The sequence below is a fragment of the Uloborus diversus genome, chromosome 4 (assembly GCF_026930045.1).
Source record: "Uloborus diversus isolate 005 chromosome 4, Udiv.v.3.1, whole genome shotgun sequence".
NCBI lineage: Eukaryota > Metazoa > Arthropoda > Arachnida > Araneae > Uloboridae > Uloborus > Uloborus diversus.
Window position 1 is genome coordinate 46,871,462 of NC_072734.1, and position 72,089 is coordinate 46,943,550.

Genomic DNA, 72,089 nt, shown 5'->3' on the forward strand with positions numbered 1-72,089 from the left:
TAGCTTGAATCCGAAATTCATTGGAATGTTTTTAAACGTAAGCGAAATTTAGAGAGTGCAATTTAAAGTCCTTTAACATTAAAGAGTTTTATTAGTGCAGCAACGTGCAAAAAAATATTGCGACAACGTCAGATTAATTTTGAACTTGTGAATAAATTTGATGGTATAAATGGTTGAAATTAATAAATGCTGAGATTCTTAGAGATTTTTCAGCTAAATCAATTTTTGAAGTTATCTTCGGTCTGCAATTTCAGAAAAAAAAAAAAACTTTTTTTAATCATTGTTACAAAAACAACAGAGTGTACAATAGACATACAACAGTTAAAAAAAATAAATAAATGAACAACGAATTGGTCATTTCTTGTTTCTTCACTCTAGTGCTTAATTCAGTTAATTGCGCGCGGAAACTATACTATAGAGAAATCCGAAACTGCGCCTACCCCTCTTTTATTTTCAACATTGTATTATTTATGGGTGAATGTTTTTTACGCACAATTAGACCTCCTTCCCACGAGACATTGACTTAACTTTCGATCGGAGGGGAGGGTGGGCGGGGGGGTAGTATAAAGTGTAACTAGGAAGAAAAATTAAGTAATTTTCTGTCATCTTTCACACGATATTCAACTGTGCTTGGTTTATTTATTTTTAAATCACGCTGACTCCAACCATCGCATTTACTCGCTTATATATTCACAACAGTATGGCATTAACACATTTGATATTTGTGTTGAATCAAACTTAAATACTTGATGCAGCTAAAAAATTATATATGTAGTACCTTTAATCAAATGATTAAAGATATACACATTTATTCAAGTTTTGTAGTTTAACGAGAAATAACTTCTGGGGTTGATTCTGTTTTTTAGCTAAAATCAACAGATAAATCTTTACTTTTTACAAGTGAAACGTTATAAACTTACCAATTCTTGCATAGTTTCTTCGATATTTAGATCAACTCTTGCAGATACAACATTACAAATCCTTGCACAAAGTTATGTAGATCTTGAACGAATCGTCACACAAAAGAGCTTCAAGGAACAGACAGTTGTTGAAAACAGTCACGCCTTAATTTATATAAAGTCAATTTCGTTTCTTCGCCAAGAAATTCTTAACTCACTCGACTTATTTCACTCTTTATGCCGAACTTGTCTCAACATTTGCAGCAACTCTTTTGGACGGTTACAACCAGGAGCGTGCGACATATACCCGCACATACGCACATAGATACATACGTACATATAGACTTCACGAGAAAACTCGTTGTAACTAACTCGAGAATCGTCAAAATGGATATTTCGCGTGTCTATACGTTCTTAGACACTTATCCACGTGTGGTTGAGTCGAAAAAAAAAATTCAACATTCAATTCGAGGGTGAGCAAAAAGGAAATTAAGGTCGATTTTTGAGTGAATTTTTTTTTGCGAATACAATACTTCCTTTTTTGTAAAAGGAAGTAAAAATGTCAGTTAAGTATACATTCAGTATACTGTAGTCAGTGAAGTATGCTGAAGTATACTTAACTGAGTATCCAGAATTTACTAACTGAAGGATTAAAAGTGAAAAATATTCTTTAAATATAAATAAGTATGTTCAATAGCAAGAGGATGTCTCACAACTAAGTATAAGTGGGTTGCTTCCGAAATTTTAAAAGTATTTTTTCTGAAAGAGCATGCTAAAAAACAGATGATTTTACCACATTTTTTAAATATTTTGACACAGTTTAGTAAGTTTTAAAATTACTTTAATCGGTGCGCAGATTCAATTTAAGTTTTTACGCTTCTGCACATGAAATCCCAAGTGATGAAATGTTATTCAAATTGCGCAGAGCGCAATACTTATTCGCTTCTTTATTCACATATGCTGGCAACGATATGGCTGATAGCAAGCGTAGAGCGCAATATTTAATTCGCTTCTTAATCATCATATCCTGGGAACGCGGTACGCAGCAAGCGTAAGCATTCAGAGTACCGTGTTATTATACCAATTAGAGTACCGTGCCAAAGTACGTTATTTTTGACGTCATAAAGACCACGCCATACTTCCAAAATAGTATATTTTAAAAAAGTAAACGTCGGAAAAGCGAAAGTTTTTTTTCCTCGCTCCATTTTGTTTTTCCTTTCTTTCTTTTTTTTTTGTTTTGTTTTGTTTTGTTTATTCTATCAATTTCAGTGACTAAAAATAATACTTTTGACTGAAGGAAACAACCCCATTGAAGTTTTTGAATGAGTTTAAAATAATAGGAACGAAATAATTGACCGAGTAATTAACTTTAATGTTTTTAAAAGATGCATCGGTTGCTCTGCTTCCTTAAAGACAAGGATGCTTCTTTAACGAATAGCAGACAACGACGAGTTTAAGACAGCTGATATCAAGCCCTCATGCTTTTTTCCCTAGCTCTAAATTTTGACCGAATTGTTCTTAGAAACATATGGGGGGGGGGACAATTTTAAATGCAACGAAGCAGCTTTAGTCAATTTTAAGAAACAAATGGCAATAATGGATTATTGCAGTTTCAAAAGAACTTGCTTTAATGATTTTTGTAAATATTTACTAACGTAGTTTGTGCAGTGATTTTAAAAGTTTCCCTTTCATTTATTTTTTTTTTTTAACTCTTGGTAATAATGAACTTTTTGGGCTTGATTTCAAGAACCACCAAATTTACAGCAGTCATTCTGAATATTTATGAACTGTTTTTGGTTTAATGACACTGTTTTCTGTCTACTAAGTACCGGGCTTGATTACTAGATTCTGGGGATTTTAACGTCTCACCACTAAGATGGCGCAATTTGCACGTTTAAACTAGTTTTAGTTTTATAGGATTTAAAACTAAAATATTGCATTAGACCTAAAATTTGCGCTACTTTTTGTTTGTTTTATTTCAGCTTTACAAAGATGAGGGTCAACTCAATAGTACTGAAGAAACTTTTGAAGCTTTCCGTCGTCGTCATCTGCACAGTTGGCTTTCTCTTACAGACACTTGAATTTCTTTTTTTGTATTGGACATATCCTACAGTTGTAGATATTCAAGTAACAGTACCGTCAGAAATTGACATGCCTGGGATTACTATTTGTAACAGCAATGGGTGAGTGCAAAAAATAGAAATTGACTTGTAAAAATCATTTTCCTTGCCTTTACTGTCCAAAGATTTTTTATTAATACTGAACCCTACCAATAATATAAGCTCCCCTGTGCTCCGAATACAGGATCCGAAATTTCCCAACATTTGCGTCTTCCGGCATAAAACTGCGACAAGGCTCCTAATGGACATATGAGGCAGTGAGAAGCAAATGGATGAAAGTGGCAGAATTAAAAATTTGGAGATAACCAGTACAAATAGTTGGTGAACTTCTCCTCTGATTTGGGACAAGAGATAGTACTAGTAGCCCTGGTAGGTACGTTCAGCATAATTTAGAAAAAAAAAATCAATGAAAGACTACCTTATCTTTAAACGCATTTTATTCAAAACTTGAAAATGTCAACTTACATCCCTTTGCTTCTCACTTCCTCATATATCCTTTAGGCTTTAGGACCTTGTAGTCATCCCAAATTAAGATTTAAAAAATCATTTGAAATAAATTATTTACCTGGTTCGAAGTCGTTTAAAGCTCGTTCAACCTGACTGAACAATCAGTTCGTTGCAGGTACTTCAAAACCGCGATAAGAAAATTCTCCGGAGAAAAGAAACGGATCGTTGCAGGTACAGTTTTGGATTGCTTTGTACTCCGCACCAAGTACAAAGCAGGAGAGATCTGTATTGTTAAATGCAGGCTGTAATATGAACAGCATTGTGGAGTGAAAAAAGAAATCAAAATCCTATAAACGCTAACTAATAGTGCGGACCCCTACCCCGGCGGCAACCCTATGCCATCGGTTTTGTAATATTTTTACCTATATTGATTTTTATAACTTAAGTGGAGACTCTATGAGGGTAAATCACTCATTTTTAGGCATCTTTTAGCCACTCGCAACCCTGATTAGTTCACACGCAACGGGTAGGCAACCTTACTAAAGCGTTTTGTTTGCAACTTTTTAGAAACTCAATAATTATTAATTTTTGATCACTTTTTAACCTGTGGCAACCCTGCTTAGGGACTGGAAAAAGGTAGACAACCTTATTATTGCGTTTTATTTACAGCTCTTACTCTTCATTTATGACAACAATTTTCCGGAAACTCGGTGAGGGGTAAATTATCTCCCTCTTTGGGCACCTTTTATCCCCTGACAACCCTCATAGGGACCCGAAAAAGCTAAGCAACCTTACTTAATAAGAGTTTTTTCCCCATCTTTTACTCTTTATTTATAATGACAATTTTCGGAAACTCGATGAGGGTAAATTACTCATTTTTAGGCACCTTTCAACCCCTGGCAACCCTGATTAGTTCACGTGAAAGAAGATTGAAATTCCTACTTTCGCGTTTTTTTTTACACTTTTTACTCTATATCTGTGGCAGCAATTTTCGGAAATACGATGAGGGTAGGTCAAACCTAGTGGGATCTTGGTCTATTTCCTTTAATTAATGCAGTGAAAAATTACTCAAAGGCAATATCTTGCCAGAAAAGACAACCACGCACTCCGATTTAAAATGACTTTCCTTGTGACGTCCCACGATGAAACATTTTATTTCAGGAATCTGACATTTAAAAAAAAAAAAAAAAAAAAAGTTAATGTTGGGAAAATAAATGTATATTCTGATTCGATGTCATTTTTTTTTCTTGCTTATTCTATCAATTTCAATGACTAAAAGTAGCATTACTTCTGACTAAAGAAAACAACCCCATTCTCCATCCCTCATTTTTCTGCGAATATAATTCATTTTTTGATGGATTTTTATGATGTGCATTATGGTATAAGCTTTCAAAGTGTGCCAATTCATTGGTGTTATTTTCGTATGATATTTAATGTGAATAAAAAATCTGAAAAGATAGCTGAAATGTATGCAAAACTAACCTTTAGAAACAGAAAGTATTATTAAAGGGTACAGAAATTCAAAATGAGGAAAAGCGAAGTTTCGAAAAGTAAAGTAAACACTCCAGATGTGTCCAGTGCTTCAGTAGTGGCCACTTCAAGGTTTATATTTGAAAAAAAAAGGATTTCAATTCTCCCAATGGATTCAAATGTGCATGAAATTCCTGCACGTTTGAGTCCATTGGACTCAAACGTGCAGGATCCTATTTTTTTCAAATATAAACCTTGAAATGGCCACTACTGAAGCACTGGACACATCTGGTGTGTTTACCTCAATGTTAAAAAAAATGCAATCCTTTATTGTGAAAACTAATTTTCAGAAACCAAACTCAACTTCCTTGTATTGTGTTTCACTTTTCATTTGCATACCTCATAAATAGTTGGTCAGAAATTTGTTTATACATGTACTGTTTGACCACGGATTTTATGGAATTGGTAAACATCCAGTTAAGGCGACTCCATCTGAATGAGGGGAAAAATAAAAATTTTAGGCGCGAATTCCGCTCATTTGAATGAGACTCTGCTTGATTTAGAGGCTAACATACATCTGCAATATCTGACATCTCTGAAAACTAATAGATGCTTCCATTTCCGGGTGTAAACCGGATGTTTGCCTTTCCATACAATCCGTGGTTAGACAATATTTTTGTGTAAGAATTTTTTTTTTTCGATGAGTCGTTTTTCTTTTGTATTCTACTCTCTGAATTAAGTCTTAATTTGATTCTTAGGCTCAGACCGTCACTCATATGTACCCTTAAAGGCGTTTGCACTCAACCGAACATGCTCAGATTTTTAGACCTTTGCCGATTTTTTCCAGACGCTTGTGAAAACGGAACATTTCCATCAAAAGATTTCACCGTAAGTATATAAATTTAACTTTCAATTTAAAGATTAGATTTTGCTGTAAATTAATCGAAGCTTAGCAATCATCAGCAAGACATTGTTCGTATGCTCGATTTTATCTCATTCTTTTGCATTTTTTGATGTTTAGTTGATGGTCCCTTCGAAAACAATCCTGCTGATTTCGATCTCTGAGCACCATACCACTGCTTCTGCACACATTAACTTTCATTTTTAAAACTAAATTAGGCGCAGTGGCATAGCCAAGGGGCCTGAACCCTTCCCAAAATGCGTAAAAAAATTCAGAAATGATAATGTCCATTTTTTCAAGCAAAATGTTCCTGCTTGAATAATACGAGAAAACTCGATTTTAATTACGTATAGTTATAATAGTTTCCAACTGTATAACAATTGTAAGACTTATGGAGAAACTCCGACTCTTTGACTCCTACTCCGACTCCACAGCCCTGGTTGTAGTATTTGGGAACAAAGCAATCAAAAGTAGTATTACGTAAAATCTTGGTTTTCTTCAATGCCTTTTTTTTTTAGAAATGTCACTGTGGTTACGGGTGAATTTCACGTTGATTATAATTTTCATGGAAATATTAGATCCTCTTTAGCTAAATTAGGCAACGATTTAATGTTTGAGAAGCACTATTGTAATTTAAATACTTTGCACACACACAGTAGAACTCAGTTACCCGAAATCCTACTATCCGAACTGCTGATTATCCGAATAGCTTTCATTGTTAAAGGGGGGAAAATGTGTGACAATAACGTACTGCGATTCTCAAAATAATGATTTCGGTCTGCACGGGCTATTATCCTTTCCTCCGCAAAGCTAGTGTAGGTGAAATGATAATAATATTGGGATAATGAGTCAACGTTTCATCGGGCAACTCTGTTATTGACTTCTAATAGGCAGCACTTGAAAATACGCCTAAAATGTAAAAGTGTTATATTTTATTTAATTAATTTAAATAATCTCACATTTTAAACTTAAATACAACAATTTGAACTATATATATATATATATATGTATATATATATATATATATATATATATATATATATATATATATATATATAGAGAGAGAGAGAGAGAGAGAGAGAGAGAGAGAGGGGGGGGGAGAAAATCCATTTATTTGAATTTTTGATAGTCGGAAAGATCCCAATTGACTAGGATAGTTGGAGTTCTAGCACGTTGTCTAGTTAAAGCTTGACCACGGAGAGATGCAGATGACTTTAAGGAACAACGAGAACTTGACTCTTACTACTTGGCGCTTTCTGGCTGGTTCTACCTATTTCATTCGATACAAATGCTACTTCTCCTTCAAAATCATCGCCATCTCTTCATTGTCAAGCTTTATCGGGTTTTAATACGGTAAAATTTTCTAGTTGTGGACAACATTTGGAGTTATTTACTTGAACTTTATATTTCAAGTGCCAAGCTTAGACAAGAGATTTTTTTTTTTTTTTTACAATATGTGAAGTTAGCTGTTTTACAGTCCAATCTATGCCATCGACTTGTTTAAATATTATCATTTCCGTATCAACATCAAAGTTATCAATTTCAGTAAGGAATACAATTAGATTTCATTTAGTAATTCTTAAACTGTTAGTAATTTTTAAATGTTTTTTCAAGTAATTACTGCCTTTTTAGTTTTAATACCCTTTTTCGATAGGGAATAGGTTATCAAATGTTTCTCAGAACGTACGCCGTCAACGCGAGCTTTATGCATCAACTCAGGTTACCGTTATCCAGGTATCTGAAATGCAATATTACATCTGGAAGCAAAGAAACACCATGCAAGTAAGTATTTAATTATTCTACGCGCCCCCTCCCCTCCCCCTCTGACGGCAAAATCTAAGTCACATCGCTAAGTGAAAAGTGTTTAATTATTCTTGTGTGGATAATTCAAAGTAGAAGTGCGACATCGATGAGAAAAATATCGATAGTCAGAGATGCGATCCGTAACTTTAGAATGTTAGGAGTTTTGTATTTAAAAAAAAAGAAGACAAAGCATTCCATAATAAAATTTTTAAATTTTCGATTGTTCCCCTTCCCCAAGTTAAATACACTCAAAGCTGTTTCTGAGCGGTCTTTTTTTTTTTTTTTTTTTTTTTTTTTGTTCGATATATGAAAATTTCAATCAGATTGGGACTCAATTGACGAAGTTGTTTCTAAAAGGATTGCGAGGGATTACCTTCAAGTGACGACAGGTGCACCCCGATGGGAAGTCATTGTGACCTCCCAAAGATTTCCTTTTTCGCGAAATGTTGTCTGACTATTCGGCAGAATGAGGTTGTTTCCTTCGGTCAAAACTCAAAATTACTACTTTTAGTCACTAAAATTGATAGAATAAGCAAAAAAAAAAAAAAAACATGGAGCCGGGGAAAACTTTTGTTTTCCCAACATTAATTTTTTTATTTAATTTTTTTACATGTCCGATTTTGGAAAGAAGGCGTTGTCTTTATGACGTCACAATTGATGTATTTTGGCGCTCTAACTCCATTGCTACGCTAAATGTTTACGCTTTGCCATCAACCGCCGTTCCATGTTATGATAATTTGCGCTGTGCGCTAATGGCATTAGTGAATGGCATTTCATCACTTCTGATGTCATGCGCAGAAGCACAAGAAAATGAATTTCAATCTTCGCACCGATTGAAATAATTGTTAAAATATATTAAACTTTAACAAATTATTTAAAAAATTGTTAAATCCTATGTTTTGAATCATGCTCTTTCAGACAAAAATAATTTTAAAATTTCGAAAACAACCTTATTATTTGGTGGTTTATTTTGCTTTCGTTTAAAAAAGCAATTCCTAGTTTTTTCGTAAGTTTTTGGGTTATTTTCTACGTGAGACTTTTTATTATGCGATCCCCATCCACCGCATTTTTTTTTTAACTGTGTTGCAAAAACTATCTTTTATAGCTGCTCGTGATTTTTTATGCGGTTTCTCTCCACCGCACAAAAATAGGTTTGGGTGTAATTCCAATTTTTATTCAAAAATCAAAGGGCGAAAACACGCTTGACTAAATTTTCAAGGTGTATTCAGAGTTTGAAAGCGTGAGATACGCTTGTAGAGAAGGTTCTCCTCAATCTTAAGTGATGGGAATTAGTAATCTAGAAATCTTGTATTTAAATGAAGTTTTGCTGTTGAGTTCATCATTTAAGTGTTTTTTCAGAAAAGACGTGATGTGAGAAAAAAAAAAAGAAAAAAAACACGTTTTTTTTTAAAAAGTAAAATCTGCTTGAGTTAAGCCTTGAATGAAGGCAGACGATTTGCAACCATGACGGCGAAAATTATTCTCTTTAAACAAATATCAAACACAGCAAGCTAGATTTATAATCGTCGTCATGGCAGTCTGAAAAATCATAGGAACATCAAAAACAGTAAGATAAGGTAAATAAGCAATTAGCCATTGCTCAATAAAACTAGAAAATCACAAAAAAAAAAAAAAAAAAAAATCAAACATACAAAATATGGCCTACAAAAATACATTACTGGAGAAACTTGGCAATTATTTGTACAGTGTGTACATCTACGAGTAAATGACTGTCCAGATTAAGCGAAGACCGGTCGTTTAATAGGGTCTGTATTATAATTAGGGTTTAAAGAGAATGAATGTGATCTTACAATGGATTCCATCCCATGTTGGAATCTTTGGAAATGGATGTGTCGATAAATTAGCAAAAAAAGGAACAAAAATTTTACTATCAAATAACCGCGAAGTACCATTCACATCAATGAAAAGAATAATTAAAAATATCACAAAGAAAAATTACAACGCCAAATTTCATGAAGAAATTAAAGAAAAGAAATAGAGGGAGAATATTTTCAAAATTCCAGATTCTGCCAGATCTGTTGCAGTTGCAACATTTCGTTTGGAAATTGACCATGATTGCCTTGCATCGCATTGACATATATAATAGTCCCAACTGCACTTCATGCAATAAAGATATACAGATGGACAGAGAACAGCTAGTCAATATTGCTCTTCTTTCTACGAAGAAAATATTTGTGATCGATATTGGAGTGTCAGGGAGAGGATGATGCTGACATTTAGTGACTGAATTATTTTGTATTTCATACATTTATACGTAATTTTTCTATTTTGAATCGTTATACATTTCCTTATTGTTTTGTTAATGGTAATTTTACTGTTTTATACATTTTAAAATTTGTTATCAAAGTTTCTTTAATTCAATTTTTAGCTCCAATCTCTTGTATCTGCGATACATAAAAGCCCATGATGTAAAATGAAGTGCTTTTGCAAGAAAAAATAATAATTAGGATTTAATGTATGCATATTATACAGAGTGTGCCGCTAACACGGCCTTAGTGACAATATAAAACGCACGTGCATAAAAATCTCATCACTATTTTCCCTTCTCCCCTGCTCTATTAATTCAGATGGAATCATCCTAAGTTACACGTCTATAATACAGGGTGTTCCGTTTTAACCTCTATTTTCGCATCCGTTTGTCCTATATATATACTTTCAATTGCAAAAATGTTCAAAGTCAGGTGCAGAGTTAAGACATTGAAAATTGGAAGCAAAAATAAAAATCAGTCAAAAAATGCAAAATTTAACTTTTTATGCGGGTCCCAAGTCTCCTAACTTATGTTTAGGGAAATAATTTCCATTGAAAAATAATTCCAACAAAAAAAGTTTGACATTAGTACGATCAATATTCAAGGGCGCCCATATGCAAAATTGTAAGGGGTGGCTCAGATATTTTCCCCTTGGAAACCCTATTTCAGGACAGATTAGAATCATTAAAATTTGACATTTTTAATAACTTATTCATTGATGGCTGGCAAAGAAATGTTTTTACATTTATGCAAAGAAAAAAAAAGTACTAAAAGCAAGGAAGCTCTAATTTCTAAGGGGGGGGGGAAGACTCGAGCCCCCACTTGCCCCACTATATAGGCGCCCATGCCAATATTTACCGAGATATCAAACTCAGCGTTTTGTGACTTACATCTCTTCACTCGCCATCAATGACACCTTTTGGGGGAAAATATATCAATTACCAAGGGTTTAAAATAATATGTGTGCATAGAGGGTTTTGCAAATTGTTTCAGGTTCTGTAGTGTGTTTCTGCGTATCATGGCATAACATTCGCATTTAATTTTGAATATCAATGAAAAATATAAATTTTTAAATTTTACTTCGACAGCCTGTCATTCTTCTGAAAGGGCGATAAGTTCCAATCTCATCTTCAGTATGGTCCCTTAAAACTTTGAACTCGAATATCTCTTTGAGTTTTGGTGGCACAAAAGTCAAATTTGTTGTGTTAGTAATATCTTTCGATGGAGATTATTTCCCTAAACATAAGTTAGAGGACTTGAGGCCCGTATAAAAAGTTGAATGTTGTATTTTTTGACTCATTTTTATTTTTTGCTTCAAACTTTCAATGTCTTAATTCCGCATCTGACTTTGAACATTTTTGCAATTGGAAGTATGCATCTAAAACTAACGGTTGTGAAACTAGAGGTTTTGCAGGTTAAAAAGGAATACCCTAGTAGTTCAAGACGATTCCAGCTGAATGAATCCAGCAGGGGAGACGGGAAAATAGCGATGGGATTTTGATCAGGGCTGGATTTGAAAGTGTGGAGGTCCCGGGGCAACGAAGGAGTGGAGGCCCCTAATCAAGGTTCGAAAATATCATCATATTTTCGAAAATATCCGATACTTTGATGTATATTCGAATATTTTGATATATATGTATCTATCCGATATTTTCGATCTGCACTTTAATAGTAAATACATCCTGAAGTTACTGCTATTTATTTTTTTACATTATTATTATTATAAAAATTTACATAGGAGAAAAAACGTAAAATTTGCTGCCCCGTGAAAGTTAGGATATTTTATAAAAAGTTGTGAGATTTTTGTCGAATAACAAAAAGATAGATTTTGCTTCAAAAACTTAGTGTGGTTATTCTGACTCCTCACCTCCGTAAACTTGAATTTCAGGGATGTAAATTAATGTAAAAAAAGTGAACATGTTTTCATATGCTTAACATGTGCAGATTGTAGCAACAAAGAAAAAGAATTCTCTGAAAAATGTATGTATTAGGCCTATATTAATGGAAAATTCCTCATCTCCGTGAATCTCACCTTCGTGACAGACCTTATCAATGTCCTTATTTCTGCGGTGAAAATAAATGATAAAGCAGAAATACATCAATAGTAGGCGTTTTACCAAAATTATAAATTGCCATCGCATCCTCAAATTTACTAAATACTATTTTTTTAACATACATTTGAAACTACTAATTAAGCCGTACTTTAATTAAGAAAGCTTAAAATTATATTCCTACCAATCATTAAAATAGCTGATTGTTTGCACAATAAACAAAATTACTACTTTGATATTAAATTGGCCTCGAATTTTAAATCTTAAAATTTTTCTTTTTCTCTTTTTTTTCTATGAACAAGGCATTTTTTTATGAGTAAAATAATTTGGAACTTAGCTGGGCCATTGTTTATGGTTACTTCTAGTAGGTATAACACTTTCATGTAAGAACAGAAAAAAAAGAAAACAAAAGGTTTCGAAATTGAAAAATATTTGCGTTCTAAAAGTTACGTTTTTTGGAGAATGACCCAAAAGCAAAATGGCAATCAAAATTGTGTTTCAAAAACAAATCTATTAATTTTTGTAGTGAGAATACACATCGAATATAGTTTAGATTAAAAAAAATATTGCCGTTAACTAAGTGTCATTTTTGCAAAGCGCGCCTCTAACGAACAAACTACCATTTCTTCAAAGTAAACTAATAGATGCGTCCATTTCCGCGTACAAACCGGATGTTTGCCTTTCCATCACATCGGTGATCAGACTATACTCTGTACAAGGTACTATTATGTTAAATTATTTATTTCTCACAATACCTTTTATTGTGAAAAATAAATGTGTCTTCATGAAGAAAAACAAAATTATGCATCTTATGAAGTAGAAGTTAATTTATTTTCTTCATTTTCTAGCTTAGATGACGTAGTGATTGGCTCATATTACAGCGAATATTTCATGCCTAACCTTTGCTACACAATCAATTCCTTGTGGTCTAACCCGAACAAAAAAATTAGTAAGATTCAGAAGTCTGACAGTAAGTTGAAATTTTCTCTTTTTTTAATTTTTTAAACGCATTTCTTGAATACGGTTCATTTATTACTTGCACCACCTACAAGTAGGCAATCACTGAGTTTTTGTTACCAAGCAATGTAATGTTGGAGAAAATTATTCGTCGGGAACTCAATAAAGCATATTTTGCAGTAAGCAAAACTTAAGTTGATATTTGTGCTTGAAAAGTAAAATGAGCAACAACATCGTTTAGTTGCACAAATTCGCATATTACTGCTACATATGTGTTTCGGGATTAAAAGGAACCCTTTTTTCAATGCAAAATAAGAGAGTTTATTGATGAAATGACATCCTTTTCATCCATAAGCTCACTTATTTTACATTGAAAAAGGGATTCCATGTAATCCTTAAACACGTGTCTGCAATAATCTGCTAGTTTGTGCTATTGTACGTCGGTGGTTTAAATAAAAACCATTTCAAAAGTGAATTTATCTCAGGGTGCGAAGAAAATACAAGCTAATTCCACGGGCATGTAACACAAAATGTAACTTAGGCAAAAAACTGCATGTTTTAAAGAAAATAACCCATGATTCGTCCCATTATAGAGGCTTAATGGCCATACCAACAGCACGAGAAACAGCTGGTAAAGAAGTTAGAAAAAAAATATTTGGGGGATTTCACAAAAAAAAAAAGGTTTGAAACCAATTTACATTACAAAGTTGAACAAAAAACTTTGTGCATGAAAACTTAAATAAGAAAAAACAACGTTCAATTGCGCAAAATTGCAGATTAATTCAAACACGTGTTTCGGAGTTACAAGGAACCCCTTCTTTTGTCGGATATCTTTTCATCTATAAGCTCACTTATTTTGCATTGAAAATGGGGTTCCTGGTAACCTCAAAACACTTGTATGTAGTAATCTACAATTTTGTGCAATTAAACGTTATTTATTTTTTCAATTTACATTACATTTGCATTATTTTTCATATGTTGGGGGGGGGGGTCGGTGTCCCCCTTCCCTCCCCTACAGCACTGCTGTTACAGTATGGAGTACTGCAGTTCCCGTTTTGAAAGAGAAAGCTTTGTTTTCAGGTATCCTGTCCCGTTTGTCCCCTCAAACAAACTGAAGTGTCCCTTTTTCCCAAGAAAACAGCAGAACAGACCATTGTGGGGCTGTTTAAGTATTTTCGTACAAATAAAATTAAATTATACAAAGTTGTTTCATATATTTCCCAGATCAAATTCACCTATGGAAAGGGTTTACAACCCATACGATTATCTGATCTTGGTAGTGATGTCTTAAACAATATGCTAGAAAATTCTCAGTGATAGAGTTGACATCATACATCAATTTGTTGTGAATAAAATGCTCGTTCAACACTATTTATCGGATGCAACACTTCCGTTTGCTACGGCAATGCTCCGTCAGTGAGATTTTTGTGACTGTTGACTAATTCGTGGACAAGTGAAAAAAACACATTTACTGATCGCAGTTCTTAAAGCAACGTCGATTTCAGAAGCAAGCTGTTTGAAGATATGCCAAGAATTTCCCTCTTATTTAAAATCAGCACGAAATGTATTCAAATAAATTTAACTCATTCATTATGTATTTCATCAATTTTTCTCTTTTAAGTCTCCATTTCTGTTTTTGTTCATTATACACTCATTTAAGAAAAAAACTTTTTTTCCAATACGCATTTTGCAGATAAGAAATAAATAAATACCTTTGTGCAGAGAATTAAATAGTAATTAACAACGTTTTAACCCAGTAATCTGCTAATTTTGCGCGTTAAAACTTAGTTGATTACTATTTACATTTGCAGATGCCTAAAAATGGTAAACGTCCCATTTTGTGGAAGAAATGAATGATCACCCTAGTCTCATTTTCCACTCATGTATTGGCTTCAACATGTCATCTTTAATCTGGTAAATTTGCAAAATACCCGAGTCTTTCGGACATTTTCATCAAGTAGCCCAGAGAATGACATATAGCTACCCTTCGGCATACTTTTCACGACCCATTGAAGTAGTGGAGTCTTAAACTACTGGACAACTGGATAAAGAATTTTCCGCTGTAGAGTTGGCATCATACATCCATATCGTCACCCCAGAGCAACAGGATATCTTACTGTTATTCCTAGGTTTTGATATCTTACTGTTGCTCTGAGGCGACGGTATCCTGAAAACACTCATTCAACTCCTTTTTTCGGGCGTAACATTTTCAAATGTTGTGTAAATACTCCTTTACTGAGACTTTTGTTTCATTAGATGTAAAGGCACAATGTGCGTTATTAAAAAGAAAAAAATCTTGTGCGTAAGATCTGAGTTCTGTTATGAATATTTTATTGGATTATAACGAATAAAAAGTTCTACACAGATCTCTATGACGAGAAAGGTAATCATATGTGTGTCAGTCAGGGCTCCGTCGTTAAAGCAAAAATGAGCGGCTCCGACTCCTTCACTTCAAAATCAGTCTGACTCCAATTCCGCGAACATGGCAGAGTGGCGGACTTTGTGGAAAAGTGACCGACTACGACTCTTACAGTTTTAAGCCGACTCCGACTCCTTTATTTCAAAATCATTCCGACTCCGACTCTGCAACCTTGGAGTCAGTGCCGGATCTTGGGGGGCAGCAAGCCTCCTTGAGAGCCCCCAAGAGCTTGGGGAAAGCCTCTTGACCCAAGAGGTAACTTCTGAGGGGCAGCAAATTCGCTCTCTTTTCGTGTTTTTTCATTGGAATTTGATATAAAAACTTGAAGGAAGAACAACAGCGGTATTTTCAAGTTTTTGCCCCGGTTCTGAAAAATCGTAGATCCGGCACTGATTTGTGCGTACGATGCTAACAAACTAGAATTCAGTCTGCCTGTGCGTCACATATATCTATATATATATAAATGTTTGTCTGTATGTCATTGATGAACTTAAAAACTACCCGGCAGATTTGGCTGAAACTTTCACCGTTTGTTATTTTTGGTACTGGGAATGTTTATCGACCAGTTCGAAAAAAATCCGATCGATAGTTCCTGTTTTATTCTAATTTAAGTCACAATCCATTGGATAAATACGAATAAAATTATCGGCTGCAGAAATTAATTCGCGTGAAAGATCTCATTGATAAGAAGTTAGCTGTTGCCATTCTTCTTGAGTTTGAACAAATAAATTATTTCTTTATTGTTTTATGGCTTTTCATGCAACGGGGAGATTTAAAACTTTTTCTATTTGATATTTTTAGCGATTGATTGATCTTGCAAACTGCGTGAGTACAAAATTTGAGTATAGTCACGGCTTCACTTGATACCTGGACCGATTATTATGAAAATTGCTATATATATGTATTTTTCCACGGAGAAGGTGCATAATATGCTCATTGAAGCCACTCGCCACCAGGTGGCACTGCAGAGTAGCAACTTTTGCCCCGTTCAACCGATTGTCATGAAAATCAGTATAATGATGTATTTTTTTGTTGGCGTAGCAACGCGCGTCGGGTACAGCTAGTGTCTTATAAATTTTGATTTTTAAAGCCTTCGCCTTATTTTCTTTTGTCAGGAATCAAGATGGAGATCTACACGGACTTAATCGACCGTTTGCCAGATCCACCCCTTGATTTGGTTCAGAAACCTAAGTACAATTACCCAAGCAATCCTATGGTACAGATTGGCGTTCATTCCCCATACACAACAGCCAGTCCCTACTTGTACGGACAATCATTTAGTGGAGGAAAAAAATACGAAATCAAACTTAAGCAGGTAAGATTTTTTTTTTTTTTTTTATAAATTTAACGACTAGATTCAATAAAGCAGACGAAAGGATGAAAAACTGAAAATATATTTATCTAATTCAGAGTCATTATTTGTTTTATTTATATTCAAATATTTGTTTCGAAGAATAAAATAAAGATGCTGAATTGTATCTAAGAATTTAAAAAATGCGAATTCGTTTCATTAAAAATAATATCTCGCAGATACATTTAGTTCAATATCCATTACAGCTATCATTTTTGTAGAACCCCGACATGCATTACTGTAAAAGGACTTATTTTCGCAAGCCGTAAATTTCGTGAAAACGAAAATATAGGTGATTTCGCGTGCTGAAAATTTTGCGAATTTAGAATGAACAATGAAATTTAATGATCTTTATCTTTTCTTTACTAATAATAAAGTTGAATGTCCCTCTGTCTGTCCGGATCTCTGTCTGGCAGGATCTCTGTGACGCGCATAGCGTCTAGACCGTTCGGCCGATTTTCATAAAATTTGGCACAAAGTTAGTTTGTACAATGGGGGTGTGCACCTCGAAGCGATTTTTCGAAAATTCGATGTGGTTCTTTTTCCAATCCAATTTTAAGAACAAAAATATCATAAGATGGACGAGTAAATTACGAAATTATCATAACGTGGAATCGTAACATGGGTACAAGCCAATTGGCGAGAAAATTCACCATATATTATTTGTAAATATACAGGCGAACCAAAAGACCACTTAATTTTCTATTACGGGCAAAGCCGTGCGGGTACCACTAGTTGTATACATAAAGCAGTAATACTTACGAGGCTTAAATTTGCGCGATTACGACGGGTTTGTGAAAATTAAAGCCTTACGAAAATAAGTTATTTTACAACGTATGCAGCGTGTACGTGAAAGGTCTTTATCATTCTAAAAATTGAAAACAAGTATTCTTTCAGGTGAACTGAAATGCAGTTTTCTGTGAAAGGGCAAACACATCTCAGTTTTTTTTTACACTACCTTTGATGTAGCTACATGAGCTTTGTTAGTACTACGAAGACTTTCGAGCATCTATTATAATTCTCTCCAAGGGTTTTGCGGTGCAACAGTGAGGATTTTTGATTTTATGTCTTCCTTTAAAAACCGATATTTCTGAAATAGGTGTTAGCTAAACCGTGCCTTTAGCATGATCCACAAAAAGAAGCCAGTGGAGTTATGTCGGGCGATTGCGAAGACGAATACAGAACATTTCAAAATACGAAATATAAGTGCTTTGCCGTGATCAATGAAAAATGTCATCGTTAAAACTTAACAAAATTGCAAGGACAACGAGCCCTTTTCTCTGAAAAACCCTAGTAATCAATAACATCCTCCTTTTTTTAACACGCTTTTATTAGCTTCACCTGTATGTATGTATGTATGTATGTATGTATCTTGTAACGGAATCTTGCAGCTCAAATTTCGCTCACTTCCTGCGATCAGATTCTTTTGAAATTTGGCACGCGACCTCGGACCCGATGACAATGCAATATTCTATGATCAAATTAATTTTCGAAATGGAATTCGAAATGTTTGGCTCGTCCGCATTGCCAGTCATATTCTGTATATAAAACTTTGTCAAACTTAATGAAAGTAAAAAATATTGCAGTACTAAGACTTTCACGAAAAGAAGTAATTGCAATTTTGCCTGATAAATTCTCCAACATAAGACTAAAAAACAGAAAAATAAAATAATAGTTTTAAAAACTAAAAAACCACACTTTAGTAGCAAAATAAACTAAAAAGTGAAAAATAATCTTTGGATGATAGTAGTTGACCAATCACTTGATTTTAATGTAATACAAAAAAGCATGGCGGGCTTCTTATCAGTTGTCTTGAATTTCTTCCGTTTGTTGTCCAAGCAAAAATGTAAATAGACAGCACCCCACGCTTTTCTGTATTACATTAAAATTAAGTGATTGGTCAACTACTATCATCCAAAGATTATTTTTCACTTTTCAGCTCATTTTGCTACTAAAGCGTGTTTTTTTTAGTTTTTTAAACTATTATTTTATTTCACTTACTTTTATTAGTCTTGTTTCGATATTGAATACCATTTTTTAGGGCTAGACCGATGCTGATTGTTGGCCGATTGATCAAAACTGGCCGATGGCAAAAAAAAAAAAAAAAAAAAAAATCAAACGGAAATAAATTGCTAAGGTTGTCAGGGATTTGAAGGATCATTTATTCATTTTACTTTACTTCCTTTCTCCGAATAGGGAATGGCAATCACATAAAAAAAAAAATCAAATTTCGACCTAAATTTCTATTTTACGATCACTCAAAGATAAAACATACTATTTTCACTTAAATGCATCTTTTCGGCTTAGCAATCTAAACTGGAGGTTTCTTTCGTGGTCCAATTTTGGGAATTGCGAAAAATCCCGATGCCCTGGTTGCAATGATACACGAGTGTGTTTTTCTTGTTTCGCGTTTCTTTCTTTGTTTTTGATACGCCACTAGTCATATTAGACGAGTTAGTTGAGGGAAGAAAGTTACTTTTTTTTTAAAATTTAGTTATACCTTTATTTGTCCCGTGTGTTACAAGGTCAAAAAATATCAGGATAAGTCAGTCGGGAAAGATTTCTTTTTCTAAATACTTTAATCAAGGTTTCCCCCCTCCCTCCCTGCTCCTAAGCAATAGCGCAGCACAAAACCAAAAACCACGGAAATCCCAACTGGAACGGAAGTTCCCTAAAAAAGAGAACCGAAGGGGAACTCGCAAAAGGAACAAAATTACATTGCTTATGGCTTAGAGCAGTGGTTCTCTAACTTTACGGCTTTGAGCCACCTATGAACATTGATGTGGCTCTTACACATCCCCTTCTCCCCCCCTATCACCTCAAGTATATTTGGTCATTACAAGTATAGTGTAATCGGAAAACCAGGATTTGAAACTGAAGCAGGCAGTATAGTAAGTTAGTACGCAAAATGTATATACAGTATTACTACTACACAGATAACTTTATTTTGAGTGTGTTATATTTGGAAGTCATGAAATCAAAGAAGCAAAGAACTAATGCACATTAATTTGAGGAAATCTATGATCTAAGTGAAATTGGTATAAGACCGCCTACATTGGTGGGAGGACTGCCATTGTTTCTGAACGTTAGTTTGTAACTAACGCAGTGCATCAGATTACTTCAATACCTTCTTCGATGCTTTGACTTTGTATGTGGTGCTAATGCTGAAAATTCAAATTCACTCATATGTGGATGAAAACTACGCCAACAACCTGAAAAAGGCGATAATGTCGAAAATATTCACATCTGACCACAAAATTGAGAAAATTATAGTTAGTTTTACTTCTTCTTTTTATTTTTTCTAAACGTGCACGCCTCCCAGGATACTCTTTTTCACCCACTAGGGAGGTGTGCACCTCCTCCGCAATAGTTTGAGAACCCCCTGCCTTAGAGTGAGCAGAAAAACCCTTTTAAAACTTGCACCGCAATTTGTCTTGACGTGCAGTGGCGGATTTAAAATATCATAAATGTTACAATTGCGCGAAAGGACCCATGACCATAGGGGCCCCGTAGGAGTCACAAAAATGCTTAGGATAAATGTTTTACAAGTTCCGTGATAGAGAAAGAGGGTCCCAAAATGTATTCCGACTGGCATCAAACTTGTAACTCGGGCGAAGAGATACAGAAAAGACTGCATTACTGTGATTCATATTACAAATATCGAAAAATTAAAAATTACCGTCTGTTGAACGGGAATCTAACAAAATGTCGCAAAAACCGGTTTCGCAATTTCACATTTTCGTAGGCGTAGCATGGCCAAACATTTGGGGAGGGGGGGAGGCACCAGGTCCTCGCCAAGAAGGGTTTTGCTACCCCTTCCCCCAGTTTTTCAGAAGTAAAGTCACCAATTTCAATTTAATGTTGGAAAAAAAATCAGAAAGGAAGCCTTTAAGAACATTAATCTTAAGAACATTGAATAGAAATAAATGAACAAATAGAATAAAGGTGTCAAAAAGGTTTTTTTCTGCGAAATTTTGAAAGAAAATGCAATCTTTGAACATTGTACCACGGGACGTTGTACTTCCATCGCACATCTAACTGAGGGACGCTGAAACGAACGTTTCATACATTTTTAAACGAAAAGAAAATATTCAGTGTATAGTATAAACCTATGACAAGAATCTGCCAAATAAAAAATGAATAGGTAAATAAAAATTACTTCATAGGAGCTGCCTGCATTTTTAAATTTTTTTTTTTTTTTAAATTATTATTATGAAAATTGTGGTTTAGTAAAGAAAAATATATGTGCCGCCAACGTTTTAAATAGAGAAAAAGTTGAAATAGAGTAAGACGAGATTTTAAAAATATCATGACTAGTCACACGACTAGTTCTAAGTGTTTAAATATGTAAGACAAAATTAAACAAAAATTTTATAGCGATGTTCAGGAGACATGACATTTAAAGCAAAAGAAAGTAAAAAACTAATACAAGTCTGAACAGAACCTTATAAGTTCAAAATGATGATTTTTTTTTTTTTTTTTTTTTTTTTTTTTTTTGACGGGGGCCGCAAACGCTTGTATTTCAAACATAAAAATATAAGACTGGAAACAGAAAATTTCATTATGGAAAAACCAAAGCACTCAAATAATTTTGGAAAAGAAAAACTACTGGTGAGTTTTTCAGAACATTTTTATCAATAATTTAATGAAATAAAAACGATAGTGGCATCGCCAAAGAATAAGGGGAGGGAGAGAGATCCTAAACTCTATATCCCTTTATTTTTCCCCATCAAACTTTAGCCTATAGAAGAGCGATTTTGAAACTTTGATTTTGAAAAAGTCTCCGAATCCCATCTCTTCTCTTATCGCCATCAAAGGTGGCCTACAGCTACTCAAGGACCTCGATTTAAAAAAACTTCTTGGAGTGCGCCCTAGCCCAAACCCTCGAAAAACAGCCTGCCCCATTATTAAAGATTGTCTAAAATTCCGTTTTTAGGACTTTGGGAAAATTCTGAAGGTCACCGAACCTTTCTTAACTCTAACATCACCAAAGACTCTAAAATTTCGCATTTACGGCTTAAATTCTGATATTTCCGGGAAAAGTCCCCGAATACCCTGATAACATATCTTATATATTATTTCTTTAGTCTGTTTTTCTGTTTAAAATAGCATTGACGTCATAACCTCAATCTGATTAACCACGCGGTATAACTGGTGAACTGTTTCGAAACTATAGATTATTAGCCGATCGTATATGAAAAAAAATCATTGACTCTCATCGCACTAATCACTAACGTAAGCAAGCGTCAGGAAATCAACCGCCCGTGTTAACTTGAAACTCTAATCGAACATGACCTATGTATGGTACCACCGGTTATTTAGTAGATTTCAATAAGAGGAGACATTTTATTATATCTTATTCAAAGTATAATATTCCAAGTAAGGACGTTAAAAACAACAGATTGAAGAGCCACCTTTTCCGTGATAGATCCTAATTAGCTTAGTCCTTTAGATGCACAAATATTTTCAACAAATGTTGAAACATTTGTATTTTAAAATCGAAGATTATTACAATGAGTTATGCTCGTATAATGCATATTCATGTGTCATTTTTTCCAGCTCGTATTACTTTTAATGTTTCAGGATGAGAAACATCTACTACCGGCTCCTTATCAAACGAACTGCACAGACTACATGCCAGAATGGCGTAAAAGAAACGGAGTCGCTCCGCTCAATCAAATCGTAAGTTCTAATTCAGTAACTGAGAAAGATTCGCCCCCTATTCTAAAAAAGTTAAATACGAAATTTATGTTTCTCTAGAAAATCGCGCTTCCTATAGCGTCATGCTATAGGTTTACGATAGCGAACCATTTTTAGAAGTGTATCAATTGTTGTTGTCAACCTTGTTACTACATACTAGCATGTTGGTCACTAAAGGCGCTACCTAGAGAAGTGGGGGATGTCATTAGTTTGAAAAAAACCAAAAATTTATTAACAGAAAAACTTGGCAGTGGATCTTTCTAATTTTTTATATCGCTATTATAATTAACATTTATATATTTATATCACAACATTTTCAATTGTTTTTTCTTTTTTTTTCCTTTTTTTTTGTAAAAAAATAAGTTTATAAAAATGAACGCTTGTGTCAGTTACTAAATATTCGTGGACCAGTGGTTATAGGTTCACCCATGGGTCATCGATTCTTCCGGTGTTAAAGAGTATTTCCAAAACTGAATTTAAGAAGTTCATGGATAAATTGATTGGCAGTTCAAAACGTCGTACTGAGTTAAATGGATCCTATTTTGAATAAATATTTGCTTGAAAAAAACTACCACGCTTATTTAATTCAAAAACTAAAACGATCGGACATTTTTAGATCACACTGTGTATTTACATAATAGCGCGTCAAGTCAAAATGATGACGTCATTATAACGGAATTCAGTACCGACAAGCTTGAGAACCAGGGGCGCCCCGATGGGAGGACATGGGAGGTCAGTCAGACCTCTCAAAAGATTTCCTCATTCCGCAAATTCAGAGGCATAATCTCAAGATTACGATTTTCGAATGCCCGAATGTCCTTTTTTGTTAGATGCATACTATGCCCGTATTTTATCATTCGGCACAATTTGGACTTCCATTCGTCAAATTAACTATTTCCGCTCTCCCAAAAAATTTAAGTTCGTTGCGCTCCTGTTGAGATCAGCATTTCAGAAAAATTTAAGTTATAAGAATTCTTAAGCAACATATAAGTTTGTGATAAACTGTGACCAACGAAATGTGTTCACCTCTCTTTCTAAATATGTTTGCATGTACGTGAGCATAAATTAGCTAATATCATTTTAAGAAGAACTAATTTATTCACCTTTTCCTTTGCAGATGGCAATCCAGGAATGCAAGCTGAATTCTAGCCTGAAAGCTTTTGGATGTGTTCCTATCACAGTTGATTTTCCACATAATAAGACAATTTGTAAGACCTGTAAAGCCAATTGCGACAGTAAGCATTGCCATTAACAGGAAAAGTTTCTAAAGCAAAACACATGGGTGTTTTTCTTAACACATTAATTGTGCGTTTTTTCAGTTCCCACGTAAAATAATTTGGTTATTTCAAATTGACTTAGCAGACCAAATTTACTAGGAGGATATCGCCCCTGCTCGCTATCGCTCACTTACCTCCGGGAACACTGCAAGCAGTTCCATTCGAATCACTTCTCGATTTGAACTTGTTGCTCCCGTTCACCACATTACCTACATCATTGATAGTCCAGTAGTTGAGAGCAAAATAATATGCTTATATAGGGTGTTTTTTTTAGAGGTATAGAACTTTAAGTCAGGAACACTGTTTGATATGTGTGCCATTTTGATAGTTGTCACTTGTTTTGTGTTTAGTTTGGTTTGCCATTTCATCATGAATAGACAACAGGACGATGCAACACGCCACACAGCGCGTGCCACAATTGATTTATTGAAAGAAACTTTCGGTGAACGAATAATTTCGCTTAATAGACCCGTGAATTGGCCTGTGAGATCATGCAATTTAACTACGCTGGACTATTTTTTTTTTTTTTCTTTTTGTGGGGCTGTGAAGTCTCAGGTCTACACCGATAAGCAACAGACGATTGACGCCTTGGAAAAGAACATTCGCCCCATATCAGTCACATACGGCCCCCATTGCTGCAAAGATTGATAGAAAATTGAACTTCCCGATTAGACGTTCATCAAGCCAGCCGAAGTGGCCATATGCCAGAAATCACATTTAAATAAAAATGGCAAAGAATCATCTTTCGAATAAAGCCAACTCCATGGCGATTTATATCATTTAACGGTGTTTTATTTGAACCTAAAGTTCTATACTTCTAAAAAAAACACCCTTTAATAGCAATATATTCCGGACACTAAATATTCTTGCCGCAATAAAAAAACAATGGTCAAATATCATGTATCACAAGCTCTTTCATCATTGAGAGCCAAATTTAACTTCAAATTATTTTATTAAACAAGCGCAATATTATGTATTATGCAAATTTGTGCAACAGTGCTATCCCTGTATCATTGTAGTCTATGCAAATTATAGTATTTGATTTATTTCAGTCTTTGCGTAAAATGCTAAACGTCGATTATTCGTTCCGACATTCCTACCTTTTATTAGTTTCACTGGAATTTTTCAATTCAATATTCACTTCCTTCCTGCTCTTGGATACTTCAAAGAGTTGTTGTACGGCCTCCTCTTACTTAGTAACGATGCAGTATTTTACAATCGGACTAATTATAAAAACCCAATTCCAATATTAACTGACATTTTCACACAAATCCTACAATGTGGGTGAAACAAATACTCATTACTAAAATTATACATCAATAGAAAGCTTTGTCTTTTCTGCACGATATGAGTTTTTTGAATTTTCCAAGGTGGAAAATGGATGTGAGCATTTAATTAGAAACTGCGGTCTTTGTTGCGCAATACTTTTGTTCAATGCATGACATTTCATTGATTTGATTGGTTGGTTGCTGCGATGCCGTAATGGAGTCGTTTCCTTCAGTCAAAAGTACTACTTTTAGTCACTGAAATTGATAGAATAAGCAAAAATAATAACATGGGCCCAGAAAATAACTTTCATTTTCCCAACAGGTTTTTTCAAATTAATTTTTTAAAATGTCCAATTTTTCAAACAAAGCGTAGTCTTGATCACGTCACAAATGATACATTTTGCCGCATCTTTCTACAGCGTTTCCACGTTATGATAATCAAGAAGCGAATTAAAATTGCGCCCTATGCTTGCTATCAACCATATGGTTGCCAATACACGTGAGGAAAGATGCGAATTAAATATTTTGCTCTGTGAGTGGCAACACAGAGCAATCTTCATCTTTGGTGATGTCATCGGACAGAAGTATAAACATTGAAAGCGCGCCGATTTAAGTAATTTTTTAAAAATATTAAACTTAAACAAATTATTTAAAAAATGATCAGATCCAATGTTTTTAAGCATGCTCTTTCAGAAAAAAATACTTTTAAAAGTTTGGAAACGACCCCATTATACGTTTATAATAGGATAAGCTTTATCAATTATATATTGTTATTAAATGGTTTCATGATTTCAAAGCAAAAAAAAAAAAAACTAGAAAAAAAACGTGCTTTTGATTTGAAAATCTTTACACAGTTATTATCGTTTTGTGTAAGGGATAATGATGACCACTTTTTCGGTGATTAGGCACTCCTTATAGAAACCATTAATTTCGTGGAGTTTGAACAGCGAATGAGAGTAATACCGAAGAGTGGTGCATCTAGGTTTAAAAAAAAAATCATACTGAAAATGTAACATTAATTATTTCTTATTCAGTCAACTTAGTAATACATTGTAAAATGTGAAGAATAAACAGTGACTTCATGTATCTATAATTCATGTTTTCAGATATAACTAACTCCTGGGCGCATTGTACAGAAATTTTACAGAAATACAATCAACCTTGTGAGTAAGTATAAAGACTGGAAATTAAACTTTTATTTAACTTTATATTTTAACCAAAATACGAAAAAAGCTCAACTTTTATATCAAAGTGTTTGAAATATAATTTTCTATTTCAAATAACCAAAATACCCTTATTTTAATAGTAAATATTAAAAACTACGTTATTTTCAATTCAACAAATAATGAATACTATTTCAGTTAGAAAAGAAATATCTAATTCAGTTTTGTTTTATTTTTTTCGTAGTTTTATCACATACGACATGGAAGTTGAAGAAAAACTTGTTTACATCGAAATGAAATTTGTGAGTAAAAGAAGTACTCTTAATATTATTATTCTAATTGCTTTTTAAATCATCAAATTGTTCAAAAATTTTACAATTTTATTTATTTATTTATTTATTTATTTATTTTGTTACTGATGTTAAATGGGAAGAAGAATTAACACACTTTAAAAAAAGTAGGTTCAAGGGACCATATTGTGGAACATGACAAATTGGCGAAAAAACTCCAATTGAGATATTAATGTTGCCATTTTTGCTCTACATGCATGTTTTTTTTTTTTTTTTTTTTTTTTTTGAGTATTTTGCATTTTAAGGTTTACTTTTCATGGTGTTTTATTTTTTTGGCAGATTATTATATATTTTAATGAAAATGTTGTCTTGCTTTAAGGTCTTGTTTTGTGATAAAATAAGCATTATTTTACATATTTTTTTACTTATAAAAAATATTTAATGACCTTTCCGTTTCAGCTAATCAGCAACGTCATAAGTTTGCAACCACTTGGCGATGCATCGACAAGTTTTTTGCGGACGTCGGTATGATGCCAATAATAAAATACTGAATCCAATGTCAGTTTTGCAGTATTGGCATTTTATCTAAATTTCCGTAGAACCCGTGTTAAACATTGTCAAAGTTTCCATTATGAATCTGTAAAACCATTTTTCCTACACCGATGTCCAACAACCTAGGGGTTAAGATAAATAAATACCTTTCTGCTAAAAAGTAAAATAAGAAATAACAGCGTCAAAAAGCACAAAATTTGCAGATTACTTCCTACACGTGTTTCTGCGTTACAAGGAACGTCTTTTTCAATGCAAAAGAAATTAGCTTATGAATGAAAAGACATCCGGGTTTTTCGTATTTACAGTGTTCTTCTGCAACCTATAAGGCACTTTTATTTTGTATTTTCATTTCTCTTAAAAGTTCCATTTAGTTTCTTATGTTGCAATTTCAAATTGAAGACACCAACAAAATTACATATATCCTTAAAGTTTGAAAAGCTATTGTCTACGTTTAACATACTTTATGGATGTATGAAGTTGTCTAAGAATGCATAAAAAGAGTTAAAATGCATGCGTACGGGAATGCACACCCAGTTGTGTTTTGAGTTAATAAAAAATATAGATTATTTGATGCTCATGCAAGTAATTTATCTGGTTTTCTCACTCTTTTAGAAATAAAGAAGATGTAAAGTTAAATTTCACTTACCGTTAAAAGCAAAATAAATAATAAAGTATTTATAATAATTTTACTCTTAAAGCAATAATATGTTACATTTCTTCTAAGAATTTAATTAAAAATAATAGGTACACCGTTAAAAATAAATCCTGAAATTTCACGATAAAAGTTACTGCCACCCATACTGCCAGTAACTTTTATCATAAAACCCTATTTTACTGTAAAATTTTACGAAATAAACGAGAGTTAGAAAACGCAAATTGCAGGTTCGATCTCGGGACCTTCGGATAGGCTGGCGGCTTTGCTGCCCACCATAAGAGTTGGAACACATCGAGAGAGGGGAAATACAGTATTATTTGCTTCGCACTGTTAGTCCCGTGGTGTATCAATTGGCGCTGCAATTGTTTTTTTTTTTCGGTACAATTTACGGTAAATTTTTTCTGTACTGTAAATACTCTACTTTGCTGTAAAATTTACCATAAAAGTTTCCTGAATTTTTAGCAGTGTACCCAATATTTTCACAAAATGCTAAAGATGCAAAGGGTATTTTACAAGAAACTAATTTACCGTTGATGCATTGATTAAATGTGCATTGATTGACATTTTAATTTGTGTTATAAATGTCTATTATTCGTTTTTATTTCAAAGAATTTATTTCAACCTTTCTATTTTTACAGCAAAGCTACTTTGTGAGGCACCAAGAGGTAAGCGTTTTCATCATATTCATAAGAACATTTTATTGCAATAACTTATGTTCAACTTCAAATTTTATTTAAAACTATAAACTGCTGTGCAAGTAATCTCTCAAAAGATTGGTTTCTACGAATCCTGATCCTTTTTACTGGGCTGGAATGCTAGATCTTGCTCTTTAAGCCCCTCTCCCTGCATCAAAAAAAAAAGGCGTTAAGCGTACAAATATGGCGCTACATTTTTCATTGTTTTATAACCGATATTGAGTCTTTTAAACCTGGTAATAAACATGACAGTGATAGATACATGACATAGAAAAATACATGACATAGAAAAAAAAACATGTCATAAACATGACATAGAAAATCGCCCGTCATGGTATTACGGGTGAAAATTATTTCTACATTTGAACGAAGTAACTGCCTCTTTGGTGATAATTTGATATTTGAAATTTTAACCCTAACACCAGTGGATTAACCCTAAACCAAATAGCGTTAATTGTTTTGGTTTCTTCGTTTTTCTAAAATGAAAGTTTTATCAGTAAAACAATTAAGGTACCTGATCGATTTCAGCCTTGTCACAATAAAGCCTATCCCTGCATGTTATACATTACCAAACATATTATCAAATTATCATGCCATGGCGTGAGTTTCATTGTTGAAACACGCGGGTTACTCGACCATCGGCTATTACTTATGTGAGGATAACCTACTTGTATCAAAATAACTTTATTCTTCACTATTTTTCTTCTTATGGGCAAATAAATAAATACTAAATAGATGGATGAATGAATTCATTAATGGATGGATAAATAGATAAATAAATAGATAAACAATAAAAATATTCGGACTGTAATATTCTGAACTCACCTGTGAATTATCCTGAAGAAAGATAGAATCTGAACATCCCCCTATCCGCATGTTTATATCAATTTTCGCTCCTTTTCGAAATTGAATTCATATTCTGTGAACTTATGTTTGAGTTTTAATAATATATCCCAATAATTAATGCTATATCAGTTCTTGCCATTTTTAACCCCCGACACCTAAAGGAAGAGGGTTATAAGTTTGACGTGTCTGTGCCCGTGTGTGTCTTTGTATCTGTCTGTGGTACTCTAGCGTCTAAACGGATGGACTGATTTTGAAAAACTTTTTTTTTTTGTTTTAAAGGAGAGTTAATCAGGAGTGTTCTTAGCTAGGTTGCGTATTTGGATGACATTAATTGACGAAAATATTAATTAAAAACCACTAAAAGGTTTTTCGCGATTTTTGCAGTGAAAATATTTAAAAATTAAAAAATTTAGAACCAAAATAAAGAGTAATTTTTTCTGCGCCTGATAAAATGAGTTTAGAACTTCCATGTTATACAGAATTCGTAATATAACGATCGAATTATAACGTTTTTTAAGACAGATTTTAAATATGGCTAAGCCTTGATTCACGCAGTTGTTAACCGAATTCATTGTTAGCCAATACCCGACAAGGAAGTTTACGCAATGATTGAAAAGTTTTATCTGCTGCCAGTTTTTATTTGTAAACAAATAATGTACTGGTAATTGATTTTTAATAGTACAGCTTTCAAATGGATTTTCAATTTTCCCTCTTTAGTCCCCCTCCCCCTTTAGTTACTTGTTGATAATAACTTCATTAGTAAGAGTAGTAGAGAAAAAACGTACACGTTCGGTATATATAATTGTTACTTATGTATACCACTTTCACCATTTTAGTTTGTAATTTTATAGTTACTTAATAATACACTACTAATTTAATTGGAGCTCAAGCTTCTGCCCTGTCTTTCAATTTAATTTTCATTAATATTTTCTTTTTCACTTTGGAGCGGATTGATAGTTGTCATAGTGTAAAAGTAACTATTTGTTTTTATGTGCATTTATTTTCTCTCATTAGTGTTTGTCTGATTTATGAAATTTTTGACAACTATTTGATTTTGAAGAAAAATATTATTTTGGTTTTACTATGTGTAACTGTAGTACGTTAAATGAATTTTATCTCATTAACAAGGTCTCGGGCAACGCTCTGTGTTTAATACTGCTGATTGCTTAAAACTCTAGGGTCGGATTTTTTGAAAGCAAAACTATTGTTTTGACACTAAAATCCTGTAAAAATGGTTGAATTTTTTAGAGTTATGTAAATAAGGAATCAATGTTTAATATTCAATTAATTGGTAATACTTTTGTGCGTGTGGCTATTTTATCTTTCAATTTAAATCCTGTGTTTTGAATACCAACATAAAAAATAATAATGCTTAGATATTTTGTTATTTTTAGGGCATTGTTCTTCAACGAATGGGAGTAAGTATAAAACAATCTGTTCTCTTTTATTTATATTTTCGTCGGCGCATTTTTGACATAACTATTTTACAACACGACAATAAAATTTAATGTACCAGTAACGGTCGAGTAAGCCTTACGGACAAGTCCATTATTTGTACACCTTGCAGTAGTACTATTGTCATTTCAGTTGCAACAAGAGTTTTAAGGAATACTGATAAAATAAATTATTTTCAAATAAAAAAAGAACCGACTTCAAAAAACAAAAAGGAACTGAAAAGTAAGAAATAATGGTTCATACTTACATACGATTTTTTACCCAAACGTATAAATCAAATTTATTTTACAATTCCTGTACAAAAATGAACTAAACTAAACACCCAATCATAAATTAAACACTGATTTTTATTACCGTACTATGAATTATTTTAATACCTAACTAATTATTTACGATCTCTTGATTTTTAATAACCTTTTGAAGTCGGGGCCTCCTATAAACTACTACCTAAAGTAATTGACAACCCACTAGAGTTGAACACTAATTTAACTAAACGCGAAATTGGTCTTTAAATCTAAACCTACTCAGTTACGTTAGGAGGTTTCGACTTCAAAAGGTTATTAAAAATTAAGAGATCGTATATAATTAGTTAGGTATTAAAATAATTCATCGTACGGTAATAAAAATCAGTGTTTAATTTATAATTGAGTGTTTCGTTTAGTTGATTTTTGTACAGGAATTGTAAAATAAATTTGATTTATACGTTTGGGTAAAAAATCGTATGTAAGTATGATCCATTGTTTTTTACTTTTCAGTTCCTTTTTGTTTTTTGAAGTCGGTTCTTTTTTTATTTGAAAATTTATTTTTTGCTTTTCAGTGGTGTAAATATAAAATAAGAACGTAGGGTAGAGTATGTGGTTCACTTTTTACGTACATCTCGAGTGAGAAAGCACAGGAGTCTGAAAACAGCTAAGATGAACAAAATAGAGAGAGAAAAAGAGCACAGCGTCTCAGAGACTTCCGAAGACTGTGAAGAAATACTTTTTCAAATGCGCAATTATTTAAAAAGAAAATTGTCTTCATCATCAGTTTGACTTTATTAAAGTATGCTTTCCGAAAACAATTCACGAGTAACTAAAAAACAACCTAAATCGCTTTGACTTTGCCCATAGAATTTGAAGAGTTTTCTTGATTTTTCAAGGATTCCAGCTTCAGATACTGATTTGATGACCATGGGATCACCTGGGAAGTCTATACCTTTTCAAACGAGAGAGAGAAAAAAAAAGAATTTTCCAAATTGGTCTATGCGTGTTTGAGTTTACAGGAGACATGCATAAAAAGATTCTGACGAATTGAGAACGTCCTTTTAGAAGTCGGTCAAAAAAAGAAAAATTTTTAATGCGCATAACATTTTATACGATTGGCACTAAAAACTGATCTTTGTTCCTCTGCAGGATTTATTTGTGCGTTAATCTAGTTAGAGCCAAATGTCAATGATTTTCCTAACTATTTTATATTTCACAATAATACGTGTCACGTGATTCGTGAAAAAAAATCACATTTCTCTTTACTAGGCCCCGTTATAGATCAATACCACACTAGAAACAGAGTATCTACTGTGTTGTTGTATATATGAAGATCAAAATACATCTAGAACAATGATACTAAATGAATTTCCTGTTTGCTTCAGAAGAGTCTTTATTCAAAAATTGCGATATGACTACGAAGGATTAATGCAGGGGAAATAGTTAGGGAGGAGAGTACTCCCCCAAAGGAAGAGCCCCCTAAAAAGGAAAAATACCTCTCAAAACATCCTCCCTTGCCCATAAGGGGGCACCCCTGACTAATATTAATGTTTTATGGTACTTTCTTTAACACTGAGCAAAGAAAGTACCTTTGTTTAATGGGGGGCACTTTCTTTAACAATGGATTTTATATTTAATCGTTTGATATTGAAATTAAATGAAGTTTATTGCTTTTTGCCCATAACTTTTTTCTAAAGAACAAATATGGTGAAGCAAAGGTTTGGGTCTTAAGTTAGATCCCTTCTATGCTTTAAACAAAAAAAATAAATAAATAAATAAATAAATAAATAAATAAATAAGTAAATAAAACCATAAAAATCGTTTCTTTAAGTGAGACGCTATGAGTTTACAAACAACAAAGCGCGAGTATGAAATTTATTTTATAATTCCAGTACAAAAATCAACTAAACTAAACACCCAGTTATAAAATAAACACTGATTTTAATTACTATACGATGAATTATTTTAATACCTAACTAATTATGTACCATCTCTTAATTTTTTATAACCTTTGAAGTCGGGGCCTCCTATAAACTAATACATAACATAACTGACAACCCACCTGAGTTGAACACTAATTTAACTAAACGCGAAATTAGTCTTTAAATCTATCCTCTCCCTCGATTTCTCCAGGATCCCTTATACCCGGACTTGAAGACCATTAGACGACAGGGAGAAGTATACCGTTTCAAACAGGAAAAGAATTTTCCTAATCTGTACAGGCGTCTTCTAGTAATCGGTTAGCATAGTACATAAAAAAATTCCAACTGAGTCTGTAAATTAATATTACCTTAACTGTTAATTAAGCTGACGGCGTCATGAAATATTAAATCCAGTATACTTGTCAAACTTCAGAAATTGGACACCAGTTACGATATATTTATTACGGAATATAAATTTAATCGTTGAAGGGGGCGGGGTGCTGTTGTCTGCAATTCCCCTTGACTTGAACATTAAATATATTTCAAAACTGAAATATATATATATAAAAAAAAAACTTTGATGACTAAATGAAGTTATTTATTCGCAAAAAAATTATAATAAATTAATTAATTCAACTATTTTCGCAGCAAAATGCATCGAAAAAATGCACCGTTCACGCCAAAACCACGTGACCTCCTGTGACGTATCGCGCAGTGACGAAAGCTGGTCTACGTAGCTACAACGTGTGAAATTTAAAGTTTCTTAGATTTCTCCGGGACCCCTCAACAGATCCAGACAAAATTAACATGGGAACATCTGGGAAGCATACCCTTCCAAACAAAAAAATAATTTTTCAAATCGGTTCACGTATACACGTATTGTTCAAAACAAAATACCTCCGTCGAAAAAATGCAACGTTCACGCCAAAACCACGTGACCTCCTGTGACGTATCGCGCAGTGACGAAAGCTGGTCTACGTAGCCACAACGTGTGAAATTTAAAGTTTCTTAGATTTCTCCGGGACCCCTCAACAGATCCAGACAAAATTAACATGGGAACATCTGGGAAGCATACCCTTCCAAACAAAAAAAGAATTTTTCAAATCGGTTCAGTATTCCTGAAGTAATACGAAAACACACATAAAAAGCCGCAAGCCGAAATCATAACCTCCTTTTTTGAAGTCGGTTAATTATTTTTCCATCATTTTTTGACACTTCACGCTTCACGCATCATTGTTAGCATACAAAATCATCAAAGGTGAACCTTAATTTGAAAATAAATAAATAGCTCTTTCTTTAGTTGCACGGTATACTAAATTTCAGACGTACCAGGAAGGGGATCTTCTAAATTGAGCCACTTAAAAAAACTCTCTATGGAAGATTAAAGTAATGCCATTCATTGCTGGAAATATCCATTTACATTTTTCAACTATTAAATTGAAAGGATTGAAAAAAATTTTAAAAAATGTGTATTACGAAGAAAATACGTTAAACGCCAAAAGGTATTAATAAAAATGTCTCCTCTTTTTTTTTTCTTTTTTTTTTTTTTTTTGACCCACTCATGAAATTAGTCTAAAAAAATGAAATTTATAAATTAACATGATTAAATTTAATTTAAGTATAATTAGATTTGAAGCTTCTTAAAAACATCATTTCAGGCACTAAGAAATAAAGGCATGTAAGTCGATATCTTCAAGTTTTGTGTTAAACGCGTTTAAAGATAACGTAAGGACTAGGTAGGCTTTCATTGATTTTTTTTTCTAAATCATGCTGTACAGCAGCACCTATCAGGGCTACTAGTACCATATCTTGCCCCAAGACATAGAAAAGGTCCCCCTACCATTTGCACTGGTTGTCTCTAACTTTTTACCACCTACATCCCTTTGCTTCTCGATGCCTCCATTTGCATCTGTTTTCTTTAACCCCACCCCTCCCGGAATTGCTTCTAATAAAAGCAATTTCTCAAATTTTTGAAAACAGTTTACTATCTTGCTCAAGATTAGTTTTGAATGGTCTTGGACAAAAAATGTAAATGGGAAAAACAATATGTTTTTCCCATTTAAATGACCCATTGCTTTCTGCATTGGGTTTAAAATCATTATTGTATTACATTTTTTTCTTCATCACCAACTTTTGATTAATTCTCTCTTGTCTATAAAGAAGAGTGAATTGAGAATTCACTCTCTCGTTTATGAAAACTTTAAAAACTCTCAAATAAAACACGAATCGTGGAAAAAATTGAGATAAAAAAATCACCTAGATGTTTCGAAAAAGATGCGACAAATCTTTCGAACTACTAGCCTGAATGTGTTGAGGTTTTTGCACTCAACACGCACCTTGCCTCTCTGAGCTAGTTTCCATGAAAAACGAATTTTCGAATTTTTGTGACTGAAGTGGTTTTTTGCTCCCACCAATGCAATTGTAACAACAGCCTTTCAAACAGTAAAATATTAAAATTAGTGATTTGTAAAAGAAACGCGTTTTAAGTAATTTCTCTTCTTTGTGCAAAAAGAAGTGTTGTATTAACGAACAATATAATACACAAATTTCAGTCCAAATTTTCATTCGAATGACGCCAAAACAGTTAGCTATAGAAAGTCAATCTTCTGCATTTAGGGCTTGTACAATAGGGTGTCTCGAAATTTTTTTGGGGGGGAATTTCAAATCGGCCAGGGTGAGAAAGTTGTTTACTAGGACTAAACTGAAATTACATGTGAAATTACATGTGAAATTTCAAATTGGTCAGATAATATCTTCACACTCGGCAAGGCGGTCAAAATTCGCAAATTGAGCCAAACAATGCATTTTTTACGTGAAATACACCGCCAGCTCAGTCATTTCCAGCCGAGGACTGCAATCGCGAAAGTATAATTTTTATAACTTTTTAAATCGACTACGGGCAGAAAAGTTGCCAATAAATATGTTCTTTAAACGAAAAAAATGATAAACACCTAGTATTTTACCAATTTGTTTTTGTTTTTTCGGTAGACATATGCAAAATTTTGAACGTAAGACAAGTTACATTGTAAAATATGCACACAACTGTTGTAACATGTTATATTTAAATTTCAGATAAATACAAGTACAGGTAAGAGCCCTAAAAAAATAAATATTCTTTGCACTATTTCAGTAAAGAACATTGTATAAATAAATCACTGCTCAGTAAAACAAAATTTAAAAAAAGGGAGAGAGAGGAGAGGTCTACAGATTCAAAAAGAAAATCTTTGAACAAAAATTCTGATTTCATTTGAAATATATATTTTCATATATTTTCTCGTAACTGAATCTTGGCTAAAATGAAGCAATGTCATTGTTACTCTCCGCAGACTTTTCTTACTGATTCTATTATTACTTTAACCCATCGCTTTAATGCTAGACTATGACATGAAAAATTAAGAATGAAAATATTATATCTGCATTCCTTCTCCGAATTGCATTTAAAATTTTAGAACCTGCAAAGCTTTTCGAAACAAATGTGTCCTATTTTTAATTTTTTGCCCGTTAACAAAGTTTGCGTCGTTATCTGCATCAAAGTTGAGGGCCGGAATAACAAATTTTCTCACAGACTAAGGATTTTGTTTTAGTTCTCTTGGTTTCCATTATTCTTAGGGGCAGTTGCCGTGCATGGTATCTTTCACTTCCAATCACTGCAAGTAAAATATTTTCTTGATGTGTGAAGAAGCTGTTCCTTCGTATGACAGGATCGATAACATTTTTCAAATCATCTTTTAAGTATATCTCGATCGATTAATGGTATTCCAGTTGTAGCTAGAAACACATATAACGCCTCAGTTTACGTCAAAATAACCATGTGCTGTGTACCAAAATTTGATATCCTCAGTCTTAGACTAGAATTAGAGTTTACTTGCTAAATAATTTTTGAGATTACGAGCCAAATGTTCGATATTCTGGCATTCTCGCATTCGTAAAAACACTAACGACTGGCATGAAATGGTGTATAGGGAGGTTACTCTGACAATTTCAAAAGCATAGATATAATGATTTTCAACAGTTGGAAATCCACGGGATTAAATTCTGAACTGCGCCCTAGAACAGGACTCGGAAACCTGAAGCTTGCGAGAATATGGATCATTTGAACTGTGCTTGGGTGGAACTCTTGAGTATTTCAATAAAACTAAAAAATATATCTGCAAGAGCTTCGTCAATGTTTTGAGTATAATCCTTCATGCTAATTCATTCTTCATATTTCAAAGTATATAATTTCTTCGTAAAAAATAACTTTGTTCTCAAATGCTTTTGTTCATACACTTTACGGCAAGATTTCCACATACCTTAACTTTTAGCTGTTTCTTCATGCTTGATCTGAATTAATTTGTTCATGTTCTAAATAGTTTATATTTTTTAAGCAATTTACATTTTGAACTAGTAGTTCAAAATGAAGGATAAGTGGTGGATGGTAATTTATACTTTAGCCTTAGAACTACAGACAAGAATAGTAACTTGAATTTTAATGCTGCAATTAATCTTTGTTTCTGAGGGTTTGTTCCATATAAGCGTTTTGGTTTTGTTTTAGTTTGGATGGTTTATACCTTTTTTGAAAAATTTTAAATTGAGTAATAAAGATTGTTTATTAACATCACTTTCCTGTGGCTTAACATATCTCATTCTAATGAAAATGAGATTGGTAAGTAGCGAATCACGTGATCAATCGCTTCCCGTAGCGATTTCAAAATTTAAGTTTTTTTTTTTTTTGTTTTTTTTTTTTCACTCGTGATAGAATTTAGGGCTCGATTTGCAAATTTCGACCGCCATGCGGCTCATAAAAATTTTATCGGACTGTGATGTAATTTTACATCATAGTATTTCACCCATTGGGTACCTTTTTCCCCCTGGCCGATCCGAAAAGTTATTAAAAATTAATGTATTATTCGTAAAGAAGAAAAAATGAATTTTTGGGCTCAATTTGCAAACTTTGACCTTCTTGCGGAGCATGATGATTTTATCTGACCAACTTGAAATTTCACATGTAATTGTTTAGTGCTAGTGGACATTTGGCGACCTCAATCACGCGCTTGACTAGGACACGAACAAATAGGTGCCAAGAAGACGACAAATGCGAATCCAAAACTGGCACAGCGGCTTTTCATGAAATCTTTTTGCTTACTTTCGGTCTATCTATTCCGTGAACAGAGTTTAGCTGCACACCTCGGTTTTTGAGTTTCCAGTAGTATGTTAGCACTTAAAATACATTTATCTCGCATGACTCAAAAACGGTTAGCAACAGAATGATGAAGCTTCATGAGTGGAACTTGTAACACATCTACATGCGTATAGGCCCGTCATTTTGAACTTTTTTAGTTTTATTCACTTTTATTCAATGTATCCCAACCATATTAGAGGTAATAATAAATCTATGTTGCAATATACTTTTAAAATAATTACTTCATTAATTTTCTTCTTTCAGTATAACTGCTCACTAGAGGGAACAACAAACATTTTGACACGACGGTGAGTAAACATAACGTAACTAAACCATAAAATGGGAATACTTTTAGTTAGGATAAGCTTGTTAAAAATTTTGAGCAACTCAAAATCAGTTTTTCAGATACAGTAACGAAACTCTTTTTTTCGGATTCAGTATTGTACAAACAAGTTACTGCAATAGATTATAACAACGTTCTGTTATTTCTACCAATAGTTAGGATTTGAAAAAAAAAAAAAAACAGGTGTAACGTGAGAGGGGTTTTTTGGGTCAACTTTTTAATCTAAACCTTTGATTTTGAAGCATATTTTCAATTATAGTATGATAGTTTATGTCCATATAAGGACTGTTACGGCTAAATCTTTCGCCCCCCCCCCGACCCGAGGAGTATATTAACGTTATGAAAAGTACTTTAGAGATAAGAATCAAAATTAAAAAAATGTAAGTCTGAATCTGAAGTAGTTCTTTTTAAGAATGTTTTTTTTTTTTTTGTACAAGACTTTGTAATCACCCAGTGGATTCAAAGCAAAATTTTCTGAAAAAAAAATGTTGAATCATAATGCGTAAAAAATGTCCTATTCTATAGTGTATATTTTATTGTATTTATTAATTTCATCATGATGGAAATTAAATAAAAATTCTTTATACGTACTTACTATTATAAACAATAAGTTCATAACAACGAATAAATTTTAAGTTTTAACTCGATAAAAAACATTATTACTTTATTATATAGATTGAACTTAGTGTTTAGTCAATGTTGTTCAATGCCTAATGCAATTATTGATATTTTTTGAATATTTAACAAATAGTCTTCCAAATATATTCATGTATTTTTGTTTTGATGCACAATACTTCAGATTCTTTAGTTTACGATAAGTAACGAATATTTAATAACAGGTAATAAATAATAACGGAATTTCAATATGATAAGTTTAAATTTGGTTTTTTAATTCTAGGTGTCAAACAATTTGGGTTGAGTTTGGTTTTGATAATTTTGAAATTACCAATGTTACTTATAACCCAAAGTTTGAAGTAAGTATATTTATTTTTTTTTAAAAAAATATTGTTGTATACAAAAGTACAAAGTCATATTTATATCACCTTCAAAATAAAGAAAGTAAATAGCTGAAAATATTTTGCCAAATTAAAATGAAACTTGGGTTTTTCTCACCTGATATTTTCCCTTCCCATGTTTTCCAGGCTACACGGAAAAATGTTTACTTTGTTTACTTCAGCAATTCACGTTTAAAATGTATGTTAAAGCAGTTTGTAAAAATCAAAACATTTTCACTAACTTGCAATATCTCTGAAGAGATAGGTAGGAAATCAATTACATTTAATAAATTAATAAATTTACAAAGTGATTTTTGAAGAACCATGTTTAGAGTCACTACGGAAAAAAAAGGAACACACAACATTTGGCATAAAGCCCCTGGCATTTCACTAAATTTTGACACATTGAATTCAAATAATGTTTTTCGCAATCACGAACTGCGATAGGAAAAACAACAGTTGAGGACAAAAAGATGATGCGAAAAATTCAATACACTCAAACCTGTTTTTGTGCGGTCTTTTATTGTGCGATTTTTATGCGATTTTTTTGTGCCTGTGCGGTATATGAAAATTTCAATCGGATTGACGATATTATTTATGAAACGAGTGCGAGGTACTATCTTCACGGGCCGACAGGGGCACCCCGATGGGAGCTCACTGTGACCTCCCAAAAATTTCCATATTCGGGAAATTTTGTTCGACTATTCGGTGAAATTATCATCACTTGGATGGTTAAGATTTCATTTAAGGATAGCTATGTCGTAAGTTTTTAGGTTATTTTCTACGTGTGACTTTTTTTTATGTGGTCCCTTTCCACCGCATATTTTTTTTTTTAACTGTGTTGCGAAAAAACATTTATAGCTACTCGTGAAGTTTCGAATATTTTTTTATGCGATTTCTTTTAATGCGGTCTTTTTCCACCGCATAAAAACAGGTTTGAGTGTAAACAAAATATTTTTCAAATCTTGATTATAATTATCATAGTTAACTGAAAAAATATATATAATGACCAATTATTTCTGGTTTTCTTTATATATCATTTTAACGCTTTGGGGAGGGGGGGGGTTCTAAAACTAACGAATTTTGTTGTTGCTTGTTGTATCGCTGTACAAGTTATAGTGGTCTATAATGTGAGATATTTTAACGGTAATAACATTTCCCTAGTAAAAATTAGAAGACTCTCTAAATGATCCATATTGCAATGAGAACGCCGAAACACGTGTCTGCTGTAATTGGCAAATTTGTGCTTTTTCTAACGTTGTCAGTCTTACTTTACATATTGCAATGTTTCACAATTCCTGTAACAGCAGTATCTTTTCAAAAAAAGATTCCTAGATTTTTAACGATATGTATTACCGAAATTCGAGGAATTACTTTCGAAAGTTAAATGAATTCAACTTTATTTTTATGTTATGGAATTTATTGCAATACTTTTTATTCAATCATACTGCGTAAGAGAGAAAAGCTACCTGAAGAAGAGAAAACGTTTCTTAAAATTACGTAACAGTGACATTAAAGCGAATAAGCTCCATCACAAAGAAGCCTTGAAGCTTTCATTAATTACAGCCGTTCTAACTCACTAGGGAAGTTAATTGCAATCTTTGATTGGTTGCTAATTTTAAAGCGTAAGCTTTTTTTTTTTTTTGTCCCAATAGAGAATTGAAAATTTTACTTAAAAATAAAAGGAAACAAATTCGAATTGAAAAAAAAATGAAGTGTGTAACTCTGTGGGTTAAGGAATTGTATATCAAATTTCATGACTCTGTTAGACAGAAATGCATTAGAAGAAAGAGAGAAACAATGCGGAAGGAAAACCAAAAGCTGAAAAAAAAATACTCCTTCCGGTCCAAAAAAAGCAAAAACTGCGAAATCGAGAAAAAAAAGATCCAAAATCTAGCCAACAAACGATTCTATGTTAACATATTAATGTTACAATCCAATACATAGCTGTCTCCAAAACCTGGACTGTCCTTCAGAAAAGTAAAAACTAGTAATGTTCTCGACTATTCTCATATACATAATAGCGAATTCACTGATCGAGTAACGCTGACGTCATCAACAATAAAACTCGTGCGACGGCAGGATAATTTGACAATATTTTTTGGTACTGTTTGACATGCAGGAAAATGCTTTATTTTGACAGTGCTGGACTGGAACCGGTATCTTAACTGTTTTAGGAGAGTGAAAAAAAGAAAAAGTGGTCAACCATTAACGCCATATCGTCGCCTCAGAGCAATAGTAATGTATCTAATCCCAGAAAAAACACTAAGATATCTTACTGCTGCTGCTCTGAGTGTTGATCTTAGTGTTATTTCTGGGATTAGATATCTTATTGTTACTCTGAATCGACGATACATTGGAGTTTAAGGTTCATCCACTGGATTTAATAAACAGGCAATGGGGTCGTTTCCGAAATTTTAAAAGTATTTTTTTCTGAAAGAGCATACTTTAAAACATGGGATCTGACCATTTTTTGAATAATTTGTTTAAGTTTAATATTTTTAAAAAATACTTGAATCGGTGCGCTTTCATTGTTTATGTTTCAGCCCGATGACATCACAAATGATGAAATTCCATTTAGTATTGCCATTAACGGTCCAAACTATTTAATTCGCATCTTTACTCATGTGTATTGGCAACGATATGGTTGATAGCAAGCGTAGCGCGCAATTTTAGTTCGCTTGTTGATTATCATAACGTGAAACCGAGGTAGAAAGATGCGGCAAAATGCATCATTTGTGACGTCATCAACACCACGCCTTGTTTGAAAAATCGGACATTTAAAAAAATTAATTAAAAAACAACTGTTGGGAAGATAAAAATATTTTCTGGGTCCATGTTTTTTTTTTTTTTTTTTGCTTATTCTATCAATTTCAGTGACTAAAAGTAGTACTTTTAACTAAAGGAAACAACCCCATTGCTTCGTTTTAATGTAGAAGCAATGCTCAACCGTCATACCTTGACGGGCAATTTTTAGTAGATATTATATTAATACATTCTTCATAAGCAGCATTTCTAAAAAAATTTTTTAATTTAGGATGATTTGTACCGTCCTCCTGAGCAAAATATTTAGCTTTAACTGTTACTTTGGCAGCGAGCCAGGCGTCTAAAACAAATAATTATTTCATATATGTTTCAAAATTACTTTTAAGACCCTAAAAATTGATATTTCCATTATTTGTCCTCATTTAATTAATTTTGAAACGTTAATAACTATATTTGATTTTTACGTAGAAAGAAAATGTTTCAAAAAGAAAATGAGCCAGTTCATTCTCTCCATTCTGAACACTCATGGGACCGAACAAAAGTGTCCAGATTATGGGGTGTTCATAATGGAGGGACACTGGATAATGCATGTATATGTATTCTATTGCGTTAATGGACTATGTTCGGTACTTTACACAGTAAGCTATACCTGCAACTGAGATAGAGGTGCTGAATTTCGGATTGGTGGCAAGAGCAATGTCTAACTCAACACAGTAGGACCTTAACTTTTTAATTTATTTATTTTTATTTAAAAAGTTTCACGTAACGCTTAACAATAAAATATAATTATACAGCTATCGGTACAGTACCAGAGCATAAAAGCTATTTTTAATCTGTTTATGCATTGTGTATTCTCATGCAAACTACGTGTTATCATCCAAGTGAAAATGCTTCCTGGTGATTCTCAACTGCAATTTGCTTGAAGGTAATCGCAATTTAAACGCATTGAATGCAATTTGATACACTAATTGATTTTTGATACATAGTTCAGTGGCAGAAGCTTCTGCCACATATTGCTCAGCTCAATGATTTCATGTGTTGCAGTAATATGCAGGAAAATAATTTTTCTTCTTCTTCCTCTCTCTACTTTCTCTTTAAATGCCATTTAATCATTGTGATAAAATCGTGATTCGTGAATGTATTTCAGGCTTTCCAATTTGATCCATGGAATTTCCGAGCACCTATTGTGAACATCTTCAGTTTATACAGAAATAGTAATTGGACAGGGTTAAAAATAGCGTTTACAATACTGGGGTATTCAGAGTACAGAGAGGTGAGCCTATGTTACGTCTATAGAGCTTCGTCGGGATCATCAAATGTATCCAGAATATCGGGGTGTTCACATTAGGGAGTGTTCAGATGGAGGACGTTCACAGTTTGCCCTTCAGGTTTTGGAGTTCAGTAAAATGTTGTATAATAATCTGCGTCACGAGAAACGATAGCGAGATAAACGAAGCAACATGAGACTTGAAGATATCGTTGTCTGCTTGACATTGAGACGCCTTGAAACCGCGCCGTTTGAATGAAACTTTTTATAACTATACTTTTTTTTGGACTTTTTTCGTTAAAAATTTAAAAAAAAAAACTAATTTCTTCTGCAAAGAGAAAGAGTGAACTTCCTTTCTTTATAAATTGCATGTAAGTGAAAACTTTGACTGGAGTCGTAGTGGTAAGGGGAAAAAAAAACTCGGTCAACTAACTTTTTGAACAGAATCATAATTTCAGCCATAAACAACATACAATGAGTAATGTTTAATGGTTATAGAACAGTAGCCCTTTGAATTGGCTCACATTGACCAAAAAGCAGACTCAGTGCAGATCTGATAAGAAAAATTCCCCATGCAAAGATTTTTCTCCCGAAAATGTTTCACCTACTGCGCGGCAGTTTAATACGGTGCATTCTATTTCTTTTGCAAAAGTGCTCTGTCTATTCACTTCCGCACTCACTTCTCGTGAAACAGTATTGTAATAGCACCATTGAACAGAAATACTTATAGAAACTCAATGATTTCCGTTGTTTTTCAGACATTAGAGTTGTTCAGTGTCATTGGAGGGTACATGGGAATGTACTTGGGTGTCTCCCTCCTGGCAGTTTACGATTTCGGAGAGTTCATCTTCGAAGCCATATACGAGGCCATGAAGAAGAGAAAAGCAATGGGGAAACAGAAAATAAAACCTAAATCTTTCAAAACCTACAACAGAACCAAAGCAAAATCACCGAAAGGATTTCGTCGCAGAGCAACTCCTACGCATCCGTTCTCAGAATATTTTTGAAGTTGAAAAGTACCGAAGACGATTGCTAATTCCTTTGATTTGAAATCTATTGCGCTTCTACAATGTTTCATGTCTAGATTAGAAAATAAAAAGTAACCTTCCTTTTTAACAATATGATCCTTACTCAATATGCAAACGCATGGAAGAACACACATCTTTATTTTTAGCACATATGTTACTGTAAAAGACCAAAATCTGGTAAATGTCAACCACAGCCAGTAAGTATCAGCATTGACGTACCAAACATTGGCGAAACTCCGAATAATTCCGGTGAATCACCAGTCAGAGTAAACATCTCCATTATCAGTCTATAACTCTTTTTGAGGATTCATCCAGGAGAAAAAAATAACATCCTTGATCTAAACCAGGGTGGCGACAGATCAGGGAAAAGTCAGAGAATTGTATTAATCAGGGAAATATCAGGGAATTTCGAAAAAAATAACAAAAATTCAGAGAAAATTGATTAAATGAAGATTTTTTTTTTTTTTTTGCATTGCAAAATTGAGTGTCTTAGTTCATTAAGTATTTCCCGACAATTATCTGTTAAAAAAAGTAAAAGTAATGACTATACACTGCCGCATATTCGTGCATCTATCTTTCTCAACGTCAAAGTATTAAATCTTTTATCAACGTCAAACAAAGTATTAAATCTTTACTTATTAACCACAGGATGAACTTCCTAAAATTGCAAAGAAGAGTCCGTCATCAATGCCCTAGCTTCCTTGCCTTTACTCATTTTCTTTAAGTATTTGGCGTACTGTAATCATTATTTCAAGAAGAAATCTTTATTTTTATATTGATACTGATAAAAGCTTAAAACTTATTACTTTTTCACCTTTTTGATTTAATTGATAAAACTGAATGAAAATAAAACCAACTTTGTTTTTTTTTTTTCATCGTATTATTCGTTGTCACTTCAGATTATTAGAAGAGTTTTTTTTTTCAGACTTTAAAAATCTTTTATTTTAAAACCAAGTAAAATGTATATATATTTTGAAATTAATTGATTGTTTTTTGCATTTCTGTGTTGTTTGTTACAAAAGTAATCTTAAAATTATTTTTCGACAAAAAATGAAACCATTTAAAATTTGGTTACCTTGTGGGCATAAGTGATTATTTTTCATTAATTTTTAATATCTAAAATGTAGTATTCATTCATTAAAACCTAAGTTCTAGATTTTAAAATAGCTCAATATGACTGGTTGTTAAAAGGTTTCTTTCTTTTTTTTTTAAACATAAATATGGCTATTATTTACGCAAGTATAGTTAACTTAATTCTATTCTTTCGCTATCACTTGTTATTCTTGCAGCATTAATTATACTACTTAAAAATTCAAATCGCTGCAAAAGCAATTAGCAAGACCGCGCAGCAATCAGACTCGTCTTATACTGAAGACAAGGAATAAGTTACCTGCCATTAACACAAACGCATTGGCGGTGGTGCAGAAGGTGGGTATGCGAGAAGGACGATGTGCAATCGTTCTTTGTTTTCTGAATGACTCTCGTACAGAAAGCATGATTCCTTTAAATGAATTCATTTTATTCAACCGTTGCCTTTAAGAGGAAGATCATTTTGAGAATTCTCAAAACCTACGCGATGCAAAACGAAAGGGTCCAACGAGGTAGTGTGGAGTAAAGAGAAAAAAGTGCCAAAGTGTTAAAAATTTGGAGATAACAAGCACAAATGTTGGAGAAAATCTCCTCTGTTTCAACGCACAAGATAGTATTAGTAGCCCTGGTAGGTGCTACAATACAGCATGATTTAGAAAGATTTTTTAACGAAAGCCTGAATTTTGACTCTAAACGAAAGCCTCTAAACTTTAAATCGTCTACGTACATCCGTTTGCTTCTCACTACTTCAAATCTAAAAGTGGCATAAAGTATTAAGAGTTGCCCACAAATAATGTCACACTTTAAAGCAGGGAATGGGATTCGTGAAATTGTGACAGTTTGAAACAAAGTGCAACAAGAGGTGTGGCATCAAGCATTTATTATGAGAATATGCTTATGAAAAATAGTGGGACACATAACAAGGGAAGGGGAGGGGATGAAATGAAGTGTAACACTTTGTGATAAGGAGAGGATTTGCGTGAAATAGGTTGAAAAAAAGTGTGACATCATCTATATGGACAACCCTTGTCCAAAGAGACCATGTTGTTTTGCCTAACAATTATGTAACATGTAATTTAATAAAACTATTACTGATTTGCTAGTTAGGGAAGGTCAACTAACATCAATAGCTGGAAATTACAAAAATGTTGTAAACAAATGTTACAAATATTTTCTTTTTCTAAATAAGGAAAAGTTTCTAGCTGTCGAAGATAAAAGCAACAATTTAAAAAAAAAGACTAGACTGTTTTCAAAGGGAGCATTGAATTGCCTTTGCCGTTTGTATTACCATTTATGAAGTGTCAGGACATTTTCTTTATGCATAAAAAAAGACTGCAACATAGTCCTTATCTATACTATTACTTTTTCCGACATTTTAGTTACAATATTTACCAAAATTTGTTATGCATAAAGAAGAATAGCAATATATATACAAAACACATGCTGTTATTTGTGATTATAATTTGCATAATAAATGCATTCAATTTATTTTTATTACATGCTTTAGTTGTCATTGGTGACCATTTGTCCCAGAGTTTTTAGATCCTACCTCGCATGATTACTTTTATTTTAAACTAAGTATTCATTAGAGTCTGGATTTACGCAAAGGATGCGTTCCATGTTTAATCACGTAAGTCGAAATTTTGCGTTGTAGAAAAGGGTAAGTAGAAGATTTTTTTTTATGAACACAACCAATTTTATTTTTAACATTCGTAAATCCCAATCAAACTGTTTTAAATAATTTCTCAACTATATATTACCCCTCTTTACATAAAGAACTACATTTTTACTGTACTTAAAAAAACTTATTATTCATTATAAAATACAGTAACGATGCATAAAATTAATAATTAATGGGAAAGAGGGTAAAAAAATGAAACAGTACGGTACGTACAGCACCATAAATATGGGCTTCTTTGGCCCGCATTTTGGAACTTTTTAAATCGTTACTCAATAATTTTGTTACTTTTCTTACTTATAAGCTGTGATGAAGTTTTACGCATCTAGAGTACTCTTAATTTATTATTTAAATAGTTATCATTTTTTAAAATAAAAGTGGTACAGCAATATTTGATTGTTTTTTTTTTTTTTTTGTTTAAGCCACTGTTACCCTTGCGTTTGGGTTACTTTGGCCCAATGTGGTTTTCCCAATTTAAAATCTTTGTACAACCTACTAGTGCCAAATAACGAATTGACTTCACACAAAACTCTATTTATGTAAAAAGAAAATAGATTTTGTATGAAGTTTGAGTCACGTTTATACGTTTTAAGAAAGTTAAAACATTATTTTATTATGTGCATATGAGCCTAGTTATTTTCTCACAAACTGACGTCGAAGAGCAGCTATATTTTCATTTGTGTTGGAGGTTGAATAATTTTGTTATTAGAACACCATTTGCTGAACAAAGAATCATTAATTGTCGGCCTCTTTCAAAACTTACTATGTGTTCATTGCACATAACAACAGCTCCTTCATCTCCCACATCAAAAGCTATCGCTACATACCTGAGCTCATTTCATTCGACCCAAAGAAATTCCTTGATCTTTCCGTAAGTTTTCCAAAGAATTTGTAAGTAGTTGATACAATTGACTCGACTTCTTGGGACCACCAACAACTTCAAGTTCCTCTTCATCTTCCACGATCCACGGTAAAAAGCATGTCACTTTGGTTTGATAAATCACGGCTGTAATCACTTTCTTTATCCGTTGATGAGAGGTGTCAATTTTTTCTGTGTTTTTCTAGTTCAGAATTTTACTTTTGGCTTTTCTTTTCTTTTCCAAATCAATCAAACGGATTTTTTTTTCTAGTTTTTATGCTGGGTCAACGTAGGTCATAATTTTGAGTTGAGGAGAGCAGTTGCTACTGCAAAATTTTTAATCAAAAATCTTAACGGAAATAAGGAGCACAAGAATTGGGCCTTTATTTCTATAATTAATGTAATGACATGGCAATAATCCCACGTCAACATAATGGCATTTACGTACTCTTGGCGATCTGAGCGAGCGCTTTATTTGTTCTTGTATGAATATTGCATAAGTACAGCCTGTCAGCCCTATATGTTCAATTAGGACTGTTCTAAATAATAAATTATTCGGCACTCGTCTATTTTGCTTGGGCAATCTCGCCAAGCAGAATTCATTGGCGACAATACACAGAGGTTACACTTTAAAAAAAGCGTTGACTTAAACATGTTCCATTTGGCATTATCTAGATGGATAATATACTATTTTTGGCTTCTTGAACGCCTGGGCCGGCGAAATAGGAAAATGTCCACAATTTTTCCATTATAATGTTGCTTTGCAATTGCCGAGTCATTATATTATAGAAATAAAATTCTAAAGAGATTCTGAACCAGACTATCATCGATTTCTGCAAAATTTACAAGTCTGAGTCTACTCACGTGATGGTAGGTAAAAAAATTAGTTTTTTTTTAGATTTTTCTGACCGTTAGTTTTTTGCGCAAGACCCCTAAAGTACTCAAAAAAAAAAAAAAAAAAAAGACAAAAAGGGACGGATTTTTTTTTTTTCGTCGATTTGACATGGAATGACTCTAAACGGGGGGGGGGGGTAAACAGAATTCAGTTTTTATGGCTTAATGCGGAATAGGGTTCTACTTGCAATGCCGTAATAACCTGAAAATAAGTTTTTGGATACGTTAATATATGGCTCTAAAATGAGAGGGAAATGCTTCTAGAACTACGGAAGGGGGTCATTTTGACCCCAAGTAAACTTTTTTAACTACCAGCTTCTCTAAGGTATCATAAAAAGCTTAATCGTTCCTTGACTTTTCCTAAATCATCGTGCTGTGTTATAATATTAAGTTTTCAAGAAAATAGTATTTGTTTTTACACCCAAACATAAGGAACACAAACACCAACAAGAAATGTAGGCAAGTGTCCTTTTGTCCCCTTCTTTTAGAAAAAAAAAAAAAGAAGAAGAAATGCAAATACATTTACTAATGCTGAAACATATAGCATAAACTCGATAATCACTCTTTGGACACATCATATCAAGAACTCGAAGCATTTATAATGTTTTAGTACATAAAAAGGAATATTAGCTGCTCTTTTCTAAATGCAACTAAAACAGCCCTGGCAATTCTAAGGGTCCTCTAAATATTTTTTAAATACTTCATTATACATCCTTAAAATCTCTGAATCTTTAAAATGAGCTGAAACTGCTATAAAACATTTAATTTTTAACTAATTTTTACAAACATATTATATTGTGTCAGGAATTGTGCAAATTTCATTTCCGAGGGTCAAAATGACCCCCGCCGTATTTCTAGTTATACAAAGATTGCCGTAATTCTGGTTTTCTAGTGTTAAATTCATACAGAACTCTGCATACAAAGCTAAATAACCATTCTGTTCACAAAATCATGAAATCAGCAACTCAACAAAAGTTTTAAATTATTACCGAAACAGAATTTTGCTAATCTATCGCGTTTAGCGATTGCAATACCGGTATTCCGGTGCACTGGCATTTCGAGCAATTTTGCAACTTTGTAATACCGGTAATTGCTGAGGTAAAATACCGGTATTTTCGGTATTAGCTGCAGTAAGAGTTTTCGATTTAACTTATTATATATCTACTTTTATTTTAAATGTAAGTTTCTTTTTCCATGATACAGAACCAAAATCAATCTATTGATGTAAAACTTTGGCTTCAAAATCACGAAATAATAGAATATCATTAAATGAAAGTAGCGGAAAGATTGCAAAATGATATTTTCATTACTAGATGGTGAATTGAATCGCATTTTCGTGCGTTATGTGCACCATATTTTTATTTTTCCATTTCCCTGATCACTCACTTTTCTTTTTGTAAAAGTGAATTTCAAGTGTAATTCAAATGTATTTCTCTTATGAATAATGTATTCCAACCATCAGTTGCAGTAACACTTTAGGATATTTTTTATTCATTTTTTTACTGTATTGAATTCTGAGAAAAACATTTTCTTGTTCGTACAACAAATGGTAATTTGTTGTCTTGCTTTGCTATTTAGCTTAAAATTCGGCAAGATGATATTTACTAGAAATTATATAGTGCCTTGAAAACTTGCATAGAGGTAAGTTACAATCAACTGGAACATATTTACAAAATTATTATTGTAAAGAATTGAGAAAACAAAATAAAAACGAGTAAAAGAGACTAACAAGATCATATTTAGTAAAGTTCATTGTAAATTTCAAATCAATGGGTTAATAAAAAGCAAACACAAACCTATTGATCAAAAGAAAATCTTTGAAGATGATGTTAATATTGACAAAGTTTCGTATCTCAAAGAGAAATTACAACTAGCTTTACATTAAAAAAATATGATAATAATAATAATAATAATGCATAAAATAGAAGAGAAACGCACACAAAATTATTTATCCAAACATAACACGCAAGGGAGCGAATTACTTGAAGATGAATGACTTCGAGGCGGTAAGAGAAGGCGTATCGCGCATTTTTAGAAGAACCACCGACATGAGTGAATTCTGAAAGAGTATTTTCAACTGCCAGGAATTCGAACCCAAAAATAAGTTCCAGGCTTAGAGACAATTTAATAGATGAATATGTTTCTTTTTTTTTATAGGTTTTTTATTATGACATTTGTTAATGTAGTTTATATTTGTTCACTATACGTTTTAATAAACAATACAATTTCTGCACAAAATTATGAAACGTGGGAACAAAATACTATGTTTTCTACCACTTTTTGAGGGATTTCTAATACTGGTATCACCTTTAAAAAATACCGAATATCGGTAATGAGTTTTTTTTATTCCGGGATTGCATTCCCTATTCGTATTCTACAAAAGCTAATTAAATTGGCAAGAAAACACAGACAATATTTTTAAAAAAAAGAAAAAAAACTAAACCCATTATTTTTTTTTTTTTTTTTGAACATATAAAAAAAAAACTTTCATTTATTTCTCATCAAATAACTATGATTACGAAACAGACAATATTTTATTAAAAGAGATTCAAAGCAGAGAAGAGATTCAATTTCAAAGCAGACGATAATTTGAATTATTGAGCGCTACTCGATCGGTTTTTCCTATTATATATATATATGAAGATTATTTACTTCTTTTTGTATTGCGTGTCTGAAATGTTTCAATCGAGTTCAAGCACTTCGATCAGATAACAGAAAAGACGGTTTGACGATGACGGAGTTCTGAAGTTTTCTTCAGTGAATAAAACTAACTTAACAAAATAAGCAACGATTATTTAGCAATATTGCAACCTTAAAAAATATTTCGCTTTAATTACATTTGAATACACGTCATAAGTTCTATGCAAGCAGAATAGTTTTAAGATTTAAATATAAATATGCGTCAGTTCATTTGAAAAGAAATAAATACATTTCTTTGCAAATGAACTTAAAACACAAAAAGTAATAATGATAAACAAAAGAAAATTAAAAAAAAAAAAAAAAGCATGTGCGAAGCTGAAATAAAAACTCGTACATATCTTATAAAAAATTTTAACTCAATCTAACATTTTTATTTACGTTTTGTCATGTTCCAAAATTTACATCGAACGTTCGCCAATCTGTAATTTTCCGTGCATACACTGATTTGATATTGTTTCAAATCAAAGGGCTTGGAACAGAAAAGTGACAAGCTACAAGGAGAGACTTTTCGATCAAAATTTTTGTTTCACTTAACTAAAATTGAAATAAACATAACAATGGATAATATCATTTGGAGAAAAACATACCTAGCGTTAGTGTTGCAGAAAAAAATGCAGAGTACCTTTGATAAATTCTACAAATAAATTCTATTGGTCGGAAATTGGCCTACTGAAAAATTCATATCATGTGGCATATCGCATTCTTGCCCAAAGCCCTTCAATTGTATTTTGCTAAATATCTCCTTGAAATGTAGGTATGATCTTTCTGAAAACCAGTTTTTGGGTATGACTTGATACTTTTTTGTCCCCAAATAAAATAAAAACAATGCAATTTTAAAAGAAATTAAGTTTATTTTCGGAAATAAAAAATATATTGTCAATAAATTATCTTGTATTGCCTCATGTAAAACCTCAAATGATTTCGATTCGAATCTCTTGGAAACAATTATTATAATCGTTTCCACTGTCATGCATTGTTCAAGCAAATATCATCTGGGATAATTAAATGTATCCATTTAGCAAAAAAATACGTGTTTTAAAATTTGGAGCTATACCGCTATGACGATTAGCAACACAATTGTTCTATAAATAATGATATACCACGTACATTCCATCAAATGACTCCAGAAATAAATAAATGAAATGAAATCTTTAGAATCAAAAGAATGTACACAAAACTTCCTATGCCGGTACGGAATTCGAACCACAGAATTCCGCACCACACAAGAGAATTTTAGCCACAACACTACTTTTTCATTCTATGAGACGAAAAAAGATTGGTTTGTTTTTATACAATTTTATTACTTTGCATTAATCGCTTCAACATTAATTTTAGAATTCATTTTCATGCATTGTCATCCTAGACCAGTCGTATTAGAATTAAAATCGCAAAATGCGATGTAGTTCTGATTTTTTAATATGTTGTTTGGGTCAGTTAGTGTAGTGTAGATCTAAGTTTGCATTTTTCAAAAAGTTGTGCTCGCTGCGTAACTAGCGAATAACTGCGAAATTTTCGGACTTTTTTTAGCTTTTCCTTTCTAACTCCGAAACTATGTATATGCAACTTTTGAATCTAAATGTAAATATCCGTTTTAAAGCATATTAAATATCGAACAATATAAGCTCTAGTGGCACTCTGTACGACCAGTAGTTTAGGAGATTTCGCACTTAAAAAACTGGCTATTTTTGGCAAAAAATTAAAATATGCTCCGATCACATTTCAGGCCAAATATCGACGTAAATTCCTACTCTACAGGAAAAAAAACTTGGTACACTGTTACAGTAAATTTAATTGGTTTTCATTTAAGCCAAAAACGAAGTCTGTAGATTCAATAGTTCTTTTACAATCGCAAGACAAACAAATAATTGAAAAATTCAATTTTGGAAGAAATGAGACAAAACAATTTTCAAGACAATATTGAGGATCCTTTTCTAAAAAAAAGGGCAAAGAATTATATAATAAGACTCTAATGTGTGTTTATATAGATTATGTGTGTTGGCAAAACATTGTGGCTATGAAAAAATAAATAAAATACGCCAATAGTTGACAGCTCTATGCAGGTAACGCAAACATTCCTTCCCCTGCGTATCTTTTTATCTTTTACATTGAGGAATTTTCGGCCGTATATCGTTTTTCGACTTTAAAGTTACCTATCGAGTTTGAGTTTGAATATATAATATTTTTGAATAAAAGACTTAAAAAACTTCCCATTAGAATAGGAGAGATCCAGGAAAAAAAAAAGAAAACAGAATGATTTCAAATGGGTGAAACTGTATTTCCGTGTTAGTTTTATTACACTTAATGTCTTCGTTTTTATGGTGTCCTTGATGGGTACGATCGTACTCCTGAACTTAAAAAAAAGATAGCAATGGGTCGATTTTTTTTTTCATTTTGTTATTTTTCTTTTTTTTTTTACTTTGTCGATTAGAATGGCAAAGATGTTGTGGGAAGTCATTTCAAATGGCAGATTGCATATAGCTGAGCAGCAAAGATCAGCTCTGCAGCAACAGCATACTTCCATACATACCTTCTTGCACAAACATAAGAGAAATATGAAAAAGACGGGTGAGGCTGTAGGGTTTAATTACTGCTGGTTCGTTTAATGCTGTGATTGGTGAAGAACCAATCTCAAAATTTATGTTGGTCTTCGACCAACTCCACTCTGAGGCATCCTTCTCTTCTGCCAACCATTTGCTTACTAGTCGGTACCTGCTATACGAATGAAATGAAGCTACTCATTTGGTTGAATACTAACGATGACGGTGCACAGTTGCATTACATGCTACTTTTATGAACAAATGGAATTGAATACTGTCGCAGGATGCCTGTTGATGCCTCATTTCCATACAGAGCAACTAGTTCCATTTCTACAGCTCCGGCTAATGTTTCGCTACTCACTTCAAGAAGGAAAACTATGCTGGTCAGGTCAACACAACACCAGTTTGTTTGAAAAACACACCTCGGTTTTGTTTTTCTTAGACAGAAATAGGAAGATGTGGTACCACATTCACTAACTGCGTGAAGAAAGAATACGAATCTAAGAGCTATTTTAGTTTTCCTCGGTTGAAAAAAGAAATTAAAAAGCTAAATACGAATTAGCTGGACTTTGTCACTTTCCGGGAAGGAAATATTTTGAATGTTTAAGATAAAAACAGCAAAAAAAAAAGCACGTTGATCCACATGCTCTCCATCAACGTTCACGATCTGTTGAGATGTACTTTTCTCGATGGCGGTTGGAATAATGCTTCAATCTGTTTCTCTTGTTGCTTTTTATTATTTTTCTTCAATGCCTTCAAGTCCAAACCTAGGGAGCAACTTATTATTGAGGTGTAGTTTATTACACGATATGGAAAACCGCTCCTTCTGAAGCACTTTGATGTTGAGAAGCCAAATATTATCATATTTCTCTAACGTGCAGTCGCTCTGGTACATCCAAAGACAGTACAAATGTCCTAGAGTCATTCCAGTTCTCCAATAACGTTAAACATGAACACAATTCGTTATGCTCACCGAAAAAACGCACAACTGAATTGTTTAATGTGTTACACCTATTGATTTCTTCTTTTGGGTGCTCCAGTCGTTTCATTAGAACCTGTTTATTACACAAGTATGCTCACAAACTAGGCGAAAATTTATTGATTCGCAAAAGCCGTGCAGTTTCTTTCAGTGTACATAAAAAATCCTTCGATACTTTACCTTTTTCAAATCTATTGTAAATAAAGGCAAGCGTTTTTTACGTGGAAATTGAGACCTGCTAGTGAAAAAATGGAAGCATTTTAGTTAATGTTTCCAGGTGTATCCCTATTTTCCATTCTTTCAGCTTAAATGATATGTTCAATGAGTACTGTCAATAGATAATGTTGCACTTAAAGTCTACAGGGAGGTCCTTTTCAGTTGAAGCTTTGCGTTTAATATGATGAACCTGGACAGGTTTGTTTTCTTTTTCAAAAAGAATGAGTGAACTCTCGTTTTCATTTATTCTTTGTTTCTCTGTTCGCCCGACTTCGGATAATTGAATCTCATTGAATTCTCTATTCAAAATAAAACTCGATACGTAACTTTCCAGTCGATAAACAGAATGAGACCGAAAATACATCAATGTGAAAGGTATAGATATGTAGAGGAAGGAATGTTTGGAAGGGATGAAGGAATGTTGATAGAACCTGCATAGGGCTGTTAACTATTTTTTCTTCTTCATAACCGGCGTGTTTCACTAACATAAACGACTTACATAAACACACACTAGAGTCATATTATATCATTCTTGCCCCCCTTTTTTTAGAAAAGTGTTTTGCTTCATTTCTTCAAAAATGGAATTTTTCGATTATTTGAATGTTTTGCAATTGTAAAAGAACTGTTAAATCTATGGGCTTCGTTTTCGGCTTAAATAAAAGTCAGATAAATTTACTGTAACAGTATGCCCAGTTTTTTTTCTTGTAGAGTAGGAATTTATGTCGATATTTGGCCTGAAACGTGATCAAATTATGATTTTTTTTTTTATTTTTCGCCAAAAATGGCCGATTTTTGAAGCATGATATCTCTTTAACTATTGGTTGTACAGAGTGCCACTTGAGTTTAAATTGTTCAAAATTTAATGCACTTTAAAACGATTTTTTACATTTAGAATCAAAAGTTGCATATTTTCGGAGTTAGATAGGTAAAACTAAAAAAAAGTTCGAAAATTTTGCAGTTTTTCGCGAATTGCGCAAGAAGCACAGGTTTTTGAAAACTGCTAACTTAGATTTACTTTACCCGAACTGACACAAACAACATATTAAAAAATCAGAACTACATTGTGCTTTGCGATTTTAGACCCCCTTTTTTTTGTATAATATGACTGGACTATCCGACTCTGAGTAGATTTAGTATAACAAAAATCAACCTCGAGAGTCTTCATGGGGCTGAGATACAGAGGGATGAAAAAATCAACTTATCAACTTGTTCTGTCCTGTAAACTGTCCTTAATCGTGTCAACTTTTTCTTTTTCTTTCATTTTTCTTGACAGCGGACATTCGTGAATGAAAATTTTAAATACTATTTTGAAAAAAAGCAAGCTGATGCGTGTATCACATCACTTCCTTTTATTCCAATTTAATATGATTCAATTGTTTACTCTCAAAATATCACCAACAGTGGCCAAATTGAAACAGATTTTTTAAAAAATCGCCAGGTTGGCGACAAAACTTGTTTACCAAAAGACTGGCGATATAACGCCATGTGTCCGACAAATTATAACACCACTTGAGTTTACATCGAAATTAACTGATTTCCTCCAAAAAAGAGGCAAAATACCCCATTAAGAACATCCGAATGCAACCAAAAGGGAAGGTACTCAACTAGGCCCCACTAGGAGTCTACGTACCAAATTTCAACTCCCTAGGATATACCATTCTTGAGTTATGCGACATACATACACACATACGCACATACATATGTACATACAGACGTCACGAGAAAACTCGTTGTAATCAATTTGGGGATCGTCAAAATAGATATTTCAAGTGCTCCTAGGCATATATCCACGTGTGGTCGGGTTGAAAAAAAAAAACTCAACATTTATTCAGGGGGTGAGCAGAATGGAAGTTAAGGCCGATTTTTGAGTGAAATTATTTTCGCGAATAGAATACTTCCTTTTTTGTAAAAGGAAGTAAAAATATTCTTTTAATGTAAAGTATCTTCAGCAGCAAGAAAAAGTACCACAGCTAAAACAACTGAATTGTAAGAATTATAATTTTATTGTTTGAATGAGATTAAAATTATTGGAATAAAATTGTTTAGCAAACAATTTACATTAATGTTAAAGAAAATGTGTATTATGCGTATTATTTGCATTTTCTCAAGAAATCATCACCAACGAATAGCTGACGATCAGCAATTAAAGCGCCTGACACGAAGCCTCTCACGCTTTTTTACGTACCTCCAAATTTTGTGCTAATTACTTATAGAAACTTCAGGTATGGCGTTTCAGCAAAATCATGATTTTAAAAGTAGCCAAACATCAGTCATTTTTAAGAAACTATTGGCAATAGTATATTTTTGCAGTTTCAAAATTAACTGAACTTGCTTTAATAATTTTGGGACTGAGTTTATAATGGCAGTTTGTGGAATGATTTCAAAAGTTACCCTCTTATTTTCGTTACTTTGAAAATTTCTTGGTAATAATGAACTTTTTTTGGTTTGATTTCAAGTACCATCAAATTTACGCCAGTCATTCTGAATATTTATCGATGTTTTTTGATTTAATGACGCTGGTTTACTAGCTAATAGATAGATACAGGGCTTGATCCCTTGTTGCGGGGATTTTAACGCTTCACCACAAAGAGAGTACAATTTCCATGTTTAAACTAGTTTTACTTTTATAGAAAATATTCTCATGCAAGCTAAAACTTGATGCTATTTTTTTATTTGACTTTAGTGATAAGAGTGCTTTTAAAGATGATGGTTAAGTCAACAGTACTAAAGAAACTTTTGAAGCTTTCCATCGTCATCCTCTGTACGTTTGGCTTCATCATACAGACACTTGAATTTCTTTTTTTGTACTGGACATATCCTACAGTTGTAGATATCCAAGTATCAGTACCGTCAGAAATTGACATGCCTGGAATTACAATTTGCAACAGCAATGGGTGAGTGCAGAAAAGAGTTAATGAATTGCAAAAAGCATTTCTCTTGCATTTACTGTCTCAAGATTTTATATAAATTCTTCTGACTAATACCAATTCTACGAGTTCTTCTGTAATCCAAGTGCAGGACAATTAAATAACCCTAATAATGCATTGATTGCGATGAATGAAACTACTTGCAGTTTTCATGGACTGGTGACCGATAGCGAGCAGAAGGCGGTGGCTCCCTGTAATTAAGGCAAACTTAAGCAGGCAGTATCGTGAAGGCTACGCAGATCCTTATCACAGCATTACGGTGCTGCCAGGGTAGGTTTTCCCGAACCATAGTTAATGATTAAAGTCCTTATACTGCATAAAAATACAACTCATATAAAAAAAAATTAACACACTTAAACTAAGCTAACAACGTTTCGTTCACTAACTTCACAAGTTAATTTTTTATTAGTAAACTTGTTATAAACATTTGGTGATAGCATTTTTATTCCTAATTGAATTTCAAATAGAATTTTGCTTCCATAACTCAAAATAATAATGTAAAAAAATGACAAACAGACTAGAGCTCTAAAAAAATATACAGAACAATGAATAAATTTTATTTTAAGGAAAAAAGCGTAAAAATATATTAGAAAAAATCGATTAAACTGTCCGCAAGCTCTCATCTTTTTTGAAATGAAGAAGAGGTTCCTTGTAACTTCGAAACACGTCACTACGAGCTTTTGCAAATTTATGTCTTTTTACATTTATTTATTTATTCATTTTCGCTTTTAGGGAAAAATGTCAAACATTTTTCATGATAAAAGCATAACATTGCTAAAAGTTATGCTTTATAGTGAAACTGATTTATTCATTTATATTTCCGCCGTATTTTTCTAAAAATGGGTGTTATTAAAATCAGTTTTTGAGTAGTGTAATGAGAAAGGTTTGAATTATTAAGAAATAAATGCTTATTGTCTTATGGATTTTTGTTGATCATTTACACCGTTTGATATTTTAGTATCATTGTTTTAACACAAGCTTATGAACAATCTAAAATATGATTATTTTCATTTTAATGTATGCACGTATTTTCTTCGCGCACGATTTTTTCTATAATTGTTAAATTTAAAAGTAAATGAAAGGCAAAAAAAAAAGGGAGGGGGGGGGGGGTCAACAATTTGGATTCATTTTTATTTTCCATTTTTATTTTCTTTTTCAATTTCGTTAATCCCCTACCTCCTCTGAAAACAACAAAATTTTTATTAAAAGCTTTATTTCATCTATTACACTTCTTTCTGGCACGAAAGATGATCTTTGTAACTAAACTACCTGCATTGCCCGGCTTTGCACGGTCTAACTCAAAAATAAAAGTTAGGTCAAGTGATGCATGTTCAACAATAAGGCTTCAATTAGAGAAAAAAAAAACACAACAAAATTTCCCGTCAAAACAATCATGCTCAAAGAAAAAAACTGGCAAATCAAAAGTTCCCGGAAAAAAATAAACGCAACTTTCCATAAATACAATTAAAATCCTAAAAAAAAGAAAGAAAGAAGATAAAGCGCAAAATAATAATCAAAAAGGGAAATTTTTACCTCAAAACAAAAACAAAATTTTATTCAGTCACAGCCGAGGGAAAAAAAATTGCAATTTTCTGAACGCTAATTTAAAATGAGATCTCGCAAATGATAGCTTTCCGATAGGAAAATCGAGTTCCATTAGGCTTCCATTAGGCTTTTATTTATTTCCCGGTGATTTTCCAGCCTATTTTTTTTTTTTTTTAATTCTAAAATCCCCCATCCCCCTACGTTCTTTCTCGGGTGCCCAAGTACCTCCCTGCCAAATTTGCTCGAGATGAGATGTAAACTGTGGATTTGTATAAGGAACATACACACATATATATACAACACCCACATACACACATATTCTATGTTTTATTTATATGGATTTTATGTCATATTGTTTAATTAATTTTTGTATAACTTGTATAACTAGCAAATTTTATTGATTTAAAAAAAATTCCTCCTCCCTTCTCTGAAAAAAAAAAGCTTTCTTCCTTAATTGACCATTTTCGTATTCAAAAAATAGTTATAACAAAATTTCGGTCAATATTTTTTCCGTTAATTTTTCAATCTACTGCAAAAAAATAGAAGTTAACTTGTTAACGCATCACTAGATGGCAGTACTTAAGAAGCGAAAAAAGACTGAAATTAATGCTTCGTCTTACACGAGTGACGTTTCAAGCGACCATTTTTAGATAAGAGATAATAGCAAAGTTCTTATTTTAAAAGATTTACCAGTGATTAAGAACGAATTCAGAGTTACTCCCGTTGGTTTTGAACTCAAATCAAACAGAGAGCTGCACTGCTGTTTCAAAAAGCATATTTCAAATTAAAAAAGTTATACCTAATAATTAGTTCATTTATAACACACCACGCATGTAAAAGTGCATCACATGTGATAAAACTACATAATTATAGCAGAGAAATGTGGCAAAAACAAAATTTTTACTACTTGAGAAAATTTAGTGAAAACGTAAAAAAAACTGAAAATTGCCAAGATTTCTACTCATTTGTGGCAAATGATAGAAGTATACCTCACACTTCAAAAAATTTATGGGAGTTTAGTGCACTTTTTCCGCGCAACTCATCATCGAGAATGGAAACATACTATTTTTACTAATTTTGGGTAAAAACGTGAAAAAACATTTTTTCGAAACTTCAACCCAATTGAGGAAGATCAAGAAATTGTGCAAAAAAAAATCAAATTTTTTATGTGCACTTAACTCCACCAATGGACCTTTTCCGCGCTACCCATCATCCAAATAAAAGAAAAGTTGTTTTTTCGGCCCACCCTACTGTCACGGCCAGATTAGTTCAGAAGAGGGCGCCGTTGCAGTAAATATTGTGAAACGAAATTGGCAACGGCAACACATAAAATATATTGCATTGTTCAAATGTTAGTTGTTTCAGTCGTGTTTTGAAGGCACAAGCCTATTTTTTACTAATCCCTTTTAACCTTAATAATTTTTTAACTTAACTTACCTCAAACTGTTTTCTAACTTATTTGAATTCTACAATTTACCATAATGAACAATATGTACATGATAAAGGGTTTGCGCGAAACAATCCTACGTTATTTGGTTACAAAGTATTCAAAGTATTGTTTTTTTTTTTTTTGATAATAAATGGTATGTTTGCTTATTTAAGAATTTGGTCTGCTTATTAATCCTATTGAACGGATTTTCTTTAATCCGGATTGCGTTTGGTCCCTAGCCCAAATAAACAAGGCTGTACTTCACTTTCTGATTTAAATCTTAATTTGTTTCTTAGGATTAGACCATCGCTCCTATGCTCTCTTAAAGGTGTTTGCAGTAGCCCGGACATGCTGAAGTTTTTAGACCTTTGTCGATTTTTTCCTGACGCTTGTGAAAACGGAACATATCCATCAAAAGATTTCATGGTAAGTATCTAGATTTCCTCTTATTTAAAGATTAGATTTATCATTTGGATATGAATGTGATCTGCATTTTGCAATCATCAAAGGAATTTGTTCATAAGTTCAGGGGGCCTGGACCCTCTCCGAGATGTGTGAGAAAATTCAGAAATAAAAATGCGCATTTTTCCCCGCACAATTTTCCTGCTCGTATAACCCAAGAAAACTCAATTTTGAGAAAGAACATCGAATTTCAAAATATTATTTTTTTTCCTTTCCATCGAAAAAAAAAACGGTAATTATTTTACAAAAGCATTGATGTTGCAACCAACTGATACACTTGCAGTGTAGTACCTGGGAAGAAAAAACTTCAAAGCCAGAAATGGTCTCAGTCGTTGCGTTAAATACGATTGGAGTAAAAACGCTTAAAAACTGGGGCAAGCCTAACCTGGCAGCACAATGAAGGCTACGCAGATCTTAATCACAGCTTAATAACACTGAAATTAGGCTTGCTCCAACTATAGAGCTGTTTGTTTGAAGATTTTAAGAAAAATCATATTAACATCTAACTTATAAACATCTGCTATAGAACTAGGTTTTCCGCCTTTTTTTTTAGAAAACTCTATACACAGTATCTCCTAAAAGTGTTCGCACACTTACGAATTTTAATGACTCCCCCCTATCCATTGGTTAAAATTAATATTTCCCCCATGGGACAAACGGTTGACCTTTTAGTGGAATGGCAGTATAATCAATAGTAACCCATGGAAAGTTGATTAATTTCGACTACAAAAACCAACTACTAAAGATAACATCACAAATGAGGTGGTGAGAAGCAAAGAATTCTAGGTGTCAATATTAAAAATTTGGAGGCAGTTAGACTAAATGGAAGAATGGAATTTAGAAAAAAAAAATCTATGAAAGTCTACCTAGGATCTGAATTTCAAACGCGTTTTTACTCGAAACTTTAAAATGTCCTTATACGTATTTGTTTCTCCCTCTCGCGAATGCTTAGCACGTGTTGCAATCAAGGCTGCAAAGTCGAAGGGAAAATGACTGACTACGGAAATTTTAAAATCTTCCATTTCGACTTCTTTACCCCAAAATCAGTTCGGCTCCGATTCTGCAAGCACTGGCTCAGTTACTGACTCTGAGGGAAAATGCGCGATTCCGACTGCAACTTTTAGAGCTTTTAACCTTCGACCCCCGACTCCGACTCTTTTAACCAAAAATCAGCCCGACTCCGACTCCGCAGCCCTGTTCGTAGTATTTAGGAACAACTCATCGCGTAAAATCTTGGTTTTCTCCAATTATTTTTTTTTATTAGTGTCTGTTGTCACCCGTGAATTTCACGTCGATTGATATGAGATACTCCTTAGCTAAATTTGGCAACGATTTAATGTTTGAGAAGCAATAATGTAATTTAAATACTTTGCACACACGCACTGTAGAACTCCAATTATTCTCAATCCTACCATCCGAACTGTTGATTATCCAAATTTTCATAGTTGGGGGGGGGGGGGGGGGGAATGTATGACGAAAACGTACTGCGATTCTCAAAATAATGATCACGGGACGCGGGAGCGTCCTGCCCCGCCAAGGAAACCAAACGTCAGCAGCCAACAGAAGCAAATCCACCGTCAAAGACGAAAGGAAATAAAAGCGACCTAGACCAAGATTACACGACAGAACAAGTTGGGGTTTTTTGGGTTTTTCACCCCCTCTGTATCTCAGCTCCATGAAGAACCCCCGGAGTTGATTTTTGGTACACTCAATCTCTAAATGCCCTTGACACCGCAAACCAAAATACAATCCCCTGGACCATCAGGGGGAGGAGGTATTAAAGTTAGAAAATCGCTGTTCAAAAAAGTTTTCGCTTTCTTTGACAGGGCTACAGCCCAGACGAAAAAAGGAATCAAGCTGAAATTTCGCACACACATTCCTTGTGCCCTACTGATGTGCCTTTTGTGCCATTTGACTCCCCTACCCTTCCCCCCTCGTTTAAAACATATCCAACAGTTGGAACTAGACGTTAAATCGCGGATATTACAAATTTGCCACAGCGACTGCGCATGCGCGCAGATTTAGCTCATTGGGCTTTCTGTTTTCAGATTCTATGTTGTTTGTTTATACTTAAGCAGAGAAACAAATTAATGAATGAGATTTGAATGCTGTCCTCCCCCCCCCCCCCCCCCAAAGTTTTGCCAATACGAAATTTGCTTCCCCCTGTTTTTCAGTTTTTATATATTTATGGAGGGAAGAAATTTTAAATGTCGGCACGAAACTGGGGTTAAACCATTACAATATTTTACGTGACAAATTATATGAAACTGTACGCATATGAATACGGCACATATAACTTTTTAATTGAAAGCGAAAAATAGCACTTTTTTTATTGGTTTGCTTATTTTCTAAATTAATGGATTTTTCACAAACAACACATAATGAATTGAAAATATATGAAATACGTGTGTGGATATCCGTGCTTTGCAGTAATTTGTTGGCTGAAAAACTTTTTGCAATTAATTTAAGCAAGACTTTTAATGAGCTTAGTCCGCGCGCAACATGCGCATTCGCTATGGCAAATTTGGGATATCGATTTGACATCGAGAAAAGTTGTATAGATCTTCTGACGCATTCAATATTTAATAGCTTAGTTTTTTTTTTTTTTTTTTTTTTGCTTGGTGATAACATGCGTTATTTCGTTTTTTAAATGAACTTTTAAACAAAACTAGGTACTAAACAAGACAAAGACTTCTATCAAGAAAAAGATAAATCACCAAACAATTAAAATTATCCCATAAAACGTAAAATAATCCACAATTTAAGAAAAAATGTAATTAAACAAGAAAGTGAAAAGCTAGATTAAAATAGCCCTCAAGCTGTAAAACATTTAAAGAAACCTTCATGAAAATGTTGAATAATCTGTCAAATAAAGAAACTAGTAGAATTTATTGCAAAGTTGTAAAAATACTCGAAAACAATATAATTTAAAATATAGTATTTTATTATTCAAGAAGTTTTCTTTGCAACAGAGAGGATACAAGAGTTGCAATAAAATTTAAACCATCCGATTCTCGCAAAATGAACATAGAATCTTAATAGTCAGAAAATAACTTGACGTAAAATTAGGCTAGTCATTATTGTTCCTTAAAAACACAAAACAGCGTTGTTTCAATTGAGTATTTTCTGACTTGAAGTTCTCAATTCTAAAAATACAGACAAAGTAATAATATCAATGCAAAAAGATGTGATATCTCATCAAAAACAACCCTGTTGTAAAAATTTCCCCGCCAAGAAAACCTTTAACTTTTCCGCATAAAAAGAAAACCTGCATCCTAAACCCAAAAACCCTCAGCCATAAAAAGTCATGATATCTAGTTTGCCCGCCAAGTATCTGCCAAACTATCATCCTCCCTCTTCTCCTTTTTCATCACAGCTACTTCCATTAGAACCTCCTCCCACCTTCAACTCCTCAGAAATACGGATAGATCTTTTAAATTGTTTATCTTGTTTGGCGGGAAGCTTTTTGCTCACCAAGCAACCACTTCACTTTGAAAAGCTTCCCGCCAAACAAGATAAACAATTTAAAAGATCTATCCATATTTCTGAGGAGTTGAAGGTGGGAGGAGGTTCTAATGGAAGTAGCTGTGATGAAAAAGGAGAAGAGGGAGTATGATAGTTTGGCAGATACTTGGCGGGCAAACTAGATATCATAACTTTTTATGGCTGAGGGTTTTTGGGTTTAGGATGCAGGTTTTCTTTTTTGTGCGGAAAAGTTAAAGGTTTTCTTGGCGGGGAAATTTTTACAACAGGGTTGTTTTTGATGAGATTCTGTCTACGCGAGCTATTATCTTTTCCTCCGCGAAACTTGTGCAGGTGCAGTATCGCGAATATTATTGGGATGATTAGCTACCGTCTCATCGGATAACTCTGTTATTGGCTTCTAATGAGCAGCACTTGAAAATAGCTTAAAATTTAAAAGGGTTGTCTTTCATTTAATCAATAAAAATCTATATTTCTTTAAATTTTAACAATTGATCACATTAAACATTCATTCAGTAACGAAATAAAATAGACCGTGCTGTTTTAGAGAAAATCAATTCAGCCGAATTTTCGATTCAATTTTCCGAAGAAGTCCGGTCCCGCGTAATTCAGATAATTGGGGTTCTACTGTACTTTGTTTTATTTCTATAAATTAACTCTATAAAGCTATGGCTTAAGCTAAACCAGTTAACTCCATTATGGGTGAGTATGCATGAGGCAATAAAAACAGGTCCATAGCATGTTGTCTACTTAAAGCTTGACCCCTTAGAGATGGCAGATGACCTTGAAGTGGAAACATCATTTGTATCATTTGTAATAGGTTGTTTGCTATTAATGTGTAATAGATAGGAACAGCGAGAACACGCCTCTTATTATTCGGAGCTTTTTGACTCATTCTATCTACTGCAAATGACACAAAAGATGCTTCCGCTTCAAGGTCATCCGCAAGGTCATCCGGGTCAAGATTTACCGGGTTTACGATGAAATTCTCCATTTATAGTCAACTTTTTAACCGACTTCAAAAAGGAGGCGGTTATCAGTTCATACCGTATGTATGTTTTTTTTTTTGTTTGTCCACTCACAGCGTCTCACCTAGTGAACCGATTTTGATGATTCTTTCTTTAATGGATAGGGAATGGCTCAACTTAAATCCCATTACTTTGTCTGACCATATTTGTCCTTTAGAAAAAAAGTTATGGGCAAAAAACCATAAAATTCATGCAATTTCCTTATTAAATGATTAAATATTGTAACGAAGTTCGCGCGCACATTCCGTGGATAACGGGGGCTCAGTGGTAGAATTCTCGCCTTCCACGCGAGCAACCCGGGTTCAAATCCCGACTAGGACAAAGTGAATTTTACTAAGATTTTGTTTCTCGTATTTTCTCGAATGATCTATTGATTTCTGTATCTTTCCGATGCTGGAAAATTCCGGCATTTTCTCAAGTGGTAAAATACATTTTTAGTGTCAATCGCTTAAAGTTTAAGATGTGCTTATAGTTTTTTTTTTTTTTTTTTTTTAGTATGTAGCATTTTTAGGAAAAAAAAGGGTAAAGTTTCATGATGGTAACTTCTGACTTTTACAGAAATATATACATTTACACTAAAAAGGATGAAAAAAAAAAGTTTTTTGGAAAAAAATAGAACCGACTTCAAAATTGCTCTAAAAAGGGAAAAATAATTTTATTCTTTAAACACCATCGAAAATACTTTTAAACATAATTTTTGAAGTTGACGCAAAAACGATAGAACAGATCATTCACCGCCATAATTCAACTACAACTATAAATTTTACCAGGCCTAGTTCCTTTACTACCACATACATTATGCATTGATAACAGCATCTTTGAGTAACGATATAAATGTTTCGTTTCTAACTTTGGATGATTTTCTGAAAAAAATATGAACGAAGCATGGTTACACTGGATTTTAGGTTTTGTTTTTGCGCCAACTTCAAAAATTATGTTTAAAAGTATTTTCGATGGTGTTTAAAGAATAAAATTATTTTTCCCTTTTTAGAGCAATTTTGAAGTCGGTTCTATTTTTTTCCAAAAAACTTTTTTTTTTAAATAACCTACTCGCTTTTCTTGCTGATGTGACTTGAAATAATACTCAAGCTGAGAAAAGAGAAAACTTATTTTTACTATTTGCTGACTTACAGTCTAATCTAAGCCATCGACTTGCTAAAATTTTGCCATTTTCCTATCTACATCAGAGTTATCAATTATAGTAAGCAAGACAAATTATCTAAAAACTTAGTAATTTCTAAATGTAAGTAATTTTTACGTGTGTTTTTTCAAGTAATTATTGCCTTTTTAGTTTAACTACCTTTTTTTCGGATAGGGAATAGGCTATCAAAATTTTCTGAGAACGTACGCCATCAATGCGAGCTTTATGAATCAACTCAGGTTACCGTTATCCAAGTATCTGAAATGCAATATTACGTCTGGAAGCAAAGAAACACCATGCGAGTAAGTCTTCAATCGTTCTCGTAAAGATAAGTAGAGGTGAGGCATCGATGAATAAAATATCGATATTCAGAGATGCGATCTGTTACTCTTGAAAGTCAGGAGTTTTATATTTAAAAAAACGAATGAAAAGCATTCAGCTATGATATTTTTAAATTTTTGATTGTTCGTCTTCCCTATTTTTAATAATACTGAATTTTATTCAAAAAACAAAGTGCGAAAACATGCTTGACTAAATTTTCATGGGGTACTCAAAGTTTGACAGTGTGAAATGAGCTTGTAGAGAAGGTTCTTATCAATCTTAATGATGGGAATTAGTAATCTGAAAATCTTGCATTTAGGTGAAATCTTGCCATTGAGTTCCTCCATGTAGGTGTTTTTCCTGAAAATACGTGGTTTTACACACACACACACACGCACACAAAAAAAATCGTTTTTTAATGTAGAATCTGTTTGAGTTAAGCCTTGAATGAAGGCAGAAGGTTTGTAACCCTAACGACGAAAATGAGTCTCTCTAATGAAAAAAACAACATGCTCGACTTATTCTCGTCGTCGTGGTAGTCTGAAAAACCATAGAAACATCAAAAAAAGTCAGATGAGGTAAATAAGCCATTTGTCATTGCTCAATAAAGTTATGCCAGAGAAAAATGCAAAAATAAATTACAAAAATACAAAATATGGCCTACAAAAATACATGATTGAGGAAATGTGTCTTTTAGTTATACAGTATGTGCATCTACATGATTGTCCGGATTAGAAGTCCGGTCTTATATGGTCTCGGCTAATAATGATTTACTGTATCCATTTTATATAATAAGTATTAAAGTAATTTATTTATTCATTTATTTATTTTGATCAATTTATTCACAAAATTATTAGAAATTCTTAAACTCGTGTTGACTAATACGGGATCATATTGTAGTAATTAGTTGATAAATAATGTTACGGATGCGGTGCGACTTCCAACTTTTTTGAAATGACGACACAATTCTTGAGAAAACACAGGAGATTTATTTACACTATGTACAGGAAAGATCGTTAACAACTGCTAAATTAATCATCAGCAATTAAGCAAATATCAATCAACACCGTAAACTCAACGGTTACACACGTATTTACATCCAAATACGCAAAACAACACAGCGAAATGCCTCGCAATAAACAGAGCTGATGCACTCTCAGTACAACTTCTCAATCAACACTGACTTTTTATCATGCGGCACGGCTATTTATAGACATCGAAAGAGACCTCTCAAATGTTCCACAAGTTTCCCGAAGTTTCCTTTCATTTTCTTTTTATTCATTCACAAACCTTATCAAAGAAAAATAGGGGGACCGTATACTTCAGTACGGGGGCTGTATATTCATGACAAGAAACTATTTACAGGTTACGTTGCTACAATAATTTTAGATGAAAAATAATTTAATAAACGCCAAATTTAGCTAGATTACGACAAATTAATCATAAAAATAATTATTATTTACAGAATTTGTAACAGTAATTTTATTGGAGGTATCTGCTAAATTTCGCACTATCTGGTTTTGCATTGTCTTGGCTACTCTAAAATAACTAATATTTGGTTTTGTTTTCAATTAAGGGTCATTTCACGGTATTTTTGACATTTATGTAGAGTCCGTAACGTAACCTTTTTTTGCCATAACTTTTTAATTTACTGTTTGATTTGCAAATTATTTTAATATGAGTTGATGCGTTGGTAGGAAAAGCTCAAAATAAAATAATATGCTACGGTGGACGTTAAGTTACTTTTTTCTTATTTTTCAAACTAGATACTTAAAACCTCTTGTGAATATGTATGTAAGCATAAATACATATAATGTCACACAAAAAAAGAAAAACTAGCTCCAACTTATTTTAAAATATAAAAAAATAAATATTTTTTGAACAATTTAAAATGCATCACGCGACTTAAATTTTTACATTTTTGCTTATTTTTTTCATTTTATTACGTAATAAATCATCACGAAGAAAAATTGATAAGAGTTAGTAAATTCCTTAAAAATTAAATTTTTAAGAATTTCTTTAAAATACTTCGATAAAAATTCCCCGAAATTTCTCCTGCTAGTAATCTTTAATTGAGTTTTTTAAACCTTCCTCTATTTAGATTCTATAAAGCATACCAAGTTTTATTATTTGGTAAAACATGAGGCTAAACTTTGAATTTCGTGTACTTTGAACGAAAATTGTGTCGCATGGAGCATTTTGTAGGTATCAAAATCAAGAAAATTTCATTTTGCGTAAAATGTAATTAAAGTATAATTTGCACTTACCTTTTAAAACCTCTTTTTCAGTGTTTTTATTTGTCTTATTTAACTATGTTTTCTTACAAGAACAATATTTATACTTATTTTTATTATTCAAAAATTCTTTAGACCTGCTTTGTTTACAGCTTAACAGCTGAGTTTGAGAGGAATATCTCATAAAAAAATATTTTGTGTACTATTTTTAAGTAGTCGTAGCTTTGTTAAAAAATGTTCAATCGTTAAGCGGTTTTTTGAGTTAGGTAAAGAAATGCTTAAAGTACAACAAAACACAAAATTTTTTTTTTTTGTTTTTTTTTAGTCAATTTTTGCCGAATTCAAGGTCTACCGTCCCCTTAAACAGTAAATAAAAAAGTTATGGCAAAAAAAAGGTCACGTTACGGACTCTACATAAATGTCAAAAATACTATAAATGACCCTTAATTATCCGAACCAAAGTAACAAGAGATTATTAGATACTTTCTATACTTATGAAATCATTTATTTTTTGCGATGTGAACAATGAGTCTTAAGTTAATCAGTCTATGAGCAAAATTACAGATATTATGCAATAGCAGGGACCCCCTGATGCTATTTTACTGACACTTTCAACATTTCCTTATACAGCAAATTATGTCTGATATTTTGTCAAAACTTGCTGGCATTCGGCAAAATTATCGTCATTCGGTGAAATTTTGAGTTTCCTTCTGCAAATTGAGAATTTCTGCCCTCCAAAAAAAATTAGTTCGGGGTGCCCCTGTGCAGTAGAAGCTGACATTTTATTTTCTCTATCTTCCAGCTTAGATGACGCAGTGGTTGGCTCGTATTACAGCGAATATTTCATGCCTAACCTTTGCTACACAATCAATTCTTTGTGGTCCAACCCTCACAAAAAAATTCGCAAGATTCAGAAATCTGACAGTAAGTTGAAATTTTCTTTTTTTTTTAATTTTTTTAACGCATTTCTTGGACACGGTTCATTAATTACTTGCACCCTCTACAAGTAGACAATCACTGAGTGAAACAAAAGACGTTGATGAGTTTTTGTTCTAAAGCACTGTTATGTTAAAGAAAAACATTCGTCGAGAACTCAATGAAGCATATACTGCAGCAAGCAAAAATGATTACAACAGTGAATCTTAGCGTAAGGACAAAATGCGCGCTGATGCCGTGGGCATGTGACATTGACCAAGGAACCTGTACTAATCGGTATCTTAAATTGAAATTGTAGGTAAAAATCTTACCCTTTGCCGATTCTTTTTGGATGTTTGCATCTTTAATTGCTGAGAGAATTATTGAGATTGACTAAAGAAAATGCGCAATACTATCTGAAAGAAAACTCAATATATTAACAAAATTATTTACAGCTTCAAATAACAAATTTACAAATCCGACTCCATAAAAATAACTTTTTCGTGTTCCATCAATTCTATTTATTTTATCTCTCGCTCAGTTCACTTCAGATCCGAAAACAGATGGGCGCTATAAAAGTTCAAGGCTAACCTTGATCAATTGCGACAGAAACCAACCCATGATTGGTCTCATTAGATGCCAAACGATCATACCAACAGTACGAGAAAGAGTTGGCACAAGCAAATGTTTACGGGGTAGGTGGAACCCCTCCTCTTAAACAATTATTAATAATATTTTGTTCAAAAATTCTTGTTACTGTATAAACTTGAAGCTAAACTGTATTTGAAAAATCAACTATCATAAAAAAATAATAAAAACTAACCGGGAAACACTTCTTTGAAAAATGTTGCTCAAACTTAATAAATACTTTTTTTCAGGATTTTTTTTTTTTTTTTTTTTTTTTTTTTTGACTAAATGCTATCACCTAGAAAAAAAATTCCACAAAACCTAAATATATGCAAAACTCTGATGCGCACTGTGATGAAATGTAACATGATCAGTGCAAAAAACTTTATCCATATTTCCGTTTTAGGGGGGTGACCCACTTACCTCAGTGACACACTAATCCCAACCAACCCTAACATGTTTCCTCGGACCAAATGCACCGATGGAAATATATAAATTGTACCCATGGAATAAAAGGGTTTTCACCTTATGACTAACTTGTGTACTAGCAAAAAATCACACTTGCTAAACGCAGTTCTTAAAGCAACGTTGGTTATAAAAATAAATTGTATAAAATTCGGCCAAGAATTTATTCTTATTTAAGGTAAGTTAACACGCTCAATATATTTTTCTTCAATTTTCATTGCAATTTTCAATACCTTAAAATCAT

The 72,089-nt window shown here is 33.0% G+C and overlaps 1 protein-coding gene across 1 annotated transcript; it reads left to right on the top strand.

Annotated features, from left to right (window-relative positions):
* The first annotated feature begins 2,891 nt into the window (after window positions 1–2,891).
* On the top strand, window positions 2,892–55,365 carry LOC129220107 (uncharacterized). The gene is made up of 10 exons (XM_054854448.1): window positions 2,892–3,082; window positions 5,695–5,824; window positions 7,492–7,619; window positions 12,810–12,931; window positions 16,453–16,652; window positions 22,272–22,370; window positions 23,506–23,596; window positions 39,152–39,234; window positions 44,047–44,172; window positions 55,357–55,365. The coding sequence occupies exons 1-10, from the start codon at window positions 2,892–2,894 to the stop codon at window positions 55,363–55,365; spliced, it is 1,179 nt and encodes a 392-aa protein (XP_054710423.1).
* Window positions 55,366–72,089: the final 16,724 nt, after the last annotated feature.

Excerpts from the sequence above, each read along its gene's own strand:
- LOC129220107 (XM_054854448.1), top strand. The coding sequence starts at position 2,892 with ATGAGGGTCAACTCAATAGTACTGAAGAAACTTTTGAAGCTTTCCGTC. Across the intron at positions 12,932-16,452 it reads TAAGATTCAGAAGTCTGACA|GAATCAAGATGGAGATCTAC; the intron begins GTAAGTTGAAAT and ends TTCTTTTGTCAG. Across the intron at positions 23,597-39,151 it reads TCCACATAATAAGACAATTT|ATTCTAGGTGTCAAACAATT; the intron begins GTAAGACCTGTA and ends TTTGGTTTTTTA.